We start from the raw sequence: 72,089 nt of genomic DNA, 5'->3' as shown, positions 1-72,089 counted from the left end.
GAAAATAACCACAAAGATGTTGCATTCTTATGTATTTTGAATAAGAGCTAGAGGTAATAATATTTGACTATAAAGAAACAGTAATACCTGAACATAAAAAGGCAGTTACACATATGGATTTAGAGCAATTTTTACAACAAGCATGAAGTCTGTGCACAAACCACACAAAATGCCAGCATAAAAAGGGGGAGGTAGTCTTGAGTCCCCACCCTAGATAAGGAGCTATTTGCAATTGATAGCTACTGGAAGACGGAGACAGCTTCTATAAGCATAAGACTTTTGGTAGGCCTCCCATGCCCTAGTGGAAGAGCATAGAGCCAAGAGCCCATGAGCATCAAAGAAATGAACCTGAGGGGCTTAAAAAAAATAAGGAGTAGGTAGGAAATCCAGTAGAACTATAAGTTTCAAAAGAGGACAAAAACTATCAAAATATATTATATGAAACACTCAAAGAATAAAAAAAAATAACTTGCTTTGTTGGCTACAGACATATGGCTTCAATTAAATATCTGGCCAACTATTTACATGAAATGTCAGCTACATAAAAACAAAATTAAATTTAAAAGATAACTTTTAAATATCTAAGGAAAGCAATGGCTCATCAATTAATGTTATTAATAAGTAAATGGTTGGTGTTTACACATTATTTAGGGTAGTTCTACTATCCTGTTTTGTGTGTATTACAGGTCAGTTTTTAGGTTTTGAATGAAATAACTACTATAGTTTTAGATACCATTTTTTAAATCAATACACAAAATGTTAAAAACAGTATCAAGGATAAATTTTTTGCACATATTTTCAACATTGTTTTTTGTTAAATTTGGGAGAACTGACCAAGAATCCCTCACTGGAGAGTTTATAGACCTCGGGCATTAGCTTACTACAGAGCATCAAACTTCCCTCTAAATGCATATCTCTGTACTGATAGATCATTAGTGCAGCATTCCAGTCTCATAAGCGAAGTTTCTCTGTGCGGTGGACAGTGATTATTCAAAGGCTAACAACTAATCAATGTGCAGAATATGTATGGATATGAGAATGGGATATCTCCAAAATATTCCTTCCCCAAAAGGCTCAGAGAGCACCTCTGAAGAGGAGCAGATATATTTATAGAGCCAGAGATGTGGAAAGAACAGTGTCTTCTGGACAGGACAGGCTGTGATCATGAACTTGCAGCCCCTGTAGCTGTATGCATAAGACCTGTATAACACCAAGCAAGCTGGTCAACATTCTAGAATGCAAATGTTTGTGAGTTCATCAGTCTCCATCCCTAACAGTTGATGGCTTTTAACAGTTAATGGTTTCTGAATGAGGAAACCAGTTCTTCTATGAATGTGGCCCCTGGTAGGTTGACCAGGCTGAAGTTGGTGGCCTCACACTCATGTATATATGGGCAGAACAAGTTGGATTTTGTGGGGTTTTTTTTAAGAACAAGAAGACAAAAAGTTGGGAGGTGTTAAAAATGTAAAGGATAAATCCTAGGGTAGTTGGAAGGAGGAATAAGAGTGATTATGACCAAAATACACTGTATGCATGTATGAGATTCTCAAGTAATTAATTAAAGTATCACATTTTTAAAATACAGAAAATAGTTTTACTCAAAAAAAGCACTGCAGGCTTTTATAGAAAAATGTATCTTTGAGTTAATAGCATGTTATTTGTGCTAATTCTGTTCAGAAACAGTCTCTAATTATTATGTTGTTACTATGGAAATGCATACTCTGCTTTACCATATAGTTTGAGAAATCCATTCCCACTAGTTTTGAATAACAAATAGATTGCTAGCCCTGAAATCTGAACAGTATTCTGTACACAGAAAACCACAAAGGGATGTGAAGAGAGGTAAAAAGTGGAAAAGGCCCAAAGCTTCAAATTTAGAAAACAACAATGATACTGGCAAGACATGTTACACAAAGCAAGGAGAGTTACACTGTGTTGTTACAGTGTATTAATGCTGTAAATTTACTGTTTTCTCCTCCCTGTTGACCTGGCTGCTCCACTGGGAAGAAGATGAAGTAAGCATCAAAGAGATATATTCCTGGTAACATCCAGTGTCCCTCCTCACTAGAGGACGCAAAAAGGAGCCTGAGTGAGGCCAGATGGGCTCAGAGAGCTTGTCATCAGTTTGTACATGATTGTAACCAGTGACGAGTAAAACACAAAGAAATCCAAAACAGTATTTAATAACTAAGGGACATTAAAAAAACCCTTGTTAATTGTAGTGATAGTTAAGTAACTAGTGTGCATTATGGAAATAGGTTAACCTAACTAGATGCATCCTGGGACTTTGAGAAATGAGAGTGGAGAACTAAGGAGGTGACTGGATGATAGAATTTGGTAACTACTAATGAGTCAAAGGGAAAGCTTATCCCAGGATGTACAAGTGAAAATTAGGCCATCAGAATAACATGTAACTATTTAAAAGCCCCGTGATGAGAAACATGATACTGTCTTTCTCTGTAGCAATCACAAAGTTTCGCATCTTAATGACATTACAGCATTAAACACATTATAGCTACATGGCTGGTAAAAATCATTATTTAATGCATATTCAGTTATACTTAAAGCTGTTTACATGTTTACAGAAAGACAGTAAAATTATAAAACTATATTTAATGCGATCATATTCTATATATGCATATATCTCGTTATGCAAAGAGGTTCATGTTTTTCTACTTGCAGAAAGAGAGAGAGGGGGATGGAAAAAGTGGGGGTGGAATATTCTGAAAGAACATACACCAAAATGCCACGGATGGTAATATTTCAGTGCTAGGATCATGGCGTTCTTTTCTTTCAGAGATCTTGTTATCTCTATGCACTGATTATCTCACACATTTCTACCATATGAGCATTTCTTTTGCAAATTTGAAGCAAAAATGTTTTTTCAAAAAAATTAAACTATGAGTAAAACACTGCATAATTTCAGTATTTTAAGTTACCACTGGGGATTTGTTCAACATTCACTTAACACCTTCTGTATCTGCCAGGCATCAAGTTCCCAGAATTTGTTAGCTCACCTGGATGAAATTGAAAAGATAACCTAAATAAATAACTTGTGAATATGTCATAGTGTACATAAAACAATAGTCCACCAGTCCTCACACATGTTTTCATACCCACTCTATTAGCCCAGTACCTTCTAAAGGAAAGGAACCCTTCTATGTCTTTCTTTTGACATATGTTTTTAGGCAAATCGGTTCCAGCTCAGAGTAAATTCAGGCTCTTTCTCAGCTCCAGGCAGCAAGAACTTGGACTTTGTACAGGTGAATATATATGCACTGCATGATCTATTTCTTACACACCCAGATTGAGCCTTCTGGAAGGCAGCTAGCGTGAAAAACGTGGGCTCTAGATTTACAGGGCCCAAAGGCAATTCTTCATTCTACCTCACATTATCTGTGCAATCTAGGCAGGTCCCTGCACTTCATAAATTTTTGTCTTTTCCTCTATAGAATGAGGATAATGTCTCAGACAGTTGTGTAAGAAATTAAATAAAAATCTATTTATAAAATTCATAGAACACAGAAATCCTCAAAACTATATTAGGGATGGAAAACCATGAGGGCTTAAATTGAAACTTCTTGTCGATATATCTACTTTATTCTAAATACTGAGAGCCTTGGCTGTTTACTTTTAAAGGGAGACATGACTGCAAATGGAAAAGATGGAAGTAATGAAACAAATGGACATATGGTGAATAAAAATGAACTAAATTTCATTTACAACCAAATTGTACGCCTTTTTTCTCTCAACCCTGGTTCATTTCTTTCTCTTGGCCTCACAAGACTTTAATGGAATGCTGCAGAAAGTGTCATGTAATCCGGTGAAAAGAAGACCATGGATGACACAAAACATAGGTCACCATTTTGAATGTCAGCAGACTTTCTCACTCACACAGAATCTACGCACTCAGAGAGACAAATATCTAAATGTGTGCTTTACAAACATGAATGTTTTTCCACTAAGTACATAATCTCAGAATCACACTAAATATGGCACATCCTACCACACACCCTTGTCTTAGTTTTAAACAGTGTTAAAACAGAGGCCATGTCAAATATGACAGGTCTGAAATGAATCATTTACCAGAAAAAAATAAAACTCCAATATTCTAATACAGGTATATTTAAAAGGACATAGAAATCAGTCATCGAACAGCTGCTTTCAGTCAAGCCATTGCATATTGATTAATAAACTAAGTGCTGCTGACTATAAGAAATCATAATCCATTAGACAAAATTAGAATGCACACATTCATGATACACATTATCAGTGATTAAAGAGGACCATTGTGAGAAAAATCATCCAACTGAAAAGACTGTACTGAGTTTTAAAAACCCCATTTCTTTTCTTATGTTTTATCTTTTTTTTTTCTTTTTTTAATGAGATACTCTGTACTTACATTTGAGATGTTATCCCTTTCCCCTACCCCATTTTCATACCCCATCTCCCTCCATTTGCCTTCAGGAAGGTGCACTTCCTTCTACTTACCCTCTCCACCCCAGTGCCTTGTCATTCCCCTACACTGGGAAAACATGCCCTCACTGGACCAAAAGCCTCTTCTCACATTGATGCCAGACACTATCGTCAGCTACATATACAACCAGATCAATAGGTCTCTCAATGTGTGCTCAAAATTGATGTTTTAGTCAAACCATGGGAGTCTTGGAGGGTTTGGTTGGCTGATAATGTTGTTCTTCCCATGAGGTTGAAACCCCTTTCAGCTCCTTAGGTCCTTTCTTTAACACCCTCATTGGGGTCCTCCAGTTCAGACCAATCCTTAGCTGCAAGCATGCTTAGCTGTATCTATATAACTCTGACATATTCACTGAGGAGGCATCTTTATCTGGTTTCTGCCAGTAAGCACTTCTTGGGATCATCTATAGTGCTTGGATTTGGTGACTGCATATGTGGTGGATCCCCAGGTGAGTCAGGCTCTGAGTGATCTTTTACTCAATCCCTGTTCCTCTATTTGAACTTGTACATCCTCCCATGAGAGTTTTGTTCTTTCTTCTAAGGATTAAGGTATCCCCATTTTGACTTTTCTTCTTTTTCAGTTTCATAATGTCTGTGAATTGTTTCTTGAACATTCAGAGCTTTCTGGGGCTAGTGAGTACATACCATTTCTTAAACATTTAAATCATAATAGATTAAGGTAAGAATTATCAATGTATTCTAAAATTCTGTGTAAAAGTCTGAAAGGTAACACCATATTTTGTACAGTCTGAAAATAGCACACTACAACTATGAAACGTTTTAAATGTCAAAGGAGTATCCATCCCCAGTAAAGTCACTAAACAGCCCATAACAAAGCCTTTATGTTATCAAATGTTTGCAGAGGGAATCCTGAAGGATGTACAATACATATCCACATCTGAGAAAAACATGTGACCATGTATCATTGCAGCAGCAAACCCTTTAAGTTATTAAAAAAAAAACATGCTATAGTCTTGGAGACTCTGCATTCAGCAAACTCATCTTGTGAGAACAGAGATGCAGGCAGGACTTGGAAACAGCAGTCCCAAATATGAACGATTCCCTTTTCTCTCCTGTTGTTGCTGGGCTATTAGTTAAAATAGGTTGAAAAATTAATTATCAAATTTTGAAATTTTATGAAGCATCCTTCCAAGATTTAATTAAATAAAGATTCATCTTAATCATCTTACCTAATGTCATGCATTTTAATGCAAGAAGGTGTGGAAAGTTGGCACTTACATTTTTACCTTAGTTACCAGGTTGGGGGATCCCAAATAAATGAAAAAAATATAATTGTGGTTTGCAGGTTAGGGACAGTGAGTACAAACATGTCCATTTCTATATTGAAAGATAAGGACATACTCACAAAAATGAGAACATAAATGCCAATCAGATTAGTTACTCACATTTAAAAACTACATGCCCCATTCTTGTGTCCAAAGATATTAACACCTGCCTGACACATGTTGAGATAGGCAGGGGTGGGAATGTTTGAGATGACAACGAGATAGCTGGGGATGTGTACACAAACTGTACCACCCAACTTTTGGTAGGGATAGATAGAGAAAACTGAGCACTGAGCAAACAGTGACTAAATGCTAAGTATTGTGAGAACACATAGAAAAGAGTTTGACAACAAAGAGACAGAGAAGTAGGGTTGTTCTAGAATATAGAATACTCCACCATGAATAAGCACAAAACCTAAGTCTTTACTTCCTTCAGTAAAATTAACCATTTAGCAAAGAAAAAAAAAGATAAGGAAAAGAAAAATTCCAGTTTTCTATTTTTTTATTATTTTATATGTATGTGTGTTAAATGTGTAATTGTTTATGTCTGTGTTTGCCTGCATGTGGATGAATATACACATATGTGTGTTTGCATGCCAAGACCAGAGGTCAACTTTGGGATTCTTCCTCCATTCCCCTTGTAACACCTTGTAAGTGGTGTTCGCGTGTGTGTGTGTGTGTGTGTGTGTGTGTGTGTGTGTGTGTTTGTGTGTGTGTGTGTGTGTGCACACAGGCACGCTTGTGTGGTGTATTTGCATATATAGAAGACCAGAAGTTGATATGGAGACATTGCTTTCAGATACTCTCTGCCTTATTTTTTGAGACAGAGTTTCCCACTGAATGTGAAGCTAGCCAACTGGTTATGTTTGCTAGGATTACCAATGCAAGTACAATCATGTTTGACTTGTGTGTGGGCACTAGACTTTCAAACTACAGTTTTCGTGCTTATGAAGCAAGCATGTTACCCATGAAGGAATCTACATTGTCCATTTTTTTCATTTGTTTATTCAGACAGCTATCAAAAACAGATGGTGAAATAAAAGGGGGAGGGTATAAAAGAAGAAGACAATAAAGTAAATGCTGTCACCACCAAAAGTGAATGGCAGCGAACCCGGAGAGAAAACCAACTGAAATAAACCTTCAACAAGAAAAATTCAGGGGCCAGAGAGATGATCCTTCGGATAAGAGCATTGGCTGTTCTTACAAAGACCCAGGCTCAATTCTCAGCACCCGTGGGCACTCACAACTGTATGTAAATCTAGTCCCAAGAGATCTGAAATCTTTTTCTGACTTTCAAGGGTACTGGGCATATACTGGCACACTGACATACATGTAGGCATAACACTGATATACACAAAATAAATATTTCATGAAATTTTATATAAAACTCAAAAATCCTGCAGATTCAAGCCCTGCCATATTTGTCTTTTATGTGGGTACTAGACTTTCAAACTCCAGTTTCTATGCTTATGAAGCAGGTGCCTTACACATGGAGAAATGGCCATAGTTCATTGTTTCATATATATTCTAATAGAAGAGAAACTTAACACTCGGTGGAAATAAGCATGTTTAACAAGTATAATTTAGAAGGATGGAAAATAACCTAACACACAAGAATATAATATTGGTAATTACACAGAACACATCCATATGATAGAAAGTTATGTAATTATAATAGTTGAGTCAGAGGCAAAAGATGAGAAAATGTCTTGCTCTTAGCTATGTCTTTCCCACTCTTCACTGCCTGGCAGCCAACAGTAGGCTCCTTTATTTTTTATTTCTTTTTTTATGTCTTCCCCTTATCCCTTTTTCCATAACTACAGCCATGTACATGCAACTTTATTTCTCTCTTATTCATATTAATAACAGCTTCTTCCTCTTTTGATTAATTTTTATCAGAATATATTGTAAGCTTGTTTTTTTCCAAAACCTAATTTTAATAAGGTTTCTCAAATACTTAGACCCCCTTCTATCCCACAGTCCAATGATAGGGGAGAATAGATGCTAAATAAATAGGACAAGGGGAAATGGACTTGTTTAGAAGTAATTATTTGTGGCAATTCCAATTTTCATTTGTCAGGATACCAGTATTCTAGTTCAGTCTGGATAGCAAAAGTGAGTCAGCCATGGTGGCATGATTCAGCAGAAACAGCCAGGCCTCTGCTAAATCAGCACAAGTCAGTGGGTGTGACCAGAGTCAGTCAGGAAGCCAGGAGTTTTCTTCAGTGCTTAGCTCATCAAAGGGAAGGTCAGCAAGAATGCAAGAAAACTAAGCATTGCAGAGCCAGCTATTCAAGCACCCCATCACTATCCATTGAATCCTATTTATACTCACTCCAAACATCATGTGTCCTCCCACAGATCTTGCCTCAGCAAAGCATCACAAGAGTCTGTTTCAGCAAGACACCAAGTGAGTCTATATCACATGACCCAACCAGAAACTTCCACTTCAAGATATAGTTTAAATCATCTTCTCATGGCTTGAAAACATGAAAACTATTATGGTAAAATATTTTGACATATACCCACACTTGGACACTCATTGAGTATAAGAATACCCATCTTAAAAAAAAAATTGACCAAGGATGGACTCTGTATGAGACTATAGGAGAACCAAAAAGCCAGCAGAAATGGAGATGTTTTCTCTATGGTTTTAGTTGTAAATTCTACAAACATTTTCTTAGCTTGTTTGGACCACTACAACAAAAGCTTTACAATGAGTAGCTTACAGGCAATGTATTTCTCACAGTACTGGATGCTAGGAATACAAGGTCAAGATGTCAATAGATTTATTGTTCTATCATAGAGTTGACTTTTTCTGATTAACAGACTGAACCTTCTTGCTGATTCATTATGATATAAATGCAAAGAAAAATAAGAAAAAAATGCAAAGAAATCTCTTGTTCCCTCATGGCATAGTCACCTCTCAAAGATTCTACCTCATAATGTGTCATCTAATTTAGGGCAGTATACTGGGATTTATATTAATAAACATGTACTCTCTAATTAATATTCAAATAAGTATACATTATCAATAGGTATAGAAATGATCTGGTCAAACATGATTTTTATATGGATATTCAATGACTCAGAAAAGTGATGCGTTTATTGCCTATACTCTCACAATAACTGATATTAGAAGAGCTGATATTTGAAGAAATAGATCTAGAGAAATGAAAACAGAATTGTTGAGTATTTAATAAGCATTTAATTTTCTTAATTTCATTTAATTTCTTGTTCAAACACTATCACATGATCTGCTTAAAGTTACACAACTACTATGTAAAATCTAGAAATCCAACCTGACTCTACGCTCTATCCCTAGTCTCTGCTCTTTCTGTGTCTTGGTGTTGCTCTGCCTCTCCCTTGCTCAAGTTTCACAAACTGCTCCTGTGTCTGTGCACTTTTTTAAGAATTTCAGGCATGAATACTATGTTTACACTGTTTCACTCTATGTTCTCTACCCTCCACCTCTCCTATGTCCCCTCCCCTCCATTTCAACTTCATGACCACTTCTTTAACTATTATTGTTACACACACACACACACACACACACACACACACACACACTGTGTTAATAAGGAAGTTAATATGCATATGTAAAAATAGAGCCTGCTAAGTCCATTTGCTGTTGTTCATATGTATATGTATCTAGAGCTGACCTTTGAAATCAGGCATCTTGTCTCTGGGGAAGACTGAGTCTCTCACTCTTAGTAGCAGTTAATTTCTTGTAGCTCTTCATCTAGGCATAGGAACTTGTGAAATTTCACTCATGAACAAAAGGGTGTTGTCATGTAGAACTTGTTTGAGCAACAATACTAAGATTTCATTGCTAAAGTATTCCTGTCATATCTAAAAGTTTCTAGCCCTCTGCAGAATTTCTGGATCTCTTTTTGCATGCTCTTATTTGGTGTTCTCCCAGCATTAGCATAGGAGTTGTGTTATACGTGTAAAATTTTGGATGAGTTTTGAACTTATCGTTATAAATCTGCATGCATCAACCCAAAAGTCAAAACTATATATTTGTCCAAACTTCATCTTACAAATTGAAAAGACTTCTTCTAAAGATAGCTTCTAAAGATAAGCTTCACTTACCATTACTTCACAAAAAAATAATTTATCATTTATAATTTTCTTCTCATCTAAAAAGTAACAGCCTTGCTCCACATAATGCTATTAGCTTAACAATTTATGAGTCTGCAGTCTCTCAGCTCATTCAGCTTCTTACTGGGAGCTATTTTCATAAGTCCTAAGAGAAAACACATGATCCAGTCTAACAAAATGGCTGAAAATAAAACGCAAGAACTACTTACACAAGTTTAGGAATAATTGGTGAAGAGAAATCACAAAGGAACTGCCAAGCTGGCCTCCCAGCCAGCAACACCAGGGAGGCACAATGATAGCTCAGCATGAAAAAACAGCAGAGGGAAGGGCAATAGAAAACAGGGTATTTAGTTACTGCCCATTTAGCCTAGCTAGAAAAATCTCCAAAAATAAATGCCACTAGGTCACCTTTTTCTTGTTTCCAGATTCCATTTTCATGGTTGCAATTGGCTTGACCCAAAAAATAACCTAGAAGGAAAGGGAATTCTTTAAGGAATCCCATGACTTGGGGAGAGAAACTGAGTGGCAGAAAGTTGATCTGAAAAGGATACAAGGAAACATCCCACCTATTCCCTGTTGCTTGTGTTACCTGTTACATCCGTTGTACATTCCTTATGCTGACTGGTCACAGTCAGGAGATAACCTTATTATGGCTTGTAATACAAACAATTGTATTCTAAAATATTCTCTAGGTACCTTACCAATAACTCTATGCCTTACAGTTCACCATTACAACTTTAAAGATATAATATGAAAATGGTGAAATAATATACTAATCCTTTCGCTGAGCTTGGCATGGTGATGCACATCTGCAATTCCAGATCTTGAGAAGTAGTAGAGGCAGGAAGAACAAGAGCTCAAAGCAAGCCTCACCACATAAGGACTTTGAAACCATCCTGGTATACAGAGGGCCTTGTTTCCAAAAAAAAAAAAAAGTCCATCTTTCTGAAACCTAATTTGTTCTATAAATTCTTCCAATAAGCATTAATACCAAGCCCTTAAAACTTCAGGTTCCACGTCTCAGGAAGTACCATGCCTACTACTCTAGATCATTATAAACTTCCTCCGAACTCTGTAAAATGCCTCAAAAAATTCTCTGGTCATTCATCCAAGACCATCTCAACAAAATCTTAAACCTCCTACCTTTTTGCTGGGAAAAAAAAAAGTTCTTTTTAAAATTAGTCCTTGAAATGTTGTATATTTCATACCAGACTTTAATATCCTAGACCAGCTAACAATTGAAATGAAGTGTTCTGTGGCCTGAGGGAGGAAGAAAATACGCCATAATGGAATGCAACCAATATAGAACCTGTGGACTACCTGCTGCTATGCTAAGAGACTGACACAAGTGTGCCAGGAAGAGACATGAATTTGCATCTATTCTCAGTAATAAAAGGAACTAATGTGTGTGATACTCAAAAAATTTGCTAAATATGAACATTCTGTATTTTTAAGAATCTTCTAATGAACCTTTTACATGGAGATGAACTCATCTAGGAAAGAATGAAGTTTTCTTCTATATAACACAAGAGGACCCAGTCATTTCTGAGAGGGGAAAAGAGCAACTCTTCAAAGCATTATCTCTTCCTTAGGAAAATGAACTTTTGTTCAATGTTTTTTTCAGAGCAACTTTGACATCCTTATTCCTTAAGCTATAGATTAATGGGTTCAGCATGGGTACCACAATGGTATAAAACAAGGAAGACACTTTCCCCTGGTTCATAGGCAAAAGGGAAGAAGGTTTGAGATACATGAATGCCCCTGACCCAAAAAAGAGAGAAACTGCAATTATGTGGGAGCTGCAGGTGCTGAAGGCTTTAGACCTGCCTTCAGTGGAGCTGATTCGAAGGATACTAGAGAGGATGAGGGCATAAGAAATGAAGATGGTGACTGTGGGTACCCCTATATCAATGCCCACAACAATGAAGACTACCAGCTCATTTACATAGGTGCTGGTGCAAGAGCGTTCCAGAAGAGGGAGGATGTCACACATGTAGTGATTAACAAGCTTGTCAGCACAGAATGTCAGTCTCACCATGAAAGCAGTGTGGGCCATGGCTCCAGCAAAACCCATCACATATACACCTAGCAAAAGGAGTAAGCACACCTGGGGAGACATGGTCACAGTGTACATCAGAGGATTACAGATGGCAACATACCTGTCATATGCCATTGCTGACAGGATGAAGGACTCAGAGACAACAAAGAAAAGAAAGAAAAAGAGCTGAGTCATGCATCCGGGATAAGAGATGATGTTTTTCTTTGAGACAAAACTCACCAGCATTTTGGGGGTGATAACAGTGGAGTAGCAAAAATCGATGAGGGACAAGTTAAAGAGGAAGAAGTACATTGGGGTGTGCAGATGAGAGTTCAGCCCTATCAGGGTAATCAAGCCCAGGTTCCCCACCACAGTGACCATGTAGAAACCTAGAAACAGGAAGAAGAGGGGCATCCGGAGTCCTGGCTGGTCTGTCAGGCCTGCGAAGATAAACTCTGGCACAGAGGCATTCTCAGTGGCCATCCTTATGGCATTCTGCTGAGACAGAGACAGGAGAAAGGGATCATTATAGGGGGCTGGACAGAAGACATTGCTGCCCTCCCTTTCACCTCCGGGGCTCTAGAGAATTGCACACAAAGAGATTATAAATTTTAGCGGAGTCTGGTTCCTGGTGTTTCCAGGGTCCCACTGAATCCACACTGCAGTGCTTCAAAGAGGACACAAGGGCCGGTGAGGTTAAAAAGAACCCCAGTGAACCAATGAGGGGACTCCCGGGCCTTTAATTTGTTTGTGCTCTTGTTCCCCTCTAATCCCAGCCTTTGTTCAAGTGTACAGAGTTGTGCCAGTCTGTAGGAAGAGTTCCCAGAGACTGAAGACAGCCTGTGTCGTACCTGTCCCTCTAATGGCTGTCCTGGGACAGAGCAGAAGGCTGAGGGAGTTTCTCTCCAAGCTTTGGAAATCATTCAAATCTTTCACTCAGATTCAGCCACTCACCCTCCTTCAGCTCCAAGGCCAGGGCTGTCCCTTTCCTCCAACTCTTATCTTCCCATTGCTCAGGGAGGCTGCAGTGCTGACCCAAAGACAGACAATAGACACTTTAACTTCCTCTGCAAACAGCCATGCCCCAGCCCTCTCAGCTGCCTGGCCCTCCTGTACTAGGGAAGATCTCTAAAGAGTTTTCCCCGAAGGTCCTTCAGCCTTCAGGAAGTCTGAACAATTGCATTCTGGCTTTGCAGATCTGAGACCTGGTTAATGAAGAAGTCTGAGATTCCCTGGGGGTCACAACAAAACACTGAATAAAAACATTTTTTTAAAAAGAGGAAATGTTTGCTTATCTCTTGATAATAATTGAAAGGCCTTTTGGAAACAAACAAACAAAAAAAAAAATGTTGAGGGACCAAGGATGCAACTTAGTTGATAGGTATTTATCTAGTATACACAGCGCCCTGGGTTTAATTCCCAGCTCAAGGTGAACCAGGATTGGCTATGCTTTCTGTACTCCTAGCACTGGGAAATAGGAGGCAGGATGAACAAGGAAAAAATTCATGTCATTCCCCAACTACACAGGGAGTTCTCAGCCAGGCTAGAATACAAAAGAACCTTTGTCAACTTGTGTGTTTGTGTGTGTGTGTGTGTGTGTGTGTGTGTGTGTGTGTGTTCATTTAACATCTATACAGTACTATGCAAAGAATTGCAATCCACCATATACTATTTAATTCATATTAAAAACTGTTTTTATCCTAGCATTTTCTTCTGACCCCAGCATGGCAGAATTCTTTGGAGGACGTAAGCACACAGCAGTATAATTTTCTTCTCTATTGAACCATATGGGCAACATTTATCAAACCCACTTTAGAGATCAAATAATTCTCTAGATATTAAGCCATAAAGATGACATTGAACACTTTTTTTTCTACCTTACTACAAATGTAGAGTCAAAGTTACTTTTAATATCTTTCAGTTGGAAATTGTGGCATATGCAAAGTAAGACCCTTTCTTTCAAGTCTCTGACAATGACTTCAAAACTATGATTTAATATCTGATTACATATGTCAGAAGGTCCAGAAAAGGTAAATAAAAATTGCTACACAGTTCAAAGCAGCGTGTTCCACAGGCTGATTCTATTTCAGTTCATCAGGAGAAGCCAGCCTGTCCTCTCATGGAATTTGAGCTTGGTATTAATGAGCAATCCTCATCAGTTATGAGCAGCTTTTCCAAAATTGGTAACTAGCCAGAGAAGGTGTTCTAGCCTGTCTCCCATCACTACCCCAGACATTAGTTGTACTTTTGCTCTTTTTCTAATTCCTGTCTTGTGACAAAATTTACCTCCAAGTGCACTAGGCTCTCTGAGTCTCCTCTAAGTTAATGACAGTCTAATGTCACTCTTAGGACCTTATCAATTTAAAGAAGTATTTAAGTTATCAAAAAAAAGTGTTTTAACAGTAGTTTAAAATACCCTAGCTACACAATTTCAGACCTACAATCTTATTTAAATGTGTACCCTGCTCCTCCAATGCAAACATAATAAATCAGAACCTCTTAGAGTGAGACTGTAACCAACATAGCTCTTCTAATTCTCCCACCTGTTGTCTAGGCATTTAGCCAGTGATCCCCTGACCAATGTTTATATCTTCAGAAAGAAAAGCGAAGCTCCAGTCTTCAGAAAGTTGTTTGATGGTAAATCAAGAATAAATGTGGATCTCCAACCTCTACAGTTACACTGCCTTGGGAAACATCTATAGACCTTCAGGGCATCAAACCTGCAATAGTATCCCACAGTCATACACAGGAGAAACTTGAATACCACAATACCAATATAGATGATGTGAATCCATGGACCACATTGAGCAAGGAAGTCACCTAGTCAGACTGTATTGTGAGAGATCAGTTTCTTTAATGGGCTATTCCGTATCGGCAATTTGATGAAAAAGTCCTTCTGGTGTTCTTTGTAACTTGTGATTCAGGCATAATTTATTAATTAAATGAGCCATCAATAAGATTTTTAAAAAGTGTAACTGTTAGACCAAGTGCTTGGCAACTGGAACAAATATGTTTTTATACATTTTTAAGACCTTATATATTTCATAGCATTGATCCTGCTTAATAGCTGTGGTCCCCCTACTCTCTACTTAGAATATTTTACAAAGCCCTGAGTTCAGGCCCCATTGCCCAGCGCTTCTCACTGAACATATTTATTCCTCCTTTCCTATTACTCAACCTGTCTTTTTTGACTGGGGCTATACTTTAGCTACGGCAACAAGCTATGTCCAGATACAGCCAATGAACACTGCGTATTGACCCAGCACGTATCTCCTATTTTTTGTCACAGATTTCTGTAGCCACAAAATGAAATGCCTGTGATAATACATCAGGTGTTAATATACTAAGCAAGCTTGTCTTTGTAGCTATTATCAGGAGCCAAAGGCTAAATGTCATTCTGTTTTTCTAATGGTTCTTGTTTTGCAGTATCTCAAAGACTCCCTTAAGGTAAACAATATCCTATGCTTGCATTGATTTTTCCCTCCTCCCCCACTTTACTCATTTAACCCCTGGGATACTTTCTAAAAAACTACCTACACAATGCATTTCTGTCTGAGCCTAGAATTTTACAGAAACTCCAGGTAAAAATGTTTTTAAAGTGGTATTGGAGCAGGTCACAACAAAGTGTTCCTTGTCTGAGTTGGGAGGATATAACCTTACCCAGAGCTGGTTGGTTCCATGTCATAAGACCAAATGTAAATAGCCACATTCATGAATTACCTGAAATTTCACAGTCTAGACACTGTTGGTATCTTGACCATAACCTGTTAAATATCAGAAAGACTTAGGATCTCAGACCATTATCAGCTCACTAACTAATGGAGACTAACTTGGAAAGTTCTATGCACTTAATCAGCAAGCATCCAACAAGTCCACCCATGACTACTAATGTCATTGTGACATTCTGTTCATTGTAATATCTGAACTCTCCATGAACAGAAGAAAGGCAAGTAAGTTTGTTCATTTTATACCATTAGGAATAAATGCAAACCATGGCCTACTGATATATGTGTTCATTAATGTCTGATCCCCAATCTCCCCATTTGCAAAATGAGAATAAAGATGATAATTATAAAGTATCATGAGGGCCAAATTAGATCAATAAAATGGAGAATCCCAGCATAGACATGCTAAGTTTTCTAAAAATATATCAAAACAGAAGTAAAATGTATATAATTTAGAGGTAGAATGGTTGAGAATGTGTCTTGTTCAAAGTTATGTGAGGTAGTCAAGGGCTGGAACAAATGGGGAACTGAAAGAGGTCAGAGCAAACTGGAAGCAACTCTTACTTCTTCCAAGCCTTGTCCAGTAAATAATTGACTGCTGCAAGTGGCTGTCGGTTTGTTAGAAGGACATCAAATCAGGATGGAGGTTTCTGGGAAGAAGATATGTTTCAGTGAGGAAGAGGGAAGGAAGGTTGAGGGAAAACTCAAGATATACATATGAAATTATCAAAGAAGGAAAAAAAACTAAGATTCTTCCATCTAGCTGAATCCTCAGATAATATGGTCCTTCACTGTCTCCTTGCTTCCTACCCCCACCAACTATGTATTATTTCTTAAAATCCATGCCACAAAACCTAAATCACGAAATTTCCCTCCCAGCTTCAAGCCTTCTATTTTTGTGTATCCATTTCTAGTTTCAACAAAAGTTCTCCTTCCTCAAACATTCACAGGCAAAGTGCCTTCCATTCTCTGTCCATGTCAGTTCTCTGGAAGGTTCTTTCAGACCGATCACCACAGTCTAATTTGACCTGAGCCAGCAGGTCATTCATCAGTTACAGGTTCCTGAGAGGGGAAGTCAAGGAATGAGAAAAGAAGAAGACAGGAAATTTGGGATCAGGAGTTCATAAACAAGCTGGTGGCTCAGGCAGTCACATTGATTAAGAAGTGCAGCTTCTTATATACATACATCTTGCACCAGGAAATGGACAAAATTAGCTGGAAGTGTGTCAAGCAATGTTGCACCAACCGAACGCAGGGTATCTCCAGTATGCTATAGACCAGGTGGTCAGAAGCCTTAAGACTAAAAACCTTAACAAAGAAATGGGGGACGTCAAGCTCCCATGATGCAAAACCTCAGCTCTTAAGTGCCCTGGTCCCAGGCATTAGTGGCCTTTCCAAACCTGTACCTGGTTTAGACAAGGAATTAAGCTTAAGTTCCTTCTCCATACATCAGGGGGATAGCCCCAGATTAGCCTGGCCTCCCAATAATTGTTAAAGCTTGTTAGGAATAATTCACATTCCACATCCTGTTCCAGTCTTTTATTTGGGGGGGGGGGAGAGATCAGTCCTGTTAGCAGCTGATTGTACTCCATTTAACAAGCTAATTGCAACTCCTGTATCAGTGATGGGTGTTAGGTGTGAGTGTTGGGTGATGTTTGCATGTGTATCAGTGCTCACTGTGAAGTACATTTCAGGACTGGAGAGATGTTACATCTCAGTACTGGTTGATGCTACAAAGAACTCAAGTTCAATTCCCAGCATACCAGCATGTCTAACCCCAGTCTCAGGGTTTCTGATCTCCAGCAGCACCAGTCATGTCCATGGCACACATACATACCCTCAAGTAAAACAAATAAATCTTTTAAACATATTTCAGTGAAATGTATCCCAGTAACTTCTCAGTAACAAGAGACCTTAAGACCTCAAATGTAAACCTTAGATTTACAAATATGTCCCTGCCTTGATAATTATGAAAAATCCCAATTCTTCTCTCAATCCCACTGTTGTTGCCTCACAATTAAAGAAAATAAACCATTATTACAAACCAGAAATGAGCCCCATAGGAAAATGACTCCTTGGGGTGCAGACAGCCCACTCAGACTTCATTAAAAGTTGACATTTCTCCTGGTACATCAGAGGATTCTTCTTGGGATGCTAGAACAAGCAAGTAAAGTGCTTCTGGATTTATGTCACTTTGAAGTCTGTTGCCATAGGAACTGTGTCTCCAAATCCTCTCCACAAGGACTCACTACAGTCATGTTCCCTAAGGAGCAGATGAAGCCCAAGCAGAAAGCAGTGTAGGAAGAACTATTCTTAACTGTCCCTTTTCTTACAGATTGCTCTTCTTTCCTGAACATGAATTTTTTTATGGTGCACCTTCATTTGTTTACTTTTATTGTTTCTATTTTATTACATTCTACTGTGTCATCATCATCTATATGGTGTATGTAAAGGCAAACATGGACTCAAGAACCTCACCCATCTCCACCCAGCAAGAGTGATCAAAAATGGTTTCCTGAGCCACTGAGCCTTTTCATACTGTAAAGACAGCAAGAAGCCTGAATTAGCTCCAGAAAGTAAATTATCTTCAGGAGCTCTATGTCAGTTACTACTGCATTCTCAGTTTGTTTCCTTTCATTGCCTTCAACTCCTTAATGCACCCATTTATATATATATATATATATATATATATATATATATATATATATATATATATATATATATATAATGAAAATCATCCAATGGATTAAAGAATCCATCTAATAAAAGAATTCATTTATTTTATAAGCTAACCATGTGTAGGATGATCACTCTACTAAGTGTTTACATATATTACTTCAGATTATATTCTATAAAAATATTGCTAAGTATATACTCAGTAGGCTCTATTATTGCCATTTTCTGCAAAGAACACCTCTGTGAGACAAAGGAACCAAACCTTTGAGTGTAGAATGACACTTGTAAGGTAAAGGATCCATACTATTTGCTACAATAATGCTCATGTGAGAAGAATAGAGTTGCAGCAGAAAAGCCAACTGTTAAAGGTGACTAAAGCTACAGTTCCAGACGTAATGAAAAGTTTAGCACCAAAAGGAGAACAAACAATTAAGATCCAACTGCTAGGTATTCAATGTAAATCCATGAATGAAGGATATGTTAAAAAAAAGTCCAATACACACAATGATCCTACACAAAGAAAAGATAGAAATAAATGAAAATGTCAGACATGTTAGTTTAATCATTGCCCATCAAATACATGAATTATTATACTGTAATTATTAGTTTTATTTACAATAAATAGGAAATGTATACTGTTGAATATAGTATTACCCTAAAAGTATAAATATTATACATTAAAATTTTAACTAGAACTGTAAAATTTTAAAAGGCTATCAGTAGAAAAGTTTGGGAGAGGCTTTGGGGCACAGAACAAGGCTCGGCCCATCTGCCACCTGGACCAGCAGTTCCCAAAGATTAAGGCCTGGTGAGAAGGAGATCTGAGCAGCCAGGGGACAAAGAGATCTCTGCCAAGTGCGCACAAAAAGCGAGCCCCTGACCCACCTAATCCAGGGACCAGAAACCCAGCATTGGGACCTCTGTTCCCACCCAGCGGCTTTGGGGCACAGAACAGGGCTCGGACCATCCGCCACCTGGACCAGTGGAGATCCAGGGACACAGACCAGGTACAAGAAATAGGCAAGAACATGTCACTGACAACAAGATGGCAAGAGGAAAGTGAAACAGCATATCCCAAAAAAACCAAGACAACCTGGCAACACCAGTACCCAGGTCTCGCATCACAGCAAACAGCGGAATGCCAAGCGCTCCAGAAAAAAAATACGCAGACCTAAAATCATACCTCAAGACGATGATACAGATCCTTAAACAAGAACGGGAGGAACAGCAAAAAGAATCAGAAGCTTTTAAAGAGGAAACAAGAAAAACACTCAAAGAACTCAAAGAACTAGAGGAAAACAGAATCAAAGAGATGAAGGAATGGAAGAAGGAATTTAAAATGGAAATTGACATAATAAAGAAAACACTAAAAGAGATAACCCTAGAGGTAGAAGACTTAAAAAAGAAATCAGGAGTCACAGAAGCAAGCATTTCCAATAGATTACAAGAGATGGAAGAGAGAATCTCGGGGGCAGAAGACAACATTGTAAACATAGACAAAACAGCCAGAGAAGATGCAAAAAACAAAAAGCTACTAACCCAAAATGTCCAGGAGATCCAGGACACAATGAGAAGACCAAACCTAAGGATAATAGGAATAGAAGAGGGAGAAGAATATCAACTAAAAGGCACAGTAAATATCTTCAACAAAATTTTAGAAGAAAACTTCCCTAGCTTAAGAATGAGATGACCAAGAGCATAAAAGAAGCATTCAGATTTCCAAACAGGTTGGACAAGGAAAGAAATTCCCCCCGACACATAATAGTCAAAACACCAAGTGCCCAAAGCAAAGAAAGAACACTAAAAGCAGTAAAGAAAAAAGGTCAAGTAAAATATAAAGGCAGACCAATCAGAATCACACCCGAATTCTCAACAGAGACTATGAAAGCTAGAAGAGCCTGGACAGACATCATGCAGACCCTAAGAAAGCACAAGTGCCAGCCCAAGCTGCTAAACCCAGGAAAACTATCAATCATCATCGATGGAGAGATGACGATATTTCAAGACAAATCTAAATTTACACACTATCTTACCACAAACCCAGCACTACAACAAAATATAGATAGAAAACCCAATACAATGAGAGAAACTACATCCTAGTAAAAACAAGAAAACTCCTAAGCAAGAAAACCAAAAGAAGAAAGAGACACAGACACAACATTCATAAAAGGAACTTTACTAAAGCTCAAAAAATACATTTCACCCCACACAATAATAGTGGGAGACTTTAATACCCCACTCTCACCAATGGACAGATCAGGGAAACAGAAACTGAACAAGGACACTGTAAAACTAGCAGAGACTATGAACCAACTGGAATTAATAGATATCTACAGAACATTTCATCCTAAAGTAAAAGAATACACGTTCTTCTCAGCATACCTTGGCACCTTCTCGATAACTGACCACATAATTGGACAGAAAGAGCCTCAATCGATATAAGAAGATTGAAATACTCCCATGCATCTTCTCAGATCACCATGGTCTACGGCTGGTCTTTAACAACAACAAAGACAACAAAAAGCCCACATACACATGGAAACTAAACAATGCTCTGTTAAACGATAGCAGGGTCAAAGAAGAAATAAAGAAAGAAATTAAGGATTTTCTAGAATTCAATGAAAATGTAAAAACAACATACCCAAACCTACGGGATGCAATGAAAGCACTACTGAGAGGAAAACTCATAGCCCTGAGCACTTCCAAAAAGAAACTGGAGATAACATACATCAGCAACTTGACAGCACACCTAAAACCTCTAGAACAAAAGGAAGCAGATACACCCAAGAGGAGTAGACGGCAAGAAATAATCAAAATTAGGACAGAAATAGACCAAATAGAAACAAAAAGAACCATTGAAAGAATCAGTAAAACCAAGAGCTGGTTCATTGACAAAACCAACAAGATAGATAAACCCCTAGCAGACTAACTAGAGGGCAAAGAGAGAGTATACAAATCAACAAAATCAGAGAGGAAAGTAGAGACATAAAAACTGAAACTGAGGAAATTCAAGAAATCATCAGATCCTACTACAGATCCTATACTCAACAAAGCTGAAAAATCTGGAGGAAATGGATGAACTCCTAGACAGATACAAGATCCTAAAGTTAAAACAGGACCAAGTAAACCATCTAAATAATCCCACAACACCTAAAGAAATAGAAGAAGTCATCAAAAACTCCCAACCAAAAAAAGCCCAGTTCCAGACAGGTTCAGTGCAGAATTTTATCAGATATTTATTGCGGACTTAACACCAATGCTCTCCAAACTATTCCACAAGATAGAATCAGATGGAATAATACCTAACTCATTTTTTGAGGCTACAATAACCCTCATTCCTAAACAACACAAAGACCCTACAAGAAAAGAGAACCTCAGACCAATCTCACTTATGAACATTGATGCAAAAATACTCAAAAACTCCTTGCAAACCGAATCCAAGAACATATCAAAATGATCATTCATCATGACCAAGTAGGCTTCATCCCTGGGATGCAGAGATGGTTTAATATAAGGAAATCCATCAATGTAACCCACCATATAAACAAACTCAAACAACAAAATCACATGGTCATATCACTAGATGCTGACAAAGCATTTGACAAAATTCAACACACCTTCATGATAAAAGTCCTGGAAAGAACAGGAATCCAAGGTCCATACCTAAACATAATAAAAGCAATATACAGCAAACCAACAGCCAACATCAAACTTAACGGTAGGAAAATTGAAGCAATCCCACTAAAATCAGGGACTCGACAACGCTGCCCACTCTCCCCCTACCTATTCAACATAGTACTGGAGGAACTGGCTGGAGCAATTAGACAGCAAAAGGAGATCAAGGGGATACAAATCAGAGCGAAAGAAGTAAAAACATCATTCTTAGCAGATGACATGATAGTGTACGTAAGTGACTCCACAAATTCCACCAGAGAACTCCTACAGCTGATAAACAAGTTCAGCAAAGTGGCTGGATACAAAATTAACTCAAACAAATCAGTAGCCTTCCTATATTCAAAAAACAAACATGTGGAGAAAGAAATTAGGGAAAAGATACCCTTCACAATAGTCACAAACACTATGAAATACCTTGGTGTGACTCTAACTAAGCAAGTGAAGGACCTGTATGACAAGAACTTCAAACCTCTAAAGAAAGAAATTGAGGAGGATCTCAGAAAATGGAAAGATCTCCCATGCTCAAGGATTGGAAGGATCAACATTTTAAAAATGGCCATCCTACCAAAAGCAATCTACAGATTCAATGCAATCCCCATCAAAATTCCAACACAGTTCTTCATTGAGTTGGAAAGATATATGTGCAATTTCATCTGGAATAACAAGAGACCTAGAATAGTAAAATCCATCCTCAACAACAAGAAAACATCTGCGGGAATCACTATCCCTGACCTCAAGCTATATTACAAGGCAATTGGGCTGAAAACTGCATGGTACTGGTACAGAAATAGGCACGTGGACCAATGGAATAGAATAGAAGATCCAGAAATGAGCCCTCACATATATAGTCACCTGATTTTTGACAAAGGAACTGTAAACATTCAATGGAAAAAAGACAGCCTATTCAACAAATGGTGCTGGTCCAACTGGCACTCAACATGCAAAAGAATAAAAATAGACTCTTTCTTATCTCCTTGTACAAAGCTCAAGAGTAAGTGGATCAAAGATCTCCACATTAAACCAGATACACTGAAACTATTTAGATGACAAAGTAGGGGAAACCTTAGAACACATAGGCACAGGAGAAAATTTTCTGAACAAAACACCAATGACTCAAGCTCTAAGGTCAAAGATTAACAAATGGGACTTAATAAGATTGCAAAGTTTCTGTAAGGCTAAGGACATTGTCAAGAAAACAAAAAGGCAGCCAACAGAGTGGGAAAAGATCTTTGCCAGCTCCACATCAGATAGAGGCCTAATATTCAAGGTATACAAGGAACTCAAAAAGCTAGACAACCAGAGAATCAAATAACCCTATTAAAAATGAGTAGAGAGCTAAACAAAACGTTCTCAATTGAGGAATATCAAATGGCTGAGAAACATCTAAGGAAGTACTCGACATCCTTAGCCATCAGGGAAATGCAAATCAAAACAACAATGAGATTCCACCTCACACCAGTCAGATTGGCCAAGATCCAAAACTCAGATGACAGCAGATGCTGGGGAGGTTGTTGAGAAAGAGGAACACTTCTCCACTGTTGGTGGGGTTGTAAACTGATACAACCACTCTGGAAATCAGTCTGGCGATTCTTCAGAAATTTGGACATAGTACTACTTGAAGATCCAGCTATTCCACTTCTGGGCATATACCCCTGAGGCACTCCAATATACAACAAAGATACATGCACCACAATGTTCATAGCAGTTCTATTTATAATAGCCAGAAGCTGGAAAGAACCCAGATGTCCTTCAGTAAATGAATGGATACAAAAATTGTGGTACATTTACACAATGAAGTACTACTCAGCCATCAGAAACAATGACTTAACGAAGTTCTTAAAAAAAATGGTTGCATCTAGAGAATATCATCCTGAGTGAGATAACCCAGTCACAAAAGAACAGACATAATATGCAGTCACTGATTGTGGGATGCTAACCCCAGAGGCTCAGACTGCCCCAGAAACAACACACAGACTGTGTGAAGTTCAAGAAAAAAATAAAACAAAACAAAACAAACAAAAAACAAACAAACAAAAAAAAACTTGTCATGCTCAATCCTTACACACCAAGAAAACATTGACTAATTCCAGTTACATCCTGTTTTACTTGTACTTTTTGTTCATTGTAACTAGTAAGACCTTAATGCAGAGTATCAAACCTTAAAAAAAAGAATAAAAGCCAAGCACTGACACAATTGTATTTGTATACATTTATGCAAAATTGTTTAAAATTTTTTTCTTTTATCTTTGTTTTTTAAAATAATGTTTAAAAAAAAAAAAACCAGGAGCTGGTTCTTTGAGAAAATCAACAAGATTGGTAAACCCTCAGCCAGACTAACTAGAGGGCAAAGAGAGAGTATCCAAATTAACAAAATCAGAAAGGAAAGTGGAGATATAACAACAGAAAAAATTCAAGAAATCATCAGATCCACCACAAAAGCCAATACTCAACAAAACTAAAAAATCTGGAGTTCATGGATAAATTTCTAGACAGATACCAGATACCAAAGTTAATCAGGATCAGATAAACCACCTAACAAATTCCATAACACCTAAAGAAATAGAAGCAGTCATCAAAAGCCTCCCAACAAAAAAAAAAGAAAAAGAAAAAATGGGTTCACAGCAGAATTTTATCAGATTTTCATAGAACACCTAATACCAATACTTTCGAAACTATTCCACAAAATAGAGACAGAGGGATCACTATCATACTCATTCTATGAAGCCACAATTACTCTCACTACTAAACAACACAAAGACCCATAAAGAAAGAGACCTTCGAGCAAATCTCCCTTATGAATACTGATGCAAAAATATTCAATAAAATTTGAGCAAATCGAATCCAAGAACACATCAAAGCAATTATTCTCCATGATCAAGTAGTTTTCATCCCTGGGATGCAGGGATGGTTCAATATAAGGAAATCGATCAACATACTGTATCTAAACAAACTCAAAGAAAAAAACTATATAATCATCTCACTATGCTGAGAAAGCATTTGACGAAATTCAACACTCCTTCATGATAAATGTCTTGGAAAGAGCAGGAATCCAAGGCCCATACCTAAATGTAGCGATCGCCTATCTCGCCGGCAAGGAAGACGCGCCACAACAGGATCCTTCTACAGGCATTTATTGCGGGCTTGATTGATGTAGCGAAAGAGCCGGAGCCCGGAAACCAGCCCTCCTTATATATGTTTAAGAGGACTGTGCCGCCACCTTATTGGTGCATTCTGTGCGCCCTAATTAGCATACTCAGAGTCACCATGATTCAGCAAAAACAGGCAGGCGTGCATGCGCACTTAGGTTGTTTATCTCAAAACTGGCCACCCTCCCTTCGGGCTGGGCGCCATCTTGTAATGGTGAATACAGTGGCTTCCCACACCTAAACATAGTATAAGCAGTATACAGCAAACCAGTAGCCAACATCAAACTAAACAGTGAGAACCTTGAAGGAATCCCACTAAAATCAGGAACTAGACAAGGCTGACCACTCTCCCCCAACCTATTCAATACAGTACTGGAAGTCCTGTCCAGAGCAATTAGACAACAAAATGAAGTCAAAGTAATACAAATCAGAAAGGAAGAAGTCAAAATTATCACTATTTGACGATGACATGATACTTAAGTGACCCCAAAAATTCCACCAGAGAACTTTTACAGCTGATAAGCAAGTTCAGCAAAGAGGCTGGATATAAAATGAACTCAAACAAATCAACTGCCTTCCTTTACTCAAGGATAAACATGCAGAGAAAGAAATTGGGAAAAAGATAAGCTTCACAATAGTTACAAACAATATAAAATACCTTGGTGTGACTCTAACTAAGCAAGTGAAAGATATGTATGACAAGAACTTCAAATCTCTGAAGAAGAAAATTCAAGATCTCAGAAGATGGAAAAATCTTCCATGTTCATGGATTGGAAGGATCAACATTGTAAAAATGGCCATCTTGCCAAAAGCAATCTACAGATTCAATACAATTCCCATCAAAATTACAACTCAATTCTTCATAAAGTTGTAAAGAGCAATTTGCAAATTCTTCTAGAATAGCGAAATCTATTTCAAGAACAAGAAAACTTCTGTGGGAATCACCATCCCTGACCTCAAACTATATTACAAAGCAATTATGTTAAAAACCACATGGTACTGGTACAAAGATAGGCAGGTAGATCAATGGAACAGAATAAAAGGTCCAAAAATGAAATCTCACACATATGGTCACTTGATCTTTGATAAAGGAGCTGAAAACATTCAATGGAAAAATGACAGCTTCTTCAACTACTGGTGTTGTTTCAACTGGTAGTCAGCATGCAGAAGAATACAAATCAATCCTTTCTTATCTCCTTGTACAAAACTCAGGTCCAAGTGGATCAAAGACCTCCACATAAAACCAGGTATAATGAAACTATTAGAAAAGAAAGTGGGGAAAACCTTAGAACACGTAGGCACAAGGGAAAATTTCCTGAACAGAACACCAATGGCTTATGCTCTAAGATCAAGAATCAAGAAATGGTACCTCATGGGATTGCAATGTTTGTGTAAGGCTAAGGACACTGTCAAGAAAACAAAATGGCAGCCAATAGACTGGGAAAGGATCTTTACCAATCCCACATCTGACAGAGGTCTAATATCTAATACATACAAAGAACTCAAGAAGTTAGACACCAGAGAATCAAACAATCATTAAAAATTGGATACAGAACTAAACAAAGAATTCTCAACTGAGGAATATCGAATGTCTGAGAAGCAGCTAAGGAAATGCACAATATCCTCCCTATTCATCAGAGAAATGCAAATCAAAACAACCCTGAGATTCTACTTCACACCAGTCAGAATGGCTAAAATCAAAAACTCAGATGACAGCAGATGCTGACAAGAATGAGGAGAAAGAGGAACACTCCTCCACTGTTGGTGGGGTTGTATGTTGCTACTGTCTCCGACCAGCAGAAAAAGAGAGATGACACAGCATTCTTCTCAAAGTGGTTTATTCAGGAACCTTACAGCATGCAAGTGAAAGTCTTTTTTTCTCCTTCTGCACCCAAGCGCAGTCCCTTTTATCCTCTCTCAACTCCACCTCCTCAGTCCATGTTGCATGGCTGCAGTTCATAGGTCTGCGTCATCTGACCTGATCTCGTATCATGGGTGGGCCTGCTCCGCTTGCACGGTGGGTGTGGCTAATCTCTGGGGCAGAAGGAAGTCAGGAGCTAGTCACAATACTTGGCCGGAGTCCCAAGCACCATCTTAGGACTGCCGCCACACCTGCTCTCCACAGTTGTAAGCTTGTACAACCACTCCGGAAATCAGTCTGGTGGTTCTTCAGAAAACTGCACATAGTACTACCTGAAGACCTTGTCATTCTACTTTGGGCATATACCCCAAAGATACTCAAACATATAATAAGGACACATATTTCTCCATGTTCATAGCAGCCTTATTTATAATAGTCAGAAGCTGAAAAGAACCCAGATGTCTTTTAGTAAATGAATGGATACAGAAATTGTGGTACATTTTCACAATGAAATACTACTCAGCTATTGGAAACAATGTGTTTATGAGCTTCCTAGGAAAATGGATGGGACTAGAGACTATCATTGTGATTGAGGTAACCCAGTCACAGAAGAACAGGCATAATATGCAGTCACTGATAATTGGATACTAGCCCCAGAAAGCACACAAGAAACTTTTCACAGACCATATGAAGTTCAAAAAGAAGTTCAAAATGTGAAGCCTCAGTCTTTCTTAGAAAAAACAATAAGTGTATAGCCCCCTCTCAAAGTGTGGTACTCCTAGACATTAAATCATTAATAATTCAAGAGCTAAAAATGTAGCCTTGTGGCAATCCTCGGTATTTAAAAATTATTATGTTTAATTTCTGCACACCAAAAAAAACCCTTGACTATTTCCATGTTACATTTAGTTTTATATGTACTTATGCTCATTGTAAATAGTGAGATTTCAATGAATACTATCCAACTTTTAAATATATTTATATAGTTTTATTCAAAAATGCTTTTAAAATCTATACATTTATCTCTGTTTATTAAAATAAAGTTGTTTAATTAAAAAACTTATATCTTGAAAGAAATAAAAGTTTACAGTGAAGTCTTCAACATTGACTTCACTAGGTTTTCTAATTAGTGGAGGTATCTTTGATAGATAAAGATTAACAGTGAAAAGGGTTTGATATAGATGTTCCATTTGGGCAGGAACTGAATAGCAGAGTAGGGAAAGAAATATGTAGAATGATAACTAAAACTAAAGACTCTTCCACAACAATTAAAATTAAGTCGGACAAATAGAAGCAGCAAAATAGATAGACATAAACAATAACGCAGTACGTTTGACATTTGATTTTCTTAATTCTTAAAGAATTTTGCACATTATGTTTTAATCTTATGCAGGTCTTTTTACACTCCCATCACAATTCCTTCTTTCTCTGTCTACCCAGCTTTGTGTACTGTTTTCTCTAACCAATTAAATTCAATTTGTGCTGCCCTATATTCTTTACTGTGTGGTCTTCAACTGGAGCATGGTTGACCTAATAGGGGCAACACTATTGAAGAATACCAATTCTGCTTTTAGCAACTTCCCATTGCCATTAACTCCTTGGCTAGGGGTAAAGCTCTGCCTACTTTCTTTCACAGTGTTGTGTCTTGGTCTGGTTTGAGCATGCACCAGGGTGTTTATGCTGTCATATTGCTGTGAGTTCATTATGTGTAGCAGTCCTGCTGGGCACAGAAGGCACCCTTTTTTGTATTCATTCATCATCTCTGGCACTTAAAGTCTTTTTACCCTTCTTTTACAATGATCCTTAATTATTAGTAGGGCAGGATATGATATTGATGTCCCATTTTGAGTTGAGCATTCTGTAGCCTCGTATTCTCTGCGTTTTGCCAGTTGTAAGTCTGAATGTTAATCACTGCTTATTGCCAATAGAAACTTCTCCACTGAGTGTTGAAATATTAATTATCCATTGGTATAATAATAAGTCATTAAAAGTCAGTTTAATACTATGTCCTTTTGCAGCATAATAGCAGTAGGTTTACTCCTAGAGCCCATGACTTGTTTAATCACTTACTATTGAACCAACAGTGGCCTAAGATATGGGTTGCATCATTTGGAATGAGCCTTAAATCCAATAATAAAGTGCTTGGTTACTCCCACGATTAATGCCACTATCATTTCTGTGGGTGTATCTACCCCTCTCCCTCCCATTGCCTCCATAAAGGTGCCCTCTCTCCCACCCACCCTCTCCCACCTCAGCACCTTAGCACTCCCCTACACTGGGAAAATGTTGCTCCTCTTTCTATGTCCTTCCAATTCCACCCACTACTTCCCCCCCCAACACTTTATTTCCTTTTAAAAAATGATTCATTGAATTTAATTTGTGCTCTCTATGTATGCATGGGTATAGGGGCCATTTATTGAATAATGGTTGGTCAATAATGAGCCACATCACTAATAAATACTGTCTTTACTCCCCTAAAAGCCATCAAATGTCAATAGTTCCTCTGGTCCCAGGCATAAGAGCTCAGCAGCCTCTCGTCTTTCTGTGCTGGAATTTTTACTAGATTGATGTTGTACAGATAACAACAGCTACTATGAATTCATGAGTGTAACAGTCCTCCCCTGTCTTGTCCAAGAGACACTGTTTCATGATGCCCCTTTTTCTATAATGTTCTTTAATACTTGGTATAAAAGGTGTGATATGAATTTTCCACTTGGGGCTGAGAATTTCACAGACAAGATATGTATTGGACTAGTTGTGAGTTACTGCATTAATTATTGTCTATTGTATAAAAAGCAGTTCTGATGAGAACTTAGAGCTATAATAACCTACCTGTATAAAACTATGTATATAAAATTCAGTTCCATAGTATGTCCATTTAGCAAACTAACAGTAATAGGTTCACTATAGAAGTCTTTGAGTTCCCAGCCATAGATTCTTGGCCAGACCCAGATCTAGACATACGTTTCCTCTTGCAGATCAAGCCATCAGTGAGTGGTTTATTGCTCCATATCATTCATGTCACAATTGCACCTGTGAATATAGCTTGCCCAGTAGTCATTATTGTAGTTCACAGAATTTATATCTAAGTCAGACTTTTGATGACTCCTCCATCCACAGTCTGAATAGCACCTTCTATAAAAGCAGCAGGAGGAAATCTCCTGAATCAGTACCAGTTTATTTCTTCACGTCCTGTGACTAAACTGTGTGATGTCCTAAGCAACAGAGTCATAACATTAACTTGTGGTGGGAAACAGCAGGAAAAATAGCTTATTTGTTTGAGGGGGCTCTAGAATACCTCTGACCTCATCATAAATTTTAAGTACACATTCTTTAATATATATATGTATATAATGTATATAATATATATATATATATCCTCCAATCCTCCATCCACCAAGTCAGAGGGAGGACACCACATTCATTTCTATATGAAATCGAGCATTCCTTCTTCACACACATTAAAAATTCATCTAGTACCAATCTTGTCACATTGCCAAAGCCAACTCAACAAAATATTTCACCTCCTACGCTTTTGCAAAGTGTGATATATTCAAATTATCTTGAGAAAAATAACATGAAATTACTTAAATGTGTTAGGTCAACTAGCATGTGAAATGAAATCTTCCAAGAAAAAGAGAAAGCTAAAATATTCTTCATAATAAAAACCATAATAAATTGGGATTCAAGTTAGAATTCCAATGCCAATACCAGGTATTTTTGTTCTTGGTTAACAAGCAAATTTTTAGTATCCAAAGTTTACCTAACTTGTGAAATAAAGAGTTGAGTTAAAATGACATCTAAATGCATTTGACAACAGCTATCCTGTAATTACAAAATCTATAATCTAAAATAAGAAAAGCTTCATGGATTAAGGTAAGTATATTGTTTTTACTATGTGGGCCTTGGATTACTGATCTTTCCAAAAAAGACCTCCACATAAACCAAATACACTGAAATTTTTAGAATAGAAAGTGGGGAAGAGTTAGAACACATAGGCACAGGGGAGAATTTCCTGAACAGAACATCAATGGTTTATGCTCTAAGATCAAGAATTGACAAATGGGACCTCATGAAATTGCAAAGCTTCTGTAAAGTTAAAGACACTGTCAAGAAGACAAAATGGCAGCAACAGATTGGGAAAGAATCTTTACCAATCCTACATCTGATAGAGGGCTAGTATCCAATATATACAAAGAACTCAGAAAGTTAGACTCCAGAGAATCAAACAATCTTATTAAAAATGGAGTACAGAGCTAAACAAAGAATTCTAAACTGAAGAATATCAAATGGCTGAGAAGCACCTAAGGAAATGCTCAACATTCCTAGTCATCAGGCATTTACACAATGAAGTACTACTCAGCTATTAGAAACAATGACTTCATGAAATTCTTAGTCAAATGGATGGAACTAGTGAGTAACATCCTGAGTGAGGTAATCCAGTCACAAAAGAATACACATGGTATGCACTCACTGATAAGTGCAAACTAGTCGCAGAAACAAATCACAGACATTATGAAGCTCAAAAAGAAGAAAGGCCAAAATGGAGATGCCTCAGTCCTTCTTAGAAGAGAGAACAAAACCCTCATGTGAGAAAATCAAGGTCAAATAGAGGAACTGGGATTAAAGAAAAGATAATTCTGAGGCTGCATCACCCGGGAATCCACCACATATGCAGCCACCAAATCTAAGCATTATAGCTAATCCCAAGAAGTACTCACTGGCAAGGACCTGATAGAGATGCCTCCACAGAAACTATGTCAGAGTCATATAAATATATCTGAGCATGCTTGCAGATAACCATCTGGCTGAACATGGGGTTCCCAATAAGGTGCTAAAGAAAGGACTGAAGGAACTGAAATAGGTTGCAATCTCATGGGATGAACAACATTATCAACCAACCAAACCCTCCAAAACTCCCATTGACTAAAATATCAACCTTTGAGCACACATTGAGAGAACTATTGATCCAGTTGCATATATAGCTGAAGATACCAGTGTCTGGCATCAATGTGAGAAGAGGCTTTTGGTCCAGTGAAGGAATGTTTTCTCAATGTAGGGAATGCCAAGGCAATGTGCTGGAGAGGGTGATTAGATGTGAGTGCACCTTCCTGAAGCATAATGGAGGGGGAGGGGGGTGGGAGCATGGCAGGGGAAAGGGATTACATCTCAAATGTAAATACAGAATATCTACTAAAAAATGAGAACAACAACAACAACAAAACAAAACGAAAAAACTGGGGGAAAAGATAGAAGGAACCGAAGTTTGGATTATTTGTTGAAAAAATACTGATGAAAATAAAAGCCACAGTAATGAAAAGAAAGTCTTTGGATCTCTTATTTGACTTTTGATTAAAAAAAAAAATCATAGTGAATATTCTAAGCTGGGAAAATGGCTCAGCACTACACACAAACACATACACACACACACACACACACACACACACACACACACTAAAAATAAATTAAACCTTTTTTTTTTTTACAAGTAGATATTCTGTAAAGTCTTTTGGCAGGGAGTTTGACACTTATTTCTCAAATTAATGGGTTAAATGTGGACACGTCCTTGTTAGGGAATAGGAGAAACAATTTCATCCCCATCTAAGGTGTTAAATGAGTTTGTGGTACATCAAACCTTCTCATCCAAAGAAGAGAAAAACTGTAATTGCGTGGGGCTGACTAGTACTCAATATTTTTAAAATGCTTATTTTGGAGATAATATGAAAAGTTCTGGAAGAAGAGCAGAGAATGTACAAAATAAAAAAATCAGAAGCAATTTGTGGAATCTTAGTCCAGAAATCCCAGAACTTGGAAGGGAGAGGCAGAAGGATCATTATAAGTTGAACGTCAGCCTGCTTTAAACAGCAAGTTCTACGCTACCTGAAGCTGCATGGTCTTTAAAAAGAGTGAAGTGCTGTGGCACAGAGAGTGAAGAAAAAAATAAAAAAGAACAAAGATCAGGAATGGTGGAAAGGAGAGGGAAAGTCAGGGAAAGAAAGAAATCAAGCAGGCAACAATGAAAATCTCAAGGTCGATGGTCCCAGCTATTTAAAAACTCTTATGATTGACATAAGAGCTATTGCAGACTCCTTGGCCTCTTGGCTAGAATCAAGTGTAGTATCTGCTCTCATCATCCAAATATGTCCACTATCCAGGACAATATCTTTTTTTTAATTGTGTATTTTATTTATTTACATTTCAAATGATGTTCCCTTCCCAGTTTCCCCTCTGAAAACCGCCTAACCCATTCCTTCCCTTGCATCTATGAGAGTGCTACCCGACTCACACACCCACTAATGCCTCCCAGCCCTGGCATTCCCCTACACCAGGGAAATTAGCTTTCAGAGGATTAAGGGCCTCTCTTCCCACTGATGTCCAACAAGGCCATCCTCTGCTACATATGCAGCTGGAGCCATGGGTCCCTCCATGTGTGCTCTTTGGTTGGTAGTTTAGTCCCTGGGAGCTCTGGGACATCATATTGGTTGATGTTGTTTTCTTCCTATCAGGTGGCAAATGCCTTCAGGTCCTTTGGTCCTTTTTCTGACTTCATTGTGGACACCATGTTCAGTCCAATGTTGGCTGAGAGCATCCATCTTGCCTCTGTATTTGTCAGGCTCTGGCAGAGCCTCTCAGGAAAAGGCTATGTCAGGCTCCTGTCAGAAAGCACTTTTTGGCATCCAAAATCATGTCCAGGACAATATCTTAAATAGGTTGTTGGAGTTGGGAGTTGGAATGGTAGACTATGGGGCTGTTCCATCCACTCTATGAATGTACCTGTAATTGTAATATTTCTACAAATAGTACAGCTCTCCGGGTTTGGGGCATCTGCAAACCTGGGGCTCATCATCATATCCTCTTATGAAGATGGTTGGCTAATCAAAATAACACTTAGTGACCTTTCGGTGCTAGGTGAATTAACGAGTGAAGAAGCCTATGAGATGTGAAGTCCATGATCGAGGAGTAAGCCTAGCACCCACTCCCAAATGAAACAGTGTGAAGTAACCTGGAAAAAACCCCAAGAGAACAGTTACAGGGCATCTCAAGGAAGAAAATGATGTGTCACATACAGTAGTTGATGATACTACCTGAAAACAGAAACAGCAACCAACAGAATGGGAAAAGATCTTTACCAACACCACATCAGATAGAGGCCTAATATCCAAGGTGTACAAGGAACTCAAAAAGCTAGACACCAGAGAATCAAATAACCCTATTAAAAAGTGGGATACAGAGCTAAACAAAACGTTTTCAGTTGAGGAACACCGAATGGCCGAGAAACATCTGAGGAAGTGCTCCACATCCTTAGCCATCAGGGAAATGCAAATCAAAACAACCTTGAGATTCCACCTCACACCAGTCAGATTGGCCAAGATCCAAAACTCAGATGACAGCAGATGCTGGCGAGGCTGCGGAGAAAGAGGAACACTTCTCCACTGTTGGTGGGGCTACAAACTAATACAACCACTCTGGAAATCTGTCTGGCGATACCTCAGAAAATTGGATATAGTACTACCTGAAGACCCAGATATTCCACTTCTGGGTATATACCCCAGAGACACTTTAATACACAACAAAGATATATGCACCACAATGTTCATAGCGGCTCTATTTATAATAGCCAGAAGCTGGAAGGAACCCAGATGTCCTTCAGGAGATGAATGGATACAAAAATTGTGGTACATATACACAATGGAATACTACTCAGCCACCAGAAACAATGATTTAACCAAATTCTTAAGAAAATGGCTGCATCTAGAGAATATCATCCTGAGTGAGATAACCCAGTCACAAAAGAACAGACATAATATGCAGTCACTGATAGTAGGATGCTAACCCCAGAGTCTTGCACTCCCCCAGAAACAACCCACAGACTGTATGAAGTCCAAGAAATAAAGAAAACAAAAAAATATATACATATATTTACAAACAAGAAAAAAAAGAAGAAAGAAAAAGGCTGATATAGATTTTCATCTTCAGTGGAAATAAAAAACCTCATTGAGTAATTTTTCAAATAAAGGAAGGAAGAAGAACATCCTGCAGCCGCATCTACAACTTGCCCTTCGAAATGTCTAATCACACCATCACTGGTGGTCTGGTTTTCTTTATCACATCCAGGTAGTCTGTCTTTATGAAGTTGGTCAAGTACATTATTTGACCATGTTAACACGTGCCTTGTATCACACCAGATTTTACAGTAGGCATTGAAGATGAAATTAGAGTTCTCTTCAAAGAATTGTGTCCGGCAAGGGAGACGGTCTGTTCACAGAGACAGCCAACCTAACATACCATGAGAGGAACACAGTCAGAAAAGCACCAGCCACAGTAACAAGAATCTGTTAGCCCCATAGGAAAGGGTATAGGGGAGGAAGCAAAGCTTCCCTGGGTTCTGCACTGACCAAGCTAGAGAAGACCAGCTGGCAAGTCAGAGATAGGACAGTTTACCACAGGTTTCACACGGAGAATGCAGCTGTTCACTCAGTGCCTCGGCCCACCAAAAAGAATCAGCAGAGCACATTGATCACCCTCCCCTCTCTATGCTCAGACTAGAAAGATGTGCCTACTTCAACTGGGCCACGGTGCTAGGAACACACAATGGCATACTTACAGACCGATAGATTTTTTTTTAAGAAGTGCCAATTTCTCCATTAGTAGCACAAACCCCTTTGGCAGAAAACAAATCATGATAACACTAATAAATAGGCTTTTTAAAGTAAAAAAAAAAAAAAAAAAAAAAAAAAAGATTTGACTAGAGACCTATCTAATCCTGACAGCATCCCTTCTTGGATTCTGAGAAGAAACTGAGCATTAATGGAGTTGCTTCACTTGTGGTGAGACAACCATTGTACAAGAATTGCCATAATTCATCTACAGACAAATACGGTCCAGAAAGGGACACATTATGCAGACTAGTCGACTGATAATCTTTGCTGAGGCAGAATTATCAGCGCTTCAAAATTCTGCATTACAAGGGTCTGTCAGATGATCCTAGGCCAGAAGGCTGAAGACTGATGCTCTAACGACATTTTGTGGAATAAGGGACTGTCCAGGGAATCAGCGGTCTCTATAAATTGGTTAAGTTTTGGAAGCTATTTTTTTGCTCCTCATAATTTCAGGTAATATTAGTCATTCTCAGATTTCTGACAGAGTTGAAGATTGCCTACCCAAGCTAATTAACTTTGAGGAAACATGGTCGTCTAAATGATATTCAAATGCTAATAGTTGTGCACAGCTTACATTTGAGAGAAAAGTTTTTTTTTAATTAAACAGAAAGTGTGATGTGTAGGTTGATGTCAAGGTGACACATGATTAGACAGTAGAGAGTGGAATGGGAACAAAGTTTTTGTAAGGCAGGAGAGAGGAGGAAGGAAGGAGAATAAAGATGGAGCCAGAGGAGAAGGTTTTAGATCCAGGTGGTCTTAATTGGTGATAGGTAGATATGTTTACTTCTAAAGGTATCTATGGGTCAATTTGATTTATCTGGGTGGGCAGTTTACATCTTTGTCAAATGGTTGCAAGCTTATTGTGTGGATGTATTGTGGATTAAGAATTTAACATAAAAATCTGATTGATAAATTATTGATAACTGAGTGATGATTTTACCAGGCTGTGAGGAATGTAAGCAAGTTCCTGGCTGGCTAAGAGAAGGCAGCCCATGTACCACCTAGATCTGAGAGTACATGGGGGCAGCATGAAGCTGCTGAGATACAGATACCCCACATGTCATGTGGCCCTAATGGTGCCAGAACTAGTGCATGATAAAAGGTTACCAGATTTTAAGTTTTACCACAACATGATATGGAAATTAGTTTGATAAATCACTGGTAACATATTCACTATTTTAACTCTTTCAGAATGTATATTAAATATTTTTTAGAAATGATTTAGACTGAAATATCAATATTAAACAAATAAATCTATATTCAAATTAGTTGCCACAAACTATTTAAACTTTTGTATTTTATTGGAAGATCAAAATAACTTCTCTCAAATTTGAACAGTAGTAATTAACATTACAGCCTATAAGAGTGAAATGTATAAAGACATTGACATTATAGTTGTATTTTGTGCACTCATGTAGATTATAGTTGTGAATAAATATAATGCTAGCAGGAAAATAGTACAAACATTTGAGCTATTCAGGGTTTTTGACTATCACAATGCCTATTGCTTACAAAGAGGGGGAAGAAATATCAAAGGACAGGAAAGAACCTAGAGCCTGCCATGTATATTTTATGATTTTATATAGAACACTATGTATTAAGTAATTATGTAAGTATTAATAAATTTAAAAGTGAAAAATAAAAAAAGACTCATATAATAAAGTTTAGTCGTACACCATACACAATGAAAAACAAAATCTGAAGTAAATTCATTCATTTTGAAGGGATGCTTTCTAAAGAATGATGACATGGGGCAGAGGTGGGCAGGAGACACCCAGAGCCTACTCTGTTGAGTAGATGGGAGAAAAGGAAAAGCAGAATGGTTTGGCACTGTGAAGAAAGGTGGAAAGGGAGATGTGAAGATGATAAGGACTACCCTGTTGTGAGTAGCCTGTTCTGCCACCTGAGACCATAATGATGTCCTGGCTCAGCCTGCCACTCAGGGCCATTTCTGGGTCCCCAGCCCTATAGCATCAGGGCTCTGTGTCAATGCCTATGCTCTTATGTTACCAAAGGCCATGGAGATGTCCCTGGTCTGGGCTGCTGCCTGGAGCTATGTTGATATTCCAAAGCTGCTCAGAAATGATCCTGCCTCTCACTGGCTGCAGCATTCAGAAGCTCTGGCTCATAGGATGTAAGGTCAGGAGAGCTGGCCCACACTTTCCACAGAAGTGCTAGAGACCTGGCCCTAAAGGTATAAAAGCAGAAGAGCTTGTCCCAACCCTTGCTTGTTACCACTACCTGGCCTTGTTCTTCCCCTAGACAAAGCAGGAAAGCTGGCTCTAGTGGAGTGGATTCAGGAGAGCTAGCAGGCTGACAAACTCAGCTACCAACAAGACTCAGATGCAGAGCTTTCAGTTGGTCTACTCCAATGTCAGCCTCATTTATGAACTACTGGGGTTCTTGAAGTGACTGTTTATGAATAAGGAATGCTACAGGATCTTCATGACACAGAATATCTGAGAGAAGTCTTCATAAGGATCCAGTATTAATAGCATAAGAAAAGGCCTTAAACCAGACCAATAACTTATTGCCATAAACATTTGAAGTAAAGCTGTTTGAGGAAAACGTTATGCTGTGTAACACACTGTGACACACCACAGCTTTCAAGAAATGATTTTTGTTTTGTTTGGGATGGGGAGGTTTCAAGGGCAGATATGAAGAGACAGGGAGATGAATGGGTTTGAGATTCATGATGTAGACTTCAGAAAATAATCAATACTGTTTTTAGACCTCCAATGAACTACATTAAAAGGAAACAAGTACCTGTGAGCCTTTGAGATTTCAGTCTTATCAATGCGATCAAGCCCATGTTCCCTACCATGGTGGTAAAGAAATCTCAAAGCAGTGGGATCTGGAATCCCAGATGATCAGTGAAACCTGGAGAGAAACCTTTCATGGAGGAGGAGGTCCATTTGAGTCTGTCCAGACCTTCCATACATGCTATAAACACAGTAAGCAGAGCATGGAGATGAAAATGTGTGACCCAAATGTAGCTGCTTGTATTCTCATGCCAGTTATGTCCCTCAAAAGCCTGTTTGCAGTGTCCCACAAGTAAGACACTGAGGGACCCTGTCCCAGTTGCTTCTGATTGCCAGCAACCAATGGCGTAACAGGGGAAACAGAGGTGAGACTTATAGGAACAGAAGGAGAAGGAAGAAAAAGATTGACCATGCTGGAAGAAGGTGTAGGAGAGGAGAAACCTGAGAAGGTACGGGTCAATGAGCATAGCCACCATGTAAGAGCCTCAAGAGCCTCCCTGACTGCATCTAGGGTAGCAAAGATGAAATATAGATTTTACTAATAATTGGGAATATTGAAGAGAGGTAGATTAGCCATGTAGAGGTTAAGAAGTGGCCCAGCCATTGAGCTGTTTAAGATATATCAAAATGTAAAGTGTGTGTGTGTGTGTGTGTGTGTGTGTGTGTGTGTGTGTGTGTATTTTATTCAGGAACCCAAAACATTAGAGTGGGTAGCAAGGAACACACTGCTGCCACCAGGATTAAATTGGATACTGCTACACCCAAAATCGTCTCTTTTACAACCACTACTGTGTGATAATAGTAATTGTGTAAATATGGAAAACTCATTTAAAGGTAAGTCTCTGAAGAAAGAAATTGAATAAGATATTGGAATGTGGAAAGATTTTTCATGCTCATGGATGAGTAGGATTAACATAGTAAAAATGATAATTTTACCAAAAGCAATCTACAGAGTCAATGCAATTCCCATCAAAGTTCAAACACAAATTCTTTACAATCCTTGAAAGAGCAATTCTCAACTTCATATGGGAAAAATACAGGAAAGCTAAAGCAATCCTATACAATAAAAGAACTTCTCAAGATATCACCATCTCTGTCTTCAAGTTGTACTACAGAGCCATAGTAATAAAAATGACATGGAATTGGTATAGAAATATACAAATTGATCAATGGAATCAAATCAAAGAACCATATATAAATCTGCACAGCTATAACTACCTTATTTTTTTTTTACCAAGAAGCCAAAACCATGCAATGGAAAAGAGAGCATCTTTAACAAGGGTCTAACTAGATGTCTCCATGCAGAAGAAAGCAAATCGCTCCATATTTATCACCGTGCAAAAAACTCAAATAAAAGTGGATCAAAGACCCCAATATAAAATCAGATACACTAGATCTTATTAAACAGAGAGTGGGGAATATCCTTGAACTCATTGGTGCAGGAGAGAGAAGAGGTAGAGTTCACCATGCTTAAGAAGGACAAAAGCAAACCAGCCACGTGAGCTCTAGGGCAGAGCAGCCACTGGCCACTTCTGTAGGTCAGAGGTTGGGGTGTCAATTGGAACTGAAGATGGCAGAGCAACTGAAGGTGAGTGCAGATTTAGGGTGTTGAGCTGGGAGTACTGGGAATAGCACCCTAGGCAAGGTAGATTAGTAGAACCCAGGAATTGTGTCAATAAGGCAAGTTGAAACTGAACAACTGTGCATCTGTGTTTTTTATCAGCTGATCCAATATTCTCTGGGCAGAAGCTGGTAGTGTGGTCTATTCCTGGTGCTTAGGTGAATTAGCTACATGCAAAACCTATAGATTGGAAAAAGATCTTCACTAACCCTACATTTGACAGAGGGCTATTATCTAAAATATATAACAAACATAAGAAGTTAGATACCAACAGCTCAAATAACCCAATTTAAAAATGGGTTCAGAGCTAAATAGGGAATTCTCAACAGAGTAATCTCTAATAACCAAGAAGCACTTAAAGAAATGTTCAAAGTCTTTAGACATCAGGAAAATGCAAATCAAAACAACCCTCATATTCCACATTTTACCCATCAGCATGGCTAAGATCAAAAACAACGGGCAGCACATGCTGGTGAGGATGTGAAACAAGAGGAGCACTCCTACATTGCTGATGGGAATGCAAGCTTATAAAACTACTCTGGAAATCAATTTGGTGATTTCACAGAAAATTAGCAATAGTACTATCTCAATACCCATCCATGTAACTCCTGGGCATATACCCAAAATATACTACATCATTCCACAAGGACACTTGCTCAGCTATGTTCATAGCAGTTCTTTCTGTAATAGCCATAAACTAGAAACAACTCAGATGTCTCTCAATGGATGAATAAATAAAGAAAATGTGGTTCATTTCTTCAATAAAATATTACTCAACTCAAAATAAAAACAGTCATGAAGTTTGCAGGCAAGTGGATGGAAGTAGAAAATATCCTGTGTGAGATAACCCAGACCCAAAAGGACACACTTGGTATTTACTCACTTATAAGTGAATATTATCTATGAAATATATAATAACTACAGTACAATCCACAGACCCAAAGAAGCCAAATAACAAGGAGGACCCAAAGGTGAATGCTTGAATATTTCTCAGAAAAGAAATAAAATAGATATTAGAAGTGGATGGAGAAAGGGAAGTAAGTGGGAGAGGAGATGGAGAGGGGAACAACGTTAGGGAATCAGAGGGGAATAGAAATCGGCAGTGGGAGGGGCATCTTTAGGATGTGTAAGAGGTCTGGGAAGAGGGTTCAGAGGAAGGCCCCAGGGAGTCTATGGGGGTAAATCTAATTGACACTCTTAGCAGTAGGGGACATAACCCTTAAGGTGGCCACTGCTTATAGTCAAGCAGAACTCCCTGTGAATGAATAAGAATAGCCACCCACAAAACCTTCAACCCAGAAAGTGTCCCGGCTACAAGATGTGCAGGAACAGAGATAAAACAGAGACTACGGGAATGACCAACCAGTGACTGACTCAAATTGAGACCCATTCCATGGGTAAGACCAATCCTGGACATTATTAATGAGACTTTTATGCTTATAGACAGGAACCTAGCATAACTGTCCTCTAAGAGGCTCCACACAGCAGACAATGGAAACAGACACAGAGACCCACAGCTAAACATGAAGATTGCAGAGAAAAGAACTGAGAGAAGGTCCTAATTCAAGAGCTAAGATAATAACCTTGTGACAATTTTTGGTATTCACAGATCATTATGCTTAATTTATACTCAACAAAAAATCTGTTTCTATGCTATGTTCTGTCCTACATGTACTTTATGCATATGGTAACTAGTGGGATTTCAGTGCATGCTATCAAACCTCTAAAAGAATTAAGCACTGACAAAAATATTCATATAATGTTATGCCAAAATGCCTTTAAAAATCTGTACATGTATCCCTCATTTTTTAAAAAATAAAGTTGTAAGAAAAAAAAGAATTGAGAGAAGGATTGAGGGATCTCTAAGGGAAAGGGACTCCACAAGAAAATCAATAGAGTCAACTAACTTGGACCATGGAGGCCTCCCTGAGACAGAAACACTAATCAAAGAGCATACATGGGTTGGACTTACCCACCTCCCACTCATATATAGCAGAAGGGTAGCTTGGCACTCCTGAAAGTCCTCTAACAACTGGAGCTAGAGCTGTCCCTGAGTCTGCTGCCTACCTCTGGATGCCATTCCCCTGTGATGCCTTGTCTGACCTCAGTGGGAAAGGATACTTAGTCCTGAAGTCACTTGGTGTGTCAGAATGGTGTGGTACCCAGGGGGTGGGGGGAGCTCACCATTCTCAGAGTAGAAGGGGAGAGGGTAACGGGGCGGGGGGGAGCTCTCTTAAGGAGGAAAGGGAGGGGGCTGATATCAGGATGTAACATGAATAAAGAAATTAATGAAAAAGTTGATATAAACGAAAAAGAATGTTTACTGAATGTGTCTAATGTTGTGTAGCGTTTCAATTTTGTCCATTTTACAGGTGAGGACCCTGGGTCTAAGTAACTGGTACAAAGTATCAAGACTAGAGAGTTGGAGTAGCGATGAACACTGAGCAGCAGTCACTTTCAAATTCGAACTTACCTCATCAGGACCCTGTGTGTAGTCAGGCACTTGCCCCTTTCAGTTCATAGCCAAGTGTCTTCTCTCTACAGCTTCTGAATACAAATAGCTGAGAGAAAAGGAAGGCGGAGCTCCTGTCTGCTTCTGATTTGTTACTTTTAAGACCAAAACCTTCAGTTTTTCTTGGTTCCTTGACTGAACTGCAGAACACACTCTCTGATTCTGCATTTCACCCAAGGTTCCCGTACATTCTCTGCATAAAACAACATACATTCCTGAAACTGGGTCACAGGGGTCTAAAGATTTTGACTGTGGATTAGAGATCTAGTTGCAGAGGGCTCACAGGTCCCCTGTCAGAAGTCAGTCCTCTCCCCCATCTACCCACCCACACACATACGCATACAAATACATCCTTGATAATACATCATATTGTTTTTAATTATGTTTTCTCATTAAGTTGCCTCTTTATATGCACAATTAAAAACAATGCACTATGAAAAAATATATTTTGCTCTTCTATATTGAAGCATTGACTATATACAAAACACCACATCTGGCCCAGGAACCTCCTGTGAATACATGAAAGAATGGCAATAAGCTAGTCTTATTGTTCACAACTTTATAAGGAAGATCTATCATTCTTCACTTAAAAGGGTAGAGCACACAGATAATACACTACAGAATTTCTAGCCAATCTCACTGAGCTCCTTAAACTCAAGATACATTACCGACAGAACCCAGATTGCCTCCCACCAGCAGCTTTGTCTTTTGAGATACACATATTCCTGAACAACTTTCAAGAAAGTTATTTCATAAATAATATAAGTAAATATAGATATGGGGACTATATAGGTTTCTGTGGAACCTGGGCTCATTGCTACTGTTCAATGCATATACTGTAAATATTTTTAAGGATGACTGATTACATAAGCATAAAACCAATATCTGGATATAGGAAAATCTGACCTACAACATGAAATATCGTTTTGTTCCAAAATAATGACAGAAATGGTCTGGGAGAAGTTGACAAACCTTGACAAATACACAAGTCCATCTTCTAAAACTCACAGCACACTGGTTTGCGCATGCGATGAGGCTATTCACACGCATCAGTGAGAACCAGCTCACTCTCAGCTCAACAGTGACAATAGCAATCCACCATTGGTTAAATACACGGAATTGCCACCATCCCAGAGTAAATATTAAGGATTCCAATCCCAATCCTAAAAAGAAAGGGAAATGCAATTCATTAAAACAAAATTAAAATAAGCACATAGGCAGGCTCCTCGAATCCAAGTGTAAAGAAGACATTGGAGGTTCTCTGGAAGCTATGAGAGGATTTTTGTCTGTTGCTTCAGAGACAGTTGCCATGACAACTTCATTTCCAAATGAATCTTAGACAGGCTTCTCTAATGCCATGTTACCTAATGACTTGCTCCAGTACAAGCAGCAAGTAAAAGACAACTAGGTTGACATTGTCACCCTTTTTTGCAATATTGACAGCTTCCAAAGATTGACTCGCAGAAAAATGACTTTCTTCTTTTGTTTATTTCTGGTTTAAACTACATATTATTTCAACATGGTAGAATTTAAGATGTTTTACATAACAATGTTTTGCATATATGTTTATGTATGTGTATAGGTGGTAGGATCCTAAGACCTATAATTCAGGATGACCATAGATTGCAAGTACAGCCCAGAGCCTTGTATTAGAAGAAGCACAGGCTACACAGAGCCCTCACCTCTACAATGTCTTTCTTTAGTACAGGAAGGTACTTCACATCCTGCCAAAGAAGAAACATAAACAGCAGCCATGAACCCTTAAACCTACAATGGTGTCCTGCCTGCAAAATCCGCTAGTGCAATAGTAGCACAAAGTTTGAGGGAGTAACTCCATGAGGTAGAACCCAAACCTAACACTACCTGGATGACTAAAAACCTGAGACTAAATACCCAAGGGACCTAGAGGAAAAACAAATGCTACAGGTCAAAAATGTGAGAAAAAAAAAGTAACAATAAAATGACTCTCAATGACATTCTGTGACACTCACAGAGCAACGCCTTGACAGCCATTATCAGAAAAGCTTTCTGCTACAGCAGATGGGAACAAATACAGAAGCCAACAGCAAGATGTTATACAGGGAGTGAAAGGCCTTAGAATACCCAGGTCTAAGTGAAATGTTTCCATAAAATTACTCTCATCAGAGATCAGGAAACCCTGAAGAAAGGAGGGAGAAAATGTGTAAGAGCTAGAGGGAATAGAGGACACCAAGAAAACAAGGCAGTTAAAATCATCAGGATGGTACACATATGAACTCATGAAATCTGAGGTAACAGGCATAGAGCCTGCACACAGCTCCCCATATGGGACCCTAGAGCTCAAAGGAAAAATGGATGCAAAACCCATCCCTAACCCAGAAGCTATCTCCAATTGATAACCACTTGGATATAGAAGTTAGTTTTCTCCAAGTGAATATCACAAAGGAAGCAAACTACTCATAAGGGTAGGTTTTCTGCCCAGCAGCAGATGCCAACAGAAAGTGAACTTAATGGCCTCTTTGAAGGTTTCTTGTCCCATAATGCCATATAAGGGGTGTTCTTTGTCTTATTTTTCAATTTTTATTTTATATCATTTATATAGATTTCTCTCTTTTTATCTTGCAGGTCCTTTGCATATATGTTGTGGCTTACAGTTTAATAGTATGTGAGGGGGGAAAAAATCCATTTTCATGGCAGAAAAAAAGAAAAAGAAGGAACAGTACGAACGTGTCCAGAAAGAAGAAATGACAACAGACAAGACTCTACTGTCATGGCCACACCTCAGACAGCGCTGAAGTGGAAACTTAAGGGTTCTTTGGCATGTCAGTTGTGTTGGATGGTGTTTTGCTGGGGCAAATATCTAAGAGAGTGCTTTCCTGAAGTGGACACAGGTGAAAGACTAAGGCAGACTCATGAAGGAACACCTCACTGAAGCAGACATAGCGGAGAGGATGCTCTGCTAAAGCAACACGTAAAAGGACACGTGATGAAGGATTCTTTGCCAACCACACAAATGAATTGCTTTGCCTTACACTGCATAGCTGAGCTCCATTTGTTGGGACTCTTAAGGATTCAGGCTGATTGGTTAGTGTGTGGAGGCAAGAGGACATGTGATTTCTGGAGGGTACAGATAGTACCTGATGGACAATGACATAGGGTGATCTTGACTTGCTTGTAGACCTAGCTGTACAGTGCATGTGGGTCTTGAGTCTTTGCGGATCTCCACTTCTCTGAGAGAGCCACAGCTGAGAACTCCTGGTGTCCCTCCTGGTCCCTCCTGCTGACTCATGCAGAGGCTGAGGCTTGGCTCTCTCTGCTAGGTGGTACCACCACAGCTGCTTGGTGTTTGCGATCTTGACTCTACTGAACTGAACTCCTGGTGTATTCATGAAGTGTTTGCAAGTGGATCAACCTTCCAGCTGCTAACTTGTGAACTGAACTGCCAATTCCCAAACAACACAGACAGCAGTTGCTCCAGGGAACCTTTCTAAACTGATCAACTTCTTCTATACCCTTTCTTTCCCACGACCTCTGGTGGGTGATGGGCTAAAAGTGAGGTTTAAAGCATTTAAGAACCATCATTAAAAATAGGGTTTGAGACCATTAAAGTTACATAGCATCTGAGAAAATGAGAACTAATCTGTTCACTCTTAAAGTGAATCTTCCTACTGCAAGTAATCTAATTGAGACAGTCCCTCATTGGCATGCCAGAGGCTTGTCTCCTAGGTGATTCTAGATCCTTCCTTGTTTATAATATTTATAACCTTGTTTATCACCACCACATAGAAAAAACAAAATTGGATTTTTGTCTTCAGAATGAAACCTTATCTCAAAAATAAAAAAACAAATAAAAATAATAATAACAAGATGTGTGAACATGTTTTCTCTAGGGTAAAGATATAAAACACCTGGGTCATAGGGCAAAGTGTTAGTTCTTTAAAAAGTTGTCAAACTGTTTTTTAAAAGATACAAAGAGAAAAAAATTTTTTAAAAGAATGTATTCAGAATTAGAACTCAAAAAAAAAAAAAAAGCAGAAAAGACAGAAGCAACTTCAGTGAAGCAGAGGGGGCCTTTGAGGATAAACTTGAATTTTGTTAAATCATTAAGGGCATAGTTATTCCTCCCAGCTTTGCATCAGGTTTTCAGATATTCCATATTTCCTGAAATCACACATTTTTGAGGGGTGTTGTCTTGTACACATGGTTGACAGGTCCATTTGGATTAACTCCTGGGAGGGGACAACAGCGCGTCTTTGAAATCATGCAATCTTCAGGGTATTCAGAATGGCACGACTCCACAGAGGGACAGAAAGAGAATTCAAATCCCATTCTTTTGACCAAATATCACATAACACATATGTAAAAGATTTAAAAAAATTAAAATGATAACAAATGTATAAAATACCTCTGCTTTATCAGCAGAAAATAGCCTTTCCATACTGGGTCTCAGCAAGTGCCTGCTACTCCACTTCCCCATTTTCACATAGTATTTTAAATCTAAATGGGGGAGGAAGTGATAATGATGCTTCCTCCCTCCTTCACATGATATTTCAAATTCAAAGGAGTGAAACTGTGATATTTTCCCATCCTTAAAGTTAGTGAGTTACCAAGGAAATGGGAGATAGAGTCCAAAGTTAATTTGTGGGGGAAAGTCCATCCTCAATGACCTCTAAACATCCTAAAGCACAATTAAGCACCTAACAATTTGTTTTCTGCTGCATGTAAGGCTCCCACACTTTCAAATTTAGTTCAAGAACTTTTAATTAGGCTTTTTCATAGTAGCCAATTCTTTTTCTGAATACTTCTAAAATTCTATCTTACAGTCATTCCAGAACCTGGATACAAAAATGAACACAACGGTTCTCCAAAATGAAAACTCCCAATAGTCACTCTCTTTATTATTGGATTTTAATCAGTGTACTTGTCATACTTATTGTCCCAGGAAAATTGTCACTAGCTCCTTCAGTGTCTTAATTAGGTATTTAGAATAAGAACTTTGAAATCTTAGCCCTCAATATAAATCTGGCTTTCTACTTACCAACAGTGTGACCTTGGAAAATTTGTTTTACCTTTCTATGAGTTCCTAATTTTTGATGTTAAAATGGGAAAAACAACCAAAATCCAATTTTAATAAATAAGTGAGACACTGTCTGGCACAAAGAAGGCACAAAATACATTTATTCGCTACTATTTCTATTAGATATTATATATTTTAATTACTTTACTTTCAGAGTTTGTATTCAGTAAGTAAAATTGACTATATATGGTGACATATACCTGTAGTCTCAGCATCTAGTAGGTAGAGACAGGATAATAAGAAAGTCAACACCACTTGCTGCGATAGAGTGAGTTTCATACCAGCCTAAACTACATGATACTCTGATTCTGATAAATAAATACATTTTAAAATAATACAAATAAAACTTTCTCCCATCTCTCTAGTTCTAATAGTGTTTGAAGATGCTATGTAAGCTACTGTGGTAGAAAAGACAATAGTCTGTGTCCTGAATACTGCAACTCCAACCTAACAGAGGTAATACAGCCACTGGTGCAGTGTCATGATTCTTACAGAAGCATCCAACTGCTTTTTAATGAGATTAGAGGATTGATCTACAGAAGGGAAATCACAATGTCTCTCTAAGCCTGCCCAGTGTCCCATCAGTCAGGAATCCCAGAGAGTAACTTACTATTGTTGATTTGTTAAATGGTTATGTTATTGAACTGCCTTCTAAATAGACAAATTAGTGTTGCTCTGAACCTTGGTCAGGAAGCTTCTTTTTGCAGTTGGCAGTTAATGCAGACCTTCATAAATTGTCATAGGGATCAGAATTAGTGGCTTAGAGTTCTCAGCCATCAACAGAACATGTCAATCACCCACCAAAAGGTTTGGGGAATGCAGCAGAAAACTGAGAAGAAACAATGTAGGGGCCAAGGATTGACAGAAATTGTGCAAAATGATGTCTTCTGGACATAAAGTGGCTATAACTCTCAAGAACTCACAAGTACCTATGGTTATCTTCAGAAGACCTGTATAAGAACAAGTCAGTCAATATTAGCATGGATGGGGCATAGCAGCTTGTGTTCTTATGCTAATTATGTTATCCAAAAACCTGTTTGCAGTGTCCCCAGTTGATTTTTGACTGGTCAATAAAATTATTGATGGACAGTGGCAGGGCAGGTAGACAGACCAGGGACTTTTATGATCCCCAGAAAGGAACTAAGGAAGGAGAAAGAAGGAATTCCACAATAACAATGGTGTAGGAGACAGACCACGACAAAAAAAGTTCAAGGAAGAGAGAGAGAGAGAGAGAGAGAGAGAGAGAGAGAGAGAGAGAGAGAGAGAGAGAGAGAGAGAGAGAGAGAGAGAAACGGTCAACATGTAGATGCAGGAGGAAAGCTGCCCCCAGGAAAATTGTCCAGCAGGGTCCAGAGCAGCAAAGATAAAATATAGATTTAGTAAGTATTAACTCAGGAGTATCAGAAGGGAGTGTATATTAGCTGTGTGGAGTTAGGGAGTGGCCCAGCCATTGAGGCATTTAAGGCATTTAAAATATAAGGCTGTGTATATGTGTGTCTTTCTTTTAGGAATCCAGAACAGTGGGGCAGTAGCAAGAAGCACACTCATGCCAACCAGAAAGTATAGAGTAGACTGATATACTGTCACAACAATGGAGAGTCACAGATCCCATCCCTTTGTGAGGAGCTACCGGAGTTGATGGCTGGCAGTGGAAGTAGAGTTAATTTTCTTTGGGAATGTGGTCACTGGTTGGTTGCCCATGCTCCAGTGGAGGATTCTACATGCATGGCAGCACAAATAAATAGCTTTATTAATTATCAGAAACTATCCTACTAGATAATAACTACTACTATGGCTTTTGGAACTAGCTTTGGTAGTTATCTATTAACGGTCTTCTAAGTCATTCAAGAAGTTGCATCTCCAGGGTCAGAGATGCAATTCAAGTTTCATTCTTTGGTCCAGTTATGTTGGGTTTCAGGAATTGATTTTTAAATTTCATAGTCTCAGTTACTCATATGTAGTCATAATTTTTGCAGCCTACTTTTAATAAACATTTAACCTCTCCTTTTGCCCACCACCCACCAGAGAGGTAGTGGAAGAGAAAAGTTATTAGGATATGGGAGAAGTGGACCTGTTCAGCAATAGTTCTTTGGGAGTGAGCTCAATTTTCTTTGGCAGCAATTCAGTCTCTACCAAACACCAAGTACAACTTATCAGCTGCAGACCAGTCCTCTAGGCAGGCAGACAACACACAGAGACCAGCAGCTTCAGTCCGGTACTCTTGCAGGCAGACAACAGACATGAACCAGTAGCTGTAGTTTAATACTGAAGAAACCACAAGGTTCACAAACCAGCCTCGTCGAGCTGCTGCAGGAACCTCACAAGCAGTTCTATGGTGAGTTTCTCTCATTGTTGTTCCCATAGCTCAACAATGCTATATAAGGCAAACGAACCAATGCACGTGTGTCATTAGCAAAAAATAGCAAGATGATACGAACCAAATCAATGCTCTATGCTCATTTCCCACTATCTCCTTCACCACATGTCCTTTCATGTGTTTGCTATATCAAAGCATCCTTTCACCTGTGACTGCCTCAGAGAAACATCCTGCGTCTGCTCCAGCACAGCATCCTTTCACCTGTGTGCCCCAGCAAAACATCATTTGACACAACTGTCTTTCCAAATAAGCTAAACGTTCCCACTTCTCTCATCATTCTACATGGATACATGTAAATATGCCTTATTGAGGTATTATTGAAACTCAAGTAAATGGAACCAATGACTATAACCAGCACAGCAATTTTAACAAAGCATGTATCCATGTAATCAATATGTACTATTTTATTTTCCTAAAACGTTCTGTACTATAATGAGTTGCCCCCCCACCCATTGTATGACATCGTCTCAGGAGAGACATGAACAAATGATTACTCATTCCAGATAGGGAACCAATGGCAGAACAAAGTAAGGATACTGCCAAGTCCAACTTGGTGAACCGATGAGTTTATTGGGGTTACTTACAGAAGCATAGACAAGGACTTACAGAACCAGATATGCAAGGCTCATATAGACCTACATCACCAAGACCCTAGGAATTTGTAGTTCACAGCACAATTCTCAGCCATCTCAACAGATGAAACATGAGAGAAACTGTCTCTTCCATACAACACAGTTGGTGTGAGTCTCTTCCAAGAAGTTCATCTGGTCTCTACTTCTTTCTGGTGTCCTGGTCTAGCTCAATGTCTTCTAGTCAGTTTAGCTTGTCTGAGTGTGTCTCTCCAGGGTGCTCATTGCTTATAAACATGTGAGGAGAGAAGGTCCTAGAAAAGCAGGTCAATTTTAAGGACTTCCAGAAGAAACTAAAATGAATGGAGTGTCTTACCTCCCTTAGAACACCCCGTATCTTAAGGAACTTCCCTACAAGGTAGATAGTTTTAAAGAAGAGGAAGTTGTTAAATCACACCCCACATTTTAGTTCTAAGCAAATGCAGACTGACTAGATTATTTTGGCCTATATTGAAAGTTATAAAATACATTAGCCACTTAAATGTGATGTTCCTTTCCCTCATCGTAAGGTGCTGAGCTTTGTTCGCCACTTAAGAAAACTGGATTGTTTCCAATTGAATTGAAAGCCAAGACAATAAAGATGCTAAAAATATACTTATGCAAGTTTTTACACTTGAATCAGCCATAAATCAGTACTTGGCGTTGTCAGCATCTTTAACTTATCAAATTGTATTAAATGTCTAAAGGCAGGGTGGTTTTATCTACATTGCCCTTACAACTTAAAATATCAATAATATCATTCACTTTCATATTCTTAACCTGATTATACATTTTTGTTGGGTAGTTATGTTTTCTAAATAATGCATCTGGGTATACGTACAGACATAGCAGGCACCACTTGCTTGCCTTTGTTTTTTTGTTCAAAACAGAAGCTACACAAATATAAACAAGTAGCTACATTTTTTGCTTTAGATTCTAACACAGAAAATTCATAACCACTACCAAGAGAATGTGGGCCATGTGCAAATTACGATTTCTGCCTTTCCTGGCAATGGAGCTGCTTATGACACTTCCCAGTGATGGTTCATTGGTGCCCCACCACCTCTTCTGATGACTACAGCCAGGAGATAAGCATCAGTTCTCTCCTCTGGCTCGTGAAGGTGAATAAGAATGGGGGATAGGAGCCACTTCTTCAAGACTCACTTCCACACTGCAGTATACTTCAGAGTACTGTGAGGCTTTAGAAACCCAGGTGTCAGCTTCCACAAGTGTTATACTGTTGGGGGAAGTACTTCATTTTTTAACTAAAGATGAGGATTAGAGAAACAGGCATGAAGGCTGAGTCTGAACAGTTGAGTGACCTGGGGCAAACAGCCCACTGTTCCTCTATCATTGTGGCAGGCTTCGGTGAGAAAACAGGAACATGTAGAAACATAAACAGATGAATAAGTGACTTCCAGACTCCCCCAGTCCTCTGTTCTAGTTCAAGGTCACCACAAAGCCATTCTCCTGTCTCCACAGCTGTTTCCTCAACATCTATGCTAATTAGTCTACTTTGGTCAACTTCTATAGCAACTCTTTGGTCACTGCAATCTGGGTGACCCTGGAGTAAAAGCACAACAGCTCTAAAATTGTATATTACATCAAATAAACTTCATCTCATTGAGAAAGTAGGAGGGCAACAGATCCATCAGAGCCATTTATTTGTAAGATTTTTATTTCTTTGTGTGAGTAGAGCTATCATAGGAAAAAGATGAGACCAAACAGGCCTGTCCAAGAGGCTATTTTACCTGGTTTCTGATGTTTAAAAAAATATTTTTCCCCAAGTTTCTTTTGCCTATCACCCAACATGAGAAAGTAGTTCAAGAAAACCTGAGAAAGAAGAAATTGTTTCTGTTTAGAATAAAAGAACCAAAAGTCTACTTTTTTTTTAAAAAAGTTATAATTTCTAGCCATTTAACATTTAAAGTGCTCAAGGAAAAAGAAGTCTTCTCACTGTGACATCAAAAATACAAAACCAAAAGGTTAAAGATTAAAGTATCAAATCACTAAAATAAGTTTATCTCATCCTTAAAATTCAATGCAAATAAGTTGTCTCTTCTAAAAAGAATTTGTTTGATGTTGCCTTAATTAATAAATGAATGCCCCAAATTAATCACTGCCTCCTTAAGCTGCCCAGAAACTAACTTGGTTAACCTGAGTCACAGATTACTCCATCAAGGCTTAACTACCTAAATTGACTTCCCCCAAAAGTCTAAATGACATTAATTGTCTTAAAATAATATATAACTTCACATTTACTGTTGTCATAAACCTTTGGAAGACCTAATCTATTAATTCTTGTTGAGTTCTACAGACTGTCTCAATCTCAATGAGAAGCACATAACACAGTCTTATTTTTCCCTTTTTACTTGGTCTAGACCAACTTAAAAAAATTTTTGTATTGCCTCTTAATAATAATGATAATGATCATGATCACGATCATGATTATAATGAAATGTTTTTGACAAGTTACATTTAATTATTCTAAATGAAATAAGATTTTATTGTGTTGCCAAAATTGTAAAAAGAAAATTACCAAAAAAAATGATAATGTTGAAAATAGAAAAAAAAAAAAAGAACACAGAATAAATAAAAAAAAAAAACCCAAAGTAAACTAAAACCAACCACCTACATTTGAGTGAATATGTGCAATCAGACAGTTTTTATATACTGAATAAAAATATATTCCTGAATTCCTAATAGTTGATAACTTAGATTAAATTAATTAATCGGCCTTTTGAAGAATAAGTGGTCTGTAAAAATATAAAATATACATAAAGCTTAGAAATATGGGAAAAGTTTAGGCAAAGCAAAAGTCAGGAAGAAAAGAGCTGTGTTAAACTCTTGTTCAAAAGTAAAGATTTGAAACTCTTGTTTCTAGAATGCAGCTTACTGGTAGAGGAATGGGCTGGTATCCATGATGAATTTAGCTTAGTGTTCTAGGGCCATGAACTTTTTATGCAAAAAGAAAAAAAAACTAGACCTTGAGTTCCTCATATTGACATTGCATCTTCTTATAAACGTTGCTCACCAATCACACTACTGCAGCTCACGATACAGCTCTTCAAGAAAATATTCTCCTGCCCAAGGTTTTCTTCAAAGCAACTTTGACATCCTTATTTCTCAAGCTATAAATCAGAGGATTCAACATAGGTACCACAATCGTATAGAACAAGGAAGAAACTTTTCCTTGGTCAAGGGACAAAACAGAAGGTGGCTGAAGATACATGAAAGCCCCAGAACCAAAGAAAAGACAAACCACAATCATGTGGGAGCTGCAGGTGCTGAAGGCCTTGGACCTGCCCTCTGTGGAATGCATTCGAAGAATGCTAGAGAGGATGAGGGCATAAGAAATGAAGATGGTGACAATGGGCACACCGATGTCAAAGCTCACAAAAATAAAGACTACAAGTTCATTCACATAGGTGCTGGTACAGGAGTGCTCCAGAAGGGGAAGGATGTCACACATGTAGTGGTTGACAAGGCTGTCAGCACAGAAGGTCAGTCTTGCCATGGATATGGTGTGGGCCATAGCTCCAACAAAACCCATTAAATATACACCAAACAAAAGGAGTAAACAAACCTGGGCAGACATGGTGACCGTGTACATCAGGGGGTTACATATGGCAACATAACGGTCATATGCCATGGCTGACAGAATAAAAGACTCAGAGATAACAAAGAAACAGAAGAAAAACAACTGTGTCATGCAATCTGGATGAGATATGATGTTCTTCTTTGAGATAAAACTCATCAGCATTTTTGGGGAGATAGTAGAAGAATAACAGAAATCTATGAAGGAAAGATTGAAGAGAAAAAAGTACATAGGTGTATGAAGGTGAGAGTTCAGCCCTATTAGGGAGATCAAGCCCAGGTTCCCCACCATGGTGACCATGTAGAAACCTAGAAAGAGAAAGAAGAGGGGCATACGGAGTCCTGGCTGGTCTGTCAGGCCTGCGAGGATGAACTCTGTCACAGAGGAATTCTTGACAGTCATTCTTCTCAGGAGGGAGGCCTGTGTGGCAGAGAAGAGAACCAGTGGAAAAAAGAAATATCACTATCATCCTCACAAATCTAAGTCCTCCTTGTGAAGATGAAATCCAAAGGAGGTGTGAACTTTGGTAGGAAGGTTTAAACTATTTACAGTGTGTAGTAGTGAACTACCAGATGACTCTAACTTCCAGAGCACAGTAAGTGCTACACGTATCCACCAGAATGAGAGGATGAGCATCTCTTAGACTCACAATATGATCCTTTTACTTTCTGAAACCTGGACCTCTTCTTTTCAATGACTCTTGATAGGCAGAATACATCATAGCTCTAGGTCAGCACTATAGAGTAACAAGTTGAAGTATTTCCTACAATCTTTTACCACAACAACACATAGGCTTAGTAATAATAATGGTCTAAGTTAACAGTTAGGGATTAGTGTGAAAATATCTTAGCATATGTGACCATAAAGCAATGTACACTTTACAAAGGAGACATGGAGTTCTCAAAGCCACAAATCCCCCAGACTTCAGGCAGGAGGGAAGCCCTAGCAAACCACACAGGGTCTGTATGCCTAACCCTTGTTTTAGGACTGGTCGATGTCAAATTTGTACATACCTTCCTTTACTTGCAACAGTGATGTGCTTCCTACTATCTCTTCTTTGAAGTGTTCTAAGAAAAACAAAGACCTGGTCAATAGGAGAAAACAGTTTGGAGCTTAGACCTTTTCCTTTTCAGGTCAAAGCTCAGACTCAGTTTTATCTTGTAAACCTCTCTATACCTACAACCTTGGCTAACAGTTGCTGTTGTTATCCAGTGGCCCCTGCAGTTTTCAGGAAGGAAGCAGCTCCTAACCTTGAACAACTGAATTAAGAGTGTCATTCTTGTTTGCAGATCTCAGGGGCCTGGTTATGAAGACAGAGGCTCTCCCAGGACCATTTCCTCAGAGTTTCCCTCCCTACGGAAGCAGAAGTGTTTGATTCTCCTGTAGAATTCCTTGCTTCACTTTTAGAAACAATCCTTCTAATTATAATAGAGGGGATAAACCTGGGTCCTGTAACTTATCCAAATCTCCAGCATCAGAAAGCTGAAGATCACTAGAAATACAATAAAACAATAAGAAGAGGCACAAGATCCAACAGTAAAATTAAATTCTGTAAATGAAAGCAATGAGGTCTGGAATTAGAAGTAAGGACTTTAAAATAGCCATTTGAATTACTCTTTCAATTTACATTTGAAAATGGTCAAAGAAATGGTACATTACAACAGAGTATAAGAAACATCAAAATACCTAATGAAAGTTTCAAAACTGAAACTTGGTATAGGGGGTTAAGAATTCAGTGAGTTGATTGACTGTCAGGCTGAGTAAAGTCACACAAAGTACCAGTGAAATCAAAGACAGAATTAATAGAAATCAGCTGTACCAAATTCTATATCATACACAATAATCTGTTACACACACATACACACACACACAAACACACACACACACACACACACACACACTTAAGAATTCCCTAACCAAGGGAGTTGTAGAAAGACCTCTACGGGATAGCTGATCTTGCTTGTTAACTTGAATCCATCTGGAATTAACTAAAACCCAAGCTGCTGGGAATAGTTGTGGAGGTTTTTTCTTGGTTGATCATTTGAAGTAGGAATGCCCACCCTAAATCTGGATCTTCTGAGATGAGATGATCCATTGTAAATCTGGGCCATACCTTCTGGTGACACTCTATATAAAAAGCATGGAAGAGTGATTTGCTTCTTGCCTATTTGCCATTACTGTCTCTGGCAAGGTCATTTTTTCATGGGCATTGGAGCCCACTTCTTCAGGATCCCAGTGTATACTGAAAATCAGCTGAGACATCCAGCCTCATGGACTGAACAACTACTAGATTTTTGGACTTTCTGTCAATAGGTAGTCATTATTGGACTCGCTGGCAAACAGCCTGTTAGCCAAGGTAAAATTTCCCCCCCCTTTCTCTCTCTATCTCTCTGTCCCTGTCTCTCTGCCTCTCTCTGTCTCTCTCTGTGTATAGATATAGATATTTTTGTTCTATTATTTTTTCTAGAGAACCTTGACTAATACACTATATGATAAAAAAATTTTAAGACACTGAAGAAATTGATAAAGACACCAGAAAATAAAAAGAACTTTCATGCTCATGAGCAGAATAATTAATCTTATGAAAATGCAAATGTCCTACTAAAAGAAATCTGCAGACTCAGTTAAGATTTTAGGGCCATTCCTTAAAGATATAGATAAGACAATCTCAAAATATTTACAGAAACCCAAACAACTAAAAAGAAATTCTGAACCAAAGGTATGCTGCTAGAGGTATCACTATCCATGATTTCAAATTACATTGCAAAAATACAGTAATAAAATTTAAATGAATAAAACCATGGTACTGGCACAGAAGCAGATGTATAGATCAATGGAACAGAGGAGAGAGCCCAAATATAAATTTATGCAACTACAGATACACAAATGTGCTGGTTGGAATAAGAATAGCCTTCATAAGTTCATATATTTGAATGTTTAATTATCAGGGCCTACCTCTATTTGAGAAGAAGAAGGTTTGGCCTTGGAGAATGGGTGGTCTTTTTTAGGGGAGTATGTCACTGGAGGTGAGCTTTGAGGTTCCAAATCCCATGGCAGGTCCAGTTGTTCTGCATCCTGCAGTCAGGATGTAACTCTTAACTACTGCTCTAGTGTCGTGTGTTTCCATTCTCCCTGACATGATGATAAATGATTAAGCCTCTGAAACTGGTACAACCCCCAATTAAATGCTTTCCTTTTTAAGAGTTACGTTGGTTATGATGTCTCTTCACAGGAACATAACAGTGACTAAGACAGTGTGCTGGAATAGTTTTATGTCAACTTAACACAGGCAAAAGTTGTCTGAAAGGAAGGAATCTCAATTAAGAAAATACCTCAAGGACATTTGCTTAACTATGTTCATAGCAGCTTTATCCATAATAGTCAGAAACTGGAAACAATCCTGATGCCCCTCAACCAATGAATAATTTTTTTAATGTGGTACATTTACACAATAGTGTATTACTAAGCTAATGAAAAAAATTACATCACAAAATTTTCAGGCAAATAGATGGAACTAGAAAAACTCATTCTAAGTGAGATAACCCATATCTAGAAAGACAAACATGGTATGTATTCATGTTGGCTATAAAGTAAAGGATAAATCATGCTACAATCCACAGACCCAAAGAGGCTAAGTAACAAGCAGAGTTTGAGAGAAGATGCAAGGATCTTCCTGGAAAGGGGAAATGGAGTAGATTTTGAAGGTGGACTCAGGGAGAGGAGTGATAGAAACAGTAAGGATCAGGTGCAGAGGATGAAGAGAAAGAGTCCTGGGAGAGACACCTGGAATTGGGGGGACATTTTGGAAGTAAGGCAGAAACCTAGTGCAATGGAAACTCCATGGAGGCTATGAAAGTGACATAGAGAAGACTCCTGGCTATGGGGATCATGGAGCCTGAGTTGGCTGCTACCCTCTGTAACCAGGCAAGACTTCAAGAGGAGGGAGTAGGACAACAATCTAGCCACAAAACCTTCAGCCCACAGTATCTCATGCCTGCAGCATGCAATGCGACTGGAGTCTGGCATAATCTTCCTGAGAGAAACCAGAGAGAAACCAACCGATGGAAGCAGATTCAGAATTCCATAGCCAAATATTGAGCAGAGCTCTGGGAGTGCTGCAGAGGAAGGGCAGGAAAGATTTGAGGATCCAAAATGATCAAGGACACCACAAGGACTCAGCCCAGAAAATCAACCGACCAGGATTCAAGAGAACACAAATCACACAGCCTGGCTAAATCTCACCTAGGGACTGACTCTACATGTATATTAGAGCTGTCTATCTCAGTGTTCTTATTGGATTTTTAACGGTGTAATCAGGGCCTATCCCTGACTCTTTTGTCTGCATTTGAGACCCTTTTCCTCATACTGGGTGGCCTTGTCCTGCTTTGATGGGAAAATATGTGCCTGGGCTTATTATTGTAGCTTATTATGCAATATTTGTTTGATGTCCCTAGAAGGCCTGCTCTTTTCTGATGGAAAGGAAAAGTGGAGTATATCTGAAGGAAAAAGAAGTGGAAGAGGGGAATCTGCAATCAGGATGTAGTATATGAGAACACGATATACAAAGAGGAAAATTTTCAAAAATTGTAAGTATGTGCATATGTAGATTACAAAATGATTAAGCAAGGATAATGAGCATATCTATCGCCTCTCATATTTGCTATCTCTTGTGATGAGAATACTCTGAGCCCACACTCCTGAATATTTGGAGATATATATGACATTACTACTATTACAAAAAGTCTGCTGTGCAGTAGAATGCAGAGCTTGCTCTTCCTTTGCTTTATTACCTGTGTCCACTAGCAATCTCTGTTCATCCCCCTTATCCACACTTCCCAACTTCTTACTGTCATTATTCTACCGCTTCCTTCTGTGACATCAACATGATCAGAGTTTATGTGAGGGAACTCACATGGTATTTGCTCTTCTGTGCCTGGCATTTCATTCATTTTCTAAGGATAAGCCCCTAGCAATTAACATTGATGTTTCTAATCATGCGCTCGGAAAGAATACTGCATTTGCTACCATTAAATCTTCTTCCAGCTATTTTCTTGCCAGCAATATAAACATACCTCCCCCCCCCCCGCCGTGTCTTCTAGTAATTTCCATACAAACTGAGAAAATTGGGTGCTCAAGTTGCCATCCTGATATTTCAAGTTATAGTTCTTCATTTATGTAGTTATCTTAGCTACGTTTCCTGATGCTGTGATAAGTCACCCTGACTAAAGCAATTTAAGAGTAAAAATTCCTTTAAGGCAGAAGGTTAAAGCACCTGGACACATTGTATCCACAGTTGGAAAGCAGAGAAAGATGATTGTTTGTGTGCCGCTTTATCTCTATTTCATTCAGTCCAGTACCCTACACATGGGATGGAGCTACCCACAGTAGGTGGAGGATCTCACAACAATTTATCTGACCATTTTAATCTCTTAAACTTATGACTGGGGCTCACCTAAGGTTAATCTATCACTCACAAGTCTGCCATGAAGCTTGGGTGTTCCGGAAAAACAACTATCCTGTGAAGTTGGTAATCAACATTAACCAACACACAACTTATTTCAGGGATACAGACTAGGGATCTTGATCCAGTTCATCTTCTCTTCCAATTAAAAGACAGGAAAACCATCTCCAGTTCCACAGGTAGCAAAGAAGAAACCATTTTTAAGATTTATTTATTTTATAGAATATTATTATAGCTCACAAGGTTTGATACATAATAATATATGGTGAATACACCGTTTTATTTTCTTTTTCTTATTTTTTCTAAGAAGGACTGAGGCTTCCACATTTTGGTCTTCCTTCTTTTTTAGCTTTATATGATTTGTGAGTTATTTCTTGGGTATTCAGAGCTTTCTGGGTCTAGTATCCAATTATCAGTGACTGCATATTATGTCTGTTCTTTTGTTACTGAATTACCTCACCCAGGATAATATTCTGATCCATTTGCTTAGGAATTTCGTAAAGTCATTGTTTCTAATGCCTGAGTAGTATTCCACTGTGTAAATGTACCACAATTTCTGTATCCATTTCTCTGTTGAGGACATCTGGTTTCTTTCCAGCTTCTGGTTATTATAAATAAGGCTGCTATGAACATGGTGGAACATGTGTCCTTATTACACGTTGGAGCATCTTTAGGGTATATGCCCAGAAGTGGAATAGCTGAGTCTTTTCCCCACTTTTCCTTCTTTTTTTTTAAACGACTTTATTTTACAAAACAAAGATAAATGTAAAGATTTTAAACATTTTTTTTGCTTAAAATTATACATTTTTGTCAGTACTGTTTTTTCAGACATTAAAATAAATTTTACATAAAACCATGTGAATATATTTTTTAGTCAGTACTTGATTTTTTTCAAGGGCTTGACAGTATGCATTGAAAACCTAATAGTTACAATAAGCGTAAAGTACGTGCAAAACAAAATGCAACATGGAAATAGTCAAAGTCTTCTTGTTTTGTAAATATATATATATATATATATATATATATATATATATATATATATTGGTTTTCTTTATTTCTTGGACTTCATACAGTCTGTGAGTTGTTTCTGGGGGAGTGCAAGCCTCTGGGGTTAGCATCCCACTATCAGTGACTGCATATTATGTCTGTTCTTTTGAGACTGGGTTATCTCACTCAGGATGATATTCTCTAGATGCAGCCATTTTCTTAAGAATTTGGTTAAGTCATTGTTTCTGGTGGCTGAGCCCACTTTTCCTTCTAATAGTTTCAGTGTACCTGGTTTCATGTGGAGATCTTTGATCCATTTGCACTTGAGCTTTGTACAAAGAAATAAGAAAGGATTGATTTGCATTCTGCATGCTGACTGCCAGTTGAAACATCACCATTTGTTGAAGAGGCTGTCCTTTTATTATTGAATATTTTTAGCTTTTATGTCAAAGATCAAGTGATCATATGTGTGAGAGTTCATTTCTGGATCTTCAGTTCTGTTCCACCGATCTACCTGTCTATCTCTGTACCAACACCATGTGTTTTTTTTTTTTTCCTATATTTAAAAAAAGAGGGGTACATACGCAGATTTTTAAATATATATAATTGAGTATAATAATTTCTTGGGAAGTTGGTGGTTTTACAGTGAGGAGTAGCTATGTGGGAATTGTCTGAACATTGGAAATGTTTGCATTTTGATTGGTGTAATGATTACAGAATTTGTTGAGCTCTGAAGAATTGGCCCTTTATGTGTCTATTTGTAGTGTGGGTATAGAAATATATTCACTTTATATATGGATTATGGACTAAGATATGACCAGATAACACTCATGCATAAAAAATTAATTCTAGGCACGGTGATAGTATAAAGGATACCGGGAGGTGTTGGGGAGAGAACAGAAGCAGACAGACCACAGTGGGGAACAAACACTTACTTGGAGGAGAGACCCCTGACAATAGCAATTTATGTTTCATGTTTATAGATAATATCAAGTGAAGTTCTCCCATAGAAAACCCCGCAGTCCCTTAATCATGGGGAAATAGAAAGTTTAAATTAAAATAATCAGTGTACACATTTAGATTTATAGAAAAGAACGATTCAAAAATAAATGTGGCCCGCCAATAGACTGAATAGGCCCCAAGACAGACTGGGTAATACAAACTGGACTTGTGGGGAAAGAAAAAAAATAAGAAGTGTTCTGGAACCCATGTGGGCTGGAAGAATGAATGTGTTCAAAACACAGTGTTTGAGATTTTCAAACATAAATAAAATGATCAAAAAGTCACACAGACATAATTCAACAGGAAAGACTTCTGTTCTCCACAAATCATACCAAAAAACTGGATATCCAGTTATTATGGATATACATAATGAAAAAAAGAGAATTTTTAGTCTGCACTTTATACCTTCTGTAAAACTGAAGTCAAAATGTAAGCTTGTACAAAATGTGAGGTAAGGTTTTAGTTTGCTACATGAAATTATGCTTTGACAAATCTGGCAAGATGACTTTATAGACATAAATTAGAAAAGAAAGTATGATAAATTTCCATTGAGATTGTTATGTTCTTTCTTGCTTTTTAATTAGGTCATTGGGGAATTACCTCCAGGCAAAACTCATACACCCACAGCAGTCATGGAACATTCTGCCGAATCACAAAATAGCAGAGAATGGTGGTGCAGGTCTGTAACTCCCAGTGTCGGGGGATACAAGACAAGCAGAAAACAAGAGCTCTCTGACTATTTAATCCCGATGAATCAGTGAACTCTAAATTACCTGAGAGACCCTGTCTCAAACATTAGTTGGAGCAAACCTGAGCAAAACACTTTCCAGGCACCCAAATGCACATGCACACACAACAACATGCACACCTGAATATACAGAAGCACTTACAATATTCCCCCAAATAAGGTGTGAATCAAGAAGCAAACTAACACCAAATGTAGTCCAGTTTATGGCAATAAATAAGAATGTGAGTGAACCCTGTCCTGGAGACAGACCATTGTGCTTGAGTTGTAACTCTGGCCAAGTTCCAACCTGGATGTCAAAATGAAGGCTTTACTGCATTTATGCAAATTTAAACTAAACTGAATATAAGCTAAATGGGTGGCCTGGACTCATATACCCAATTTCCTCTCATTAATGAGAGGAAAAGATAAAGCCACAGGAATCCACCTTGTTTAGGAAAGCCTTCTGGCACCAGCACCAGTTGAAACCCAAGCCTTTCCCTGTAATTACCGGGCCATGGCCCAAAGCCTGGCAATTTATGATTCTGTTCTTAGAACTGACAGTCCCAAGACTGGGATTATGGTTATTAGGCCCTCATTCTGTCTGTTTTCGGGTTCCATCCAAATGGCCCTGCAATATTATGATTCTCGTACATACTGTCAGGTGCCTTCCTGTCTTGCAACACAGGCTCCTCCTCAAATTGGCTGAGCCTGCTGTACGTTATACTTTGATTCCTGGCATCGCATAACTGATTAAGACTTTATGACCGTTCTCTTTCAGTATTCTATGTAGCCTCCTGATACTGACACCTAGCCATATGGGATGAGGATTTCCAACTCAGTCCCGACATTTCTCTATAAGCTTTAGGAAAAGTTCCTGGTGCCTTCAGCAGTAGGGTCTTAGCATCTAGTTCTAGTGTGCAGTCATCAGCAGTAGCAACCATCTGGTGAGACTCAAAATCCTCCCTGTCCAACGGTTCATAGAGTACTTCTGCTAAAACTTGATTTACTATTTTTTTAAATTAGGTTACCAAGTATCAGGTTTGCTTATTTCTTTTTATATATCCTTGGTTTAGAGTGACTTTTTTATTTTTATTTTTGTCAGCTAATTACAATTTCCTAAGCTGGACCCTGCATGTGCCTTTATCATACATATCAACAATTTCATGATTGTGATGCTTGGAGGAATCACTGTAAAATGCTTGCCCTGCAGCATAAAATTTTTACAGGTTTCAGCAACGTTATTACAAGTCCCTTTGATATCCCCAAAATGCTTTAGAAAGGACAAAAATTTCATAAGTCACGGAAACAGAATGGTGAACCCTGATATTTGGATATTAAAGATATTTATATAAGGCATTAATGTGTTAATACTTGCAGGTGAATATGAATACAATTATGTGTGCCCTGGTATTTTTATTTAAAAAATGGGAAAAATGAAACATCTTTGGAACTTTTAAACTCTAACTATTAAACCTCAGCCTATTGCTCAGGTAAGAAGTAAGGAAGTAAAGGCCTCATTGTAGGATACCAGAGAAACATTCAGACCCTAGGACTTTACATTTTATTAATAGCTAAAAGTAATGGTAAATCATTTTTCATTTTTTGTTTAGCAGGCAAGCCAGCACTAATCAGTGAGTTTCTTTGTCTCTCAGAGTATTATTTTCAAAAGTACAAGCCATTGTACCTTCAACAATATTTGCTTCTACAGTGTCTTCTTGGTTGTCACCAATAAATCTTCATGCAGTATGTTGCAGGTGCCAGGCACTGTCCTCATCCATCTTGTGAGCCTGTGTGACAGTCTCTTCACCCAACTAAGAATGATTTGGCCTCTAGTCCTTGTCTTAATTGCTTTCACTGAGCCACAGTTAATACTGTTTGCTTTGGTCTAGGTCTTCTGAGAGGTGGGTACCAAGACAAGACAGGTCATGCCATCTACCAGATCTAAAGGAACCTAAAGGCATCTGAAGGAAGCTTGAAGAACCATCTGAATGGCAAGGCTGCTGATACAGCCAGACAATCCTTAAATATCTTAAGTCTCCCATCAGTCTTTAATATTCTGCCTGCCTTACTCTCAGTCTGTCTAATGGAGTAGCTAGATCGTTTGTAAATGTGGATGATTTTCAAGTTCTTTTAAATAAGGGTGACTGTTGGGGGTTGATCTGGTGCTGCTTGTATTCATATGCTAAATTATGTACCTCAAGATCTGGTTGCCCCAAGATGAGTAAATTCTTACATACACCATCTTTTGTGCAAACCTTACTCTTCAATGCAAAACTATTGGTTAAATAAAAATGGCAACAGCCAATTACTAGAGGGAATAGAAATGGGTGGGTTTTCAGTTACCTGGCTGGAGGGTTGCAGGTAGGGGCCACAAGAAGAAGGAGAAAGAAGAGAGGGTGAGAAGGAACAAGAAGGAGGAGAAGACAGAGAGAAAGCAGGTCTCTATTAGTCACGATGGACCAGCATCACATGGTGGAGTGAAATGCCTACTCAGAACATCAGACTACTGGGGCAGAAATACCACAGGAAGATTCAAACAGCAAGCATTTGAAGAGCACAGTTAGTGATGTAGCCACCCTAGGGTTAGAGAATTACATTATGGGTCATCTTTTGGTAATTGTGCAGAGCCTAATAAATAAGTCATGGTTTGAGTCTCATTGATTTGAAGCTAGATGGGGATAAGCACAATGTGTTTTACTTTACAGGTAACCTCACCCACACTTCCTGAAGTCGTCTATCTGAGCAGTATAGATTATAATTATGCTAAAGAACTCAAAACACTAGTGTTTATTTTATTTAGAACATTCTTAAAGAGAAAATTCAGTGTAAAGCGGAAAGTTAGAGCCGCCCACCAGTGTTTATACTGTGCTGGAGTAAAACACATAAGAACAATAAATAGCATAAAAGATGGAAGGGAAAATGGAAGTATGTCCACAATGCATAATTGGCCATAATGCTATTTCTTTCTTTCTTTCTTTCTTTTGTTGTTGTTAGTGCATCTTATTTTTTATTTTAAATGAAAATTACATTTTAGCAGATGAATTTTTAATAATTTTTAAAAATATATTTGTTTTTAGTTATGTATATCCACATGTTTTTGTGTTCAGGCATGTGTATGAGAATGTAGGTGTCCAAGGAGCTCAGGAGAGAAGATTAGATCCCTGGGAACTGTAGCTATAGACTGTCATAGTGAGCTATCTAAAGCAGGTGCTGGGAACTGAACCTGGGTCCTCTCCAAAAGCAGCAAGTGATTTTAGCTACTGAGCCATTTCCCCAGCTTTTAATAGTCATGTTTTATATGCTGAGAACATGAGGAAGGGGTCTGTTCTTTGACAGTCTGTGGAAGTCACAGGAATGGGACCACAAGCAAATGCCATTTTAACCGCTGTTTCTTTGGCCCTTTGTGAATTATTCCTCATAATTGGTCTGGATACATCCTTTCAAATACTAATTTTGTGACATCATATCTTTATAAGAAGAGAGACATTTTTACACTGATCAAATTTTTAGCATCGAGCTGAGAGAGAACTCTCTTCAAATCTAATTCATTTTATACTTGTCATAGTCAGTGATACATTTCTTACTTTATAGTTTAATGCTTGAGGTTACACTTTAACAAACTAATATGTAATAAGTACTTTCTGGTTCTGTATTTTGGGCCTTTGTGTTTTGTTAGAGATTGGGTCCATGTAGTTCATCTTGTAACGTTACTTAATTATCAGCAGATCCACTTGTGTGACTTTAGTGCCAAATTCGAAAGGAATGGGATGGCTATAAATGATTACAAGAGAGGATACCACTTCAGAAAGGATACCACTGGCCTGGATTTCATATAAGAATTTGTGGTGAAAGAGGAAACACCAGCCATTGCCCATGTTCTGTGTCCATTAAATGAAGACTCTTGAACGAATGATAAACTTCTTTTAAAATAGAAAGCATTCTCACATGATCAAAATAGAAACCCCCACCCCCGTCCCTTCTTCTTCTTGGAGACAGGTGATTTTTGTGATGCCTTGGATGGTCTCAACTTTCTGGGCCCAAGTGTTCCTCCTGACTCAGCCTCCCAATATCTGAGACTATATGTTACTCAGTGGCCAGATGTGGTGATTTGTAATCCCAGTACTTGAGTTCAAAACCAGCAGCTACACAGGAGGGAGAGGGAGGGAGAGAGGGAAAGAGGGAAAAAGAGAAAGTATATGAGTGTACATAGGCTCACAGACAATACAGCTTTTACAAGCTAAGTCATCTTTCTCTTTTTTCTTAGTTAGTTATTCAGCATATTAATTTTAATATGAATCAACTTGAAGATGAGATAATTCAATTTAAAAGCTGCTTTCTTGTTCAGTCACTTGGATTCTTCTTTTCACAAGTCTTTTCTAGATGAATTTTTGGAGATGAAAATGGAAAGCAAGGACACGCCCTCCTCAGTATCAGGCAAAGAAGTCAACTACTGTCCTGACGCAATACTTTATGAATGTAAATTGGTCCTGCAGGTCAGGTGACTGTTCAACATTCGTACAAATAGCTTCTTGCTGGTACTGAAAGTGTATCACAAAAAAGTGAAAGTAGAAAAAAAATGAGGGACAAATCCCAGTCATGGAAACTTTGGAATAACTATATGAAGTTGGGACACAAAGGACATCAGGACATGAAAATACAACCAAATATTATTAGAGACATTTTAGAATAACTCTTGTCAATTGAAGGCTGCTTGTCTCATATGTGCAAGGCCCCGGGACAGTTCTGAGAGCAACAGGAAGTGGAGAGTAAGAGAGAAAGGCAAGGAAGAGAAAAAAAATAAAGAAGGAGAAGGAGAGTGAGGACAAGGATGAATAACCAAAGTCAACTTAAAACTTCAAATACATTAAACACACACTGAGAAAACTGAAACAAAAAGATAAAGAAAAATTCGATCTTGTTGATGATGTCAACAATAACTGACAAAACATGTAGACAAACTGTAAGCACACGGACCTGAACAGTACTATCAACTTCCACAAAGAGTGTGACATTATGTAGCATTTACCAAACAACAATAAAATACATACTTTTTCAAGTGTACATGAAAAAAATCATGAACACAGACCATATGCCGAGACATTAAACAAGTTTCAATAAATTTAAGAGTACCAAAAACATACAAAATATGTTCCCTTCCTACTGTGAAATTAAATTAGAAACTACGAGCAGATCTCTGCAAAAATCTCTGCACATATGGAAATTAAACCAACTATACACTTCTAAATAACATAATTGCTGGAAAACAAAGCCCAGAAGGAACATTAAGAAACATTTTAGAGCTAAATAAAAAATGAAAAAAGTTTAACATTGTATGATTTAGCTAGTTTTTTATAATTTTAAATATCTGTAGTATAGAAAAATATTTTAAATCAAGAGCCAATAATTTATATGCCCCAACTTGTAAATAAAAACGGTGTAAGTAGAAGAAAATAATTAAGATAAAGTATGAATTATTAAAATAGAATATTAAATATTAATAAAAGTCAATGAAAGAATGTAGATATTTTAAGAGATCAATACATTTTTGCCATATTGATCACAAAAAATATAAAATAATAACTAATAACATCATTAATGAAGGGGACCAATCACTACAATATTAGACATTAAAAATAATTTAATATTGTGAATAAATCATACTAATAGCTTACCAACATAATGATACTAGAAAATTATTTAGAAGATGCAAATCAGTAAAATTCATGAGAGGAAAGAGAAACTCAAATTAGTCTTTAATATGTTAAATAAATGAAATCTGTTTGTAAAATCTTTCCCATGCCTTAAAGTGGTTTTGATGTTGAAATCTTGGAGACACTTTTCATTAATATATAGGTAAAATGTGAGGTGGAAGAAGTTGAAGTTTGAGTCTGAAATTTATTATTCCTTTTTCAAATTGCCTTTTTGGGGAGAGAGTTCACTCTAGTGTTGTGGATCCAACAAATATTTACAAAAGTCAGACTATATCTTACACACATCTGCACATGCGGCATTACTCTCCCTGAGTTTAATCATAGGATTATCATATTTCAGTGATATTGGGACAATTTCCCCAAGTTCTCAGAGCTAAAGAACTGTTGAGCTGGACTTGACTGCAGGTCAGTTTACCATCTGATCATTCTTGGCTTTTTAGTTTAAAAGTTTTCTTGACAAATTTTCCCTCTCCCATTTTCTGAGTGCATTTGAAAGGTTTCATCCTTAGTCCTCAACCTTCGGTTTAAGCATTGAGCTCAGAGCTGTTCCTCATTCTGCAGCCATCTCTGCTGAGCTGACTCTCCAGTTCTTATTTTGGCCTTTTCTTCTTCAGGATCTGTTTTCCAAGGCTGAATTTTTACTTTTTATTTCCATCTCCAGGTTTAGGTCAGCATTTTATGATCTGCCAGTAAGTCCAGTTCCTTGTTCTTCTTGCTACTTATTCATGCTTGCTGCCTGCTCATGCTTCTCTGGCATCTGTATTTTATTCAGACTCTGATTTGTGTTTCTGTCCTTTCTGTCCTTCAAATCCTAGAGCATCCTCCCTGTCATTTCACGATGTCATCTTCTAACACTGTTTTGCCTTGATATTTGTACTCCCAATGAAATCTCATGGATCACCATTCCCTATTTAGGTGATGGTACACACTAGATATCTGTTTTTTTTTTTTTTTTCTATAGGTATAGATTATAGCAAGGAAACTACAAATATAAAATTTCAAACTAGTTTTTGATACTGTAAATGTAGTTGCAAATCCATGGTTTGGGAGTTCTGCGGCTCCAGGGTGCACTTTCTACTATTACTTTGCTGAAAATAGAGTATCAACGTTCCTTCTAAATTCAAGTATCTGTAGCCATAGATTACTGCAGCTCTCTCCAAGAAGTTTCTTTGTTCACTGGATGGTTGTTAATGTACAAACTCACACTTGGTCAAAGTACAGAGAATATTGTCAGTGAAATGCCTAGCCACAAATAGGACACCATGTGACATGCTCTCCTCTCAGAGGCTGGAGACCATTGATGAAAAACCGACAGAGAGATGGTAAGAGCTGGAGGTCCAGGATTGTCGGAGTGGGAAACTGCCTTCCAAACATGGCTGGACTGTTGCACTCATGAGACCGCAGAAGCTCAGGACCTGAACAATTTCAAGACAGTTAATGTCTCACAGCAGGGAATGTGGAAGGCTCCACTAGCCCCCACTATGAGCTAAGGATCTATTGACAGTTGATCTGTGGGAAAGAGAGTCAGTTTTTTTAAGGGCATTGCCTCTGGTAAATCAACCATGTTCCAATGAAAGACCCTAAAATGATTAAGTATACGGGAAACCCAAATTAGACTTGGTGGTTTATAAAAAAAAAAATACACCAAGTTTGGAGAGAGTGGGAAAGGATTTTGAAGAAATTATGAGGATGATTGCAGTGTGAATATAATCAAGATATATTGTATGCATGTATGTAATTCTTAAAGAATTAATAAAATTATAATAATTTTTCTATGATTCATATTTTCAGAGAAGGCCCATAATCCCATTACTTGATATGTAGGGGCAGAAGGATCAAAAGTTCATATTTAACCTCAGCTTTTCAGAGTTTGACACCAGCTTGGGCCCACACACACACACACACACACACAGAGAGAGAGAGAGAGAGAGAGAGAGAGAGATTGGGGGGGGGGTCGGGTAATATGAAGCTTAGGAGAGGTTGAATAAAGATACCAGACTCTTCAGTTGAAAAAGAATAGGCAGGAAGGGAAGGTTGCTTTGAAAGTTTTGATCAACACATATACAGGGATTATATGATTATTCCTTATCAGGGATATATTTCTTATTGAATGAGATTGCTGCTAACAATACAGATATAAAATAAGGCCAAGCTAGACAACTCAGACCTTCAAAAGCATATTAGCACTTCTTTCTGCTTCTTCTCTAATAAGATGGGAGGGTTTAAAAGGAGAAAAAAGAAAGAAGGAAAAGATGTAATTATATTATCTCAAGATAATAAAGTAAATAACTAAAAAAATCAAAACAAAAATGAACAAAAAATAAATTTAGAAGTTAAGTATAAGTTTTTTTTTGAAACAAAGAAAACATGGCAACCTTTGTATTTGTTGAAATTCAGAGTGACAGGGGGCATTGATTTTGACTATTTTAGAAGAGAGGCCATCTCTATGGAGCCAGCAATTAACAAAAAGATGAGAACAAGTTTAGAATAAACAATATAAAAAAAGAATTTTTCAGTTGAGGGACATTTAGGTTGTTTCCAATTTCTGACTATTATGACTAAAGCTGCAATGAGCAAGGCTGAGCAAATGCCCTTGTGGTACGGTGGAGCACCCTTTGGGTATGTGCTCAAGAATGATTTAGATGGGTCTTGAGTTAGATGGATTACCACTTTTCTAGGGAATTGCCATAGTAATTTCAATGGCTTTATAAGTTTGCAGTCCCATCAGCAATGGAAGAGTGTTTCCTTAGCGCCACATCCTCAATAGCATAAGCTGTTACATGGTTTATGGATCGTAGTCATTCTGACTGGTGTAAGATGGAACGTCAAAGTTTAGATTTGCATTTCCTTAATGGCTAAGGGTATTGAGTGTCTTGTTAAGTGTTTCTCAGTCATTCATTTGAGATTTCTCTTTTGAGAATTCTGTTTAAATCTGTACCCCATTTTAAAACTAAATTATTTGTTTTTTAAAATAGTTAGCTTTGAGTTCTTTATATATTTGTACGCTAATCTTTCAAGGACTTTTATCGTGAGGGGGTATTGAATTTTGTCAAAGACCTTTTCTGCATCTAATAAGACAATCATGAGGGCGGGGCAGCGCAAGTTACGGTGTGCACTTTCCATGTGCACTCCGCAGAGATCTCTCTGCTCCCCTGCAGTCTTGGTCTCCCACTCACCAGTTGCTCAGTCTCTATGAGCAGGTAGGCCAGGCTCCGCTCTGCATCCGGAAGTCGCCTCCGGGTGGAAACAGAAATTCTAATTTTCTGTTCCCAATCGCAGTTGCTCAGCCTCTATGAGCCGCCTTTCCGCCTGGCAGGTAGGCCAGGCTCCGCTCTCTTCTCTTTAATTTTGAGAGAGGCTCATGTAGCTAAGGCTAGTCTTTAACTCACTATGCAGCAGAACTTGAACTCCTGACCCTCTGCGTCTGCTCCAAGTGCTAGGATTCCAGACACATGACTCCATGCAAAGGGAGCTTTTCAAGGCCTCTTCTATCTAAGTGCACTGAGTAGTTCAGGGTTATTTAGTGCCCTTTGGCTCAAGACCAGGATTCTTTAAATATAACTTCCAAGTACAAGATGAACAGAGTGATTTCCTCATTACTGTTTCCTGGCATCAGGGCAGAAAGTTAACAGCATCAGCTAGCACTGGAGATAAAGATCCAGCTAAGTGATACCTTACTGCATGTCAAGACAGAAAGAGCTGTTCACAGTGTGACCTATTATCCCTCTGAGTTTGGGGTGTGCAGAACCAAGCACTGAGGATCCTCGGCTCCCACGGACTGGCATTTGGGGCAGGTGAAGTTGCCCGTTGTGGGACAGAGAGTGGTGGACAGCCCTCTCTCTCACTTGGCACACCTCTGCCTTCCGGTGGTGTCCTTGGTGAGTGTCACTTCATGGTCCTCAGTAGTTTATCTGATGCAGTGTCAACAGCTTCTGCTTCCTGGGCAAATCTTCAAGTGAAAGCGAGACGCTGTTAAATAGCCACAGCACTGCCCCCACGTCATTAGCAAGGAAGCACCTT

At 38.3% G+C, this 72,089-nt stretch overlaps 1 protein-coding gene across 1 annotated transcript; it reads right to left on the bottom strand.

The window, feature by feature from the left end:
- Positions 1–11,454: 11,454 nt before the first annotated feature.
- On the bottom strand, positions 11,455–54,583 carry LOC308431182 (olfactory receptor 8G5-like; the record flags this gene model as incomplete). Its single annotated transcript, XM_080930548.1, has 2 exons — positions 11,455–12,483; positions 53,663–54,583. The coding sequence occupies 2 exons, from the start codon at positions 54,581–54,583 to the stop codon at positions 11,455–11,457; spliced, it is 1,950 nt and encodes a 649-aa protein (XP_080786674.1).
- Between the last annotated feature and the right edge of the window lie 17,506 nt (positions 54,584–72,089).

This window comes from Micromys minutus (assembly GCF_963924665.1).
Source record: "Micromys minutus genome assembly, chromosome: 16".
Classification (NCBI taxonomy): domain Eukaryota; kingdom Metazoa; phylum Chordata; class Mammalia; order Rodentia; family Muridae; genus Micromys; species Micromys minutus.
The sequence above is the reverse complement of the archived record's forward strand: the minus strand, read 5'-3'. Positions and strand labels throughout refer to the sequence as shown.